This window comes from Megascapheus bottae, chromosome 2 (assembly GCF_031878675.1).
Source record: "Megascapheus bottae isolate mThoBot1 chromosome 2, mThoBot2.hap1, whole genome shotgun sequence".
Taxonomy (NCBI): Eukaryota; Metazoa; Chordata; class Mammalia; order Rodentia; family Geomyidae; genus Megascapheus; species Megascapheus bottae.
In genome coordinates, this window is record NC_143510.1 from 55,218,606 (window position 1) to 55,290,694 (window position 72,089).

Consider the following 72,089-nt stretch of genomic DNA (forward strand, 5'->3'; position numbering starts at 1 on the left):
CCTGTGACTAGTATAGGTTAAAAGTATAAGCACTCAATTAATAATAGCTGTTATTATTATTATTATAGATTGTATGTATTTTTTTACAGACCGGATGAAGAAATTATTTGAAAGAAACAAAGAGGAACCATATGTCAAAGGTACATACAAGGTACATGTCTGACCTTGTCTGACTCTCATGTTCATCCACTGATACCACTGAACACCATAAGCATCTTTGTTTCTGCTCTGGAATTCACTTCCATCAAATGTCTTAGCAGTCTCCTCCAGCTTGTGTAGCTCTTTCTTCTTTCTCCCTCCCTCCTTCCATCTCTTTCTTTTGCTCTCTTTTTGATTATTTATTCTACTTCTGTTTCAACCTAAAGTCTACAGTATTCTTTGGCAGCTGACACACTGTGGTCATTACCTTTGCTTTTCATGAAAGCATTTGCCAACCATTGATTTTTACATAGATACAAAATTAACATGTTGGCATCTGTCAAAATGAGTTGGAAATTTTGTTTGAACTTCTTCTCAGTCAGTCTCTGGTCTGGCTCCACTTTAGGATTTCTCCCAGCCTGCTTGATGAACAATTAGGCATAATGCTTGAATATGCATTTATTCTTCAACAATCTTTTTTTCATTTTGCAATACATTTGTAAACATGTAAACAGGTCTAAGTCAATAAATCCAGATCTTCTTCTTCTCCTTCTCCTTCTTCTTCTTCTTCTTCTCCTTCTCCTTCTCCTTCTCCTACTCCTTCTCCTTCTCCTTCTCCTCCTCCTCCTCCTCCTCATTATTATTATTATTATTATTATTATTATTATTATTATTATTATATTGGAACTGAGGCTTGAACTCAGGACCCTACATAATCACTTTATTTCTTTTCTCAAGGCTGGTGCTCTTCCACTTGAGCCAGATTTCCACTTCTGGAATTTCTGCTGGTTAATTGGAATCAAATGTCTCATGGACTTTTCTGCTCAGGCAGGATGTGACTGTGATCCTCAGATCTCAATCTTCTTAGGAGTACAGGTCTGAGCCACCAATGCACATCAATGATCATTGACTTTCTAAGAATATTGTATATTCCTCCTTTTATGAAAAACAATGTAGTTACTTTTTCAGAAATAATAGATGGCAGTCAATCTTCTGTGATATTCATAATATACATTGATGCGACAAAGGTCTAGAATGTAAGGACAAAAGAAACCTGCTTAACTGCATTAATGGAAAATGGCTAAAGAACATAAAGGTTTAGCAGTATCATGCAGTCCTGAATTAAAGTATTCTACTATTTTAATCATTATGTCTAATAAGGACAGCAAATGAGTTAGGCTGAGTTTCTTTATTCTTCTGATGCAATGCACACGGAAACAATGTAATTTAGCATGTCCACTTCCTTTGGAAATTACCTGGCTGTTATTTGTGATGTCATGTAATGCCTTCTGTACTTTCTGCTGCTCTTTCTACTCCAACCCTTGGGCTGACTAGTAATTCTTCCTTTTTATTTACCATCTACCACCTCTATTTTTTTCTGTGCTTCTATCTGGTTTTCTAGTGGGCTTCTAATTATCTGCTCTACAGAGCCCCCTGATGAGTCCTTATTTTATTGATAGTACTTATTTGAATGAACCTGTTCCCAATTTACTAGAAAATTCTAATTATTTTTGGTCTTCCCAGAGTACATATCATTGTCTCAAACCCTGGTACTCGTGAATTCATGTGAAATGTGAGGAATAGATCTATTAACTGATTACTCCTTCCTATTTAATTTTTAAAATATGATAAATATTTAGATGGAAACTCAGCAATAGAGATATTTATGGTTCTCATCGTCCCTTTTGTCTTATTCTTGGTTTAAAAAAAGCCCAAACATTGTCTTTGGCTCTTCATTTGTATGCTCATCCTTCTTCTGTTTAGTCAAGAAAGTAAAGGGCTTTAGAAATATGCAGAAATTGTGAATGGTGTTTGCATTTTCCTGAAGTATTTCTTTAGCTGAAGGGGATCAAATCAATAAAATATGATGAAACCATATGCTCATTATTTTAAAGGAGAGCAGCTGCTTCAGGGAATATTGAGAGATTTATTAATTCTACCAGTACCTCTCATTAAGGCAACTCTCTCCAAACCTGATTTCCTAAATAAAATGCACCTCAGTAGAAAAAGTACACTTGTAGAATTTGTTTCTGATATTGTATTTGGTGCATTTCTGTGATTAACTTTGTGGTAGAGAAATCATTGTGCAATTTAAAATTATGAAGTTAAAGGTTAAAATTATGAAGAAAAGGTTTGTCGCATAGCCAGAGTTTGGAAATGCCATATAGGAAGGTGTCTTGACAAAGAAGAATGGTTAGAGCTTATTATAGACCATATGGGCATTTAATTGAGTTTGTAAGTTTGCAGGCAAGATGCCAAATGGCTAGTCTACCATCTGGTAATGAGGTAATATGTTCTATCTTCTTGTTCTCACCAATTTTTACAAGTATTGGGAAACTGATTTGTTCTATGACAAACTTCTATCCAAGTACAACATTAAGCAAACACGGAGACTGAGCCAACTAGCGAAAGCATTTATATTTTTAATTAATTTGGTTAAGTCTTCTACTTGTACCTTCAAGAAAGTTCAACCCAGCAGAAAAAAAATCCTTAGCCAACTAGTTAACCTCAATTATAAAACTTAAGATCAATTACTGAAAGGAGGCATTTAATCTAACTTTCTAGTTCCTTAAAATACAAAACAGAAATAGCAAATCAAATAAACAGCAATGACAACAAACCAAAATTTTTGGAGGGGAATTTCTGTATCTGTATGGAATCTGATAAGGAACTTTGAATATTACATCTAGCTGTCATATAGTCATTCATGATATGAAAGCTAAAACAAATCATTGAAAAAAGCATTATGAGGATTTTGAAAACACTGGTAAATAATTGACTTGCAACAAACTACAGATGCACTATCATGAAAATAAGGCTCTGTATCAGTTCCCAAGGGTCTCTTAAGACCACTGAACCAGTCACCCCTCAATTTTTTGTCCCCAGTAAACCCAAGGAAACAATGATCTCTGCCTCCTGCTATGAATTCCTAGAGCAGATTATTTTTCTGACACTTAATTAATTAATCAGTTAAGTAATATTTAGTGCCAGGGATGGCAGCCAGGGTCTCATGCTTACTCAGTAAGCCCTCTACCACTTAAGTTACCTCTCCCATTCTCATCATTGAGGTGAGGTCTTGTTATGCTTCTTAGGATATGCTGGGAGGTATGGGCTAAAATGAGGCTTCCATCTCAACCTGTTGACTTCTTCTATAAATAATTGCTTGGGGTTGGTGCCATGTTTCAATTTTACTTCAGTCCATTCTTATTTCATATTGAGTACTATTTTATTGTCTGGTTGTACTGTTATTTTTTTACACATACACTTTGGGATGTTATTGTTAATGTTTTTGCAGGCTACAAATAAAACTATTAGGATAGTTTGTGTAGGGATTATTTTGCTTTCACTTTTCTTAGGTAGAGCTTTTAATTATTAAACTACTACTTTTCCAAAATGATCATATTGATTCCATTATTTTCTGCCTGTATTAGAATCAGAATCCACCACAAGCACTTGCATGCTCTTGGAAGAATTAATCTTTAATTTTAATCACTGTACTGATTGTGTAGTTCCTTCTTGTAAATTTTAAGTTCATTTTTTTTCTAACAAGCAATGATGTCAAATACCTTTTCTTTGCCAATTGTAAATCTTCTCTGGTGACATTTTATATAATCATTCTATCCAGCATTATATTTGTTTGTTTTATTGCTGAGTTTATTTACCATAATATCCATTATTAGATAAATGTTTTACAAATATTTACTCCCAACCAGTAACTTCACTTTTTACTTTTATGGCTCAGTGTTTTCACTTATGTGTTTTCAGTTATACTTTAAAATTGGATGAAAGTTACTTATTAGTATTTTAAAACATAGCTTTGCTTTTGTAATCTAACTACATAATATTTACCTTCTCCAAAATCAATAATTTTCTCCTATTTCATTCAAAAAATTCAGAGCATTTACTCTGGTTATGTCTTTGAGTTATAGCAAGATTCATATGAATTGTTTCTTGTATATGGTGAGATCAACATAGAAAATCATCTCTATTAGCTCACAACTACACACACATTACAGAATCTATGGTTGAAAAGTGATTTTTTTCCATCTCTTGAACTGCTTTGCAACATTTTTCAAAAATAAGTTGACTATTTAAATGTAGGTCTACTTCAGAGTTTCTGGTCTAGTTTTTTTTCTATGTTTACACAATAGCCAAAGATTTTTTTTTCTCTTTTGATAAATAGGATTTTTTTGGTTTTATTAACATTGATTTTTACATCATATTTCAAATGTCACATTTAACAAATAAGTATTCAAGAATGGGATATCTATATGCAATCACTGACAAACCAATTTAAGAACAAAATTTAAATTAAGCTGAGTTTGTATGTCGTAGGTACATATTGATCTATATAACATTGTGTCTATAGAGTATATATCCTGTCATAGATTTTTATATCTATATAGTTTATATATCTCCAAGATCATGTCAATTACCTTGAGTATCCAAGTATTGAATCAGCGCTCTTGAACTGTTTGAATCTAATATCCACATATCAAGGAGACCATGTGCCTTTGTTGCTTTAATGGCCAAAGATTTTGTTAACTAAAACTTTATAATACTTCAGGTCAGGTAACATATTTAATGTTTACAAATTTGTGAATTCTAAATCCTTTGCCTTTTCATATAAATTTTAGGACTCATTGACTTAAAAAAAGTTTAATTCGGGGGCCAAGAGTTTGGCCTTGTGGTAGAGTGCTTGCCTAGCATGCACGAAGACCCGGGTTCTATTCCTTGGTACCACATACATAGAAGAAAGCCAGAAATGGTGCTGTCTCAATTGGTAGAGCTCTAGCCTTGAGAAAATCCAAGGACAGTGCTTAGGCCTGAGCTCAAACCCAGGACTGGCAAAAAAAAAAAAAACCTATAATTCAAGTTGAATAAAGATTTATTTTCAGTCTACAGATGAGTTTGTGAGATTGTTAAGACGCAACTATAATACTCATATCCTGCTAATAATAAGAAACTAGTAATCACTTTGTAAACAACCTGGTTGTCTCTTATGAAATGAAATAGGCATTTAACCTATAAGTTAGCTATTCAATTCTGAGTGACTATCCAAGCAGAAAAGGCATATATTCAAACCAATACTTTTCCTTTAATGTTCCAATTAACTTTATTCATAAAAGCCATTAAAGGGAAAACAATCCAAATGTTCATTTCCCTGTGAGTGCACAAACAATTAAGGTGCATTCCTATGAAAAGCAAATGTTCAGTCTTCAATAGGACACATGACTGATACCTGCAGAAATGTAGGGGAACCCAAAGGCAACATGCCAAGGGAAAAAACTGAAGCCAAATCACTATGTGCCATCAACTCTTATCCACAGAGAAATTCAGAAAGAAGAAAATTAGGCTGATACAAATGGGTTAGAGTTTGTCAGAAACTGAAGTCAGATATAGAGAATTTGTTACATAGACACTTAGGAGAATGGAAGTCTTCTCTAACATGTTTTTGGTGCTAGTTACATGGTACATATATTCAGTAAAAATTCTTGTAATGTTCCCATAGTATTGATAGATTTTATTGCATATGCATTCACTATAATCTAATGTTAAAACAAAACTTCAGGTACTATCTTTGAATAAAACTGAGAAAATTCCATATGACTGTGGTCTTAGAAATTAAGTTGCATTGAGCTGGACACTGTGGCTCACACCTATAAGCCTAGCTACTCAGGAGGCTGAGGTCTCAGGATTGTTATTTTAAGCTATCCCTGGCAAGAAAGTCTGTGAGGCTCTTATTTCTAGTTAATAACAGGAAAAGTTGGAAGTCGTGCTTTGGGGTCAAGTGGTAGAGCACTAGCCTTGAGCAACAAAGAGCTGAGGGACAATGCCCAGGCCCATAGATCTAGTCCCAGGACCAGAAGAAAAAAAAAACTGCATTACTCTTTCATGACATGCCCTCTGCATGTGGCATGTTAGCTAGTTCGTATAATCCAGCTGCTAAGGCAGACAGTTCTATTGCCAGTTGAAATTACGAGAGCAATTTAGGTACTTAGAAGATATTGATTCAGTCTATAGATCTGATATAAAATGTGAGTGAGATCTGTCTGTCTCCGTTGGGAATTTTTAGTGTAAGAATTTTAATTTTCCTACATTTCTGAGGTTTAATGACATAGCATCTTCAACTTAAAATAGCCACACTTTATTTGCGTCCAGTGCAAAGACATTCATAATGGATGAGTATGTTTCTTTTACACTCCTCCCTCAACCCATCTTATTTTGAGAATGCCTCTCAATTCAAGAATGCTTAACATGTGGAGACTTGTCATATAACCATTGTAATGTTGCATCAACATTTGGTAATGATTCCAAAAATACTTTTGAAATGTGTACTTTGAGTTTTGTATTAAATGTCGTGCATCAAAGGACCATATGGTCAGGCATTTTAAAACTTTTTTTTCCAACTGAAATTATAGCAGAACAACTACACTGAATGTAACTGAGAATGTGTAAACTCTTACTAAAATTTAAATGTTCAGATGAGAGACACACTGAGTAAGTGAGGATGCCAAAGTACTATAAAACTCTTTAATTTACAAGCGACCAGAGGCAAACACACTTTAAAGTTGATATGAATCAAGAAAAAAAGTCTTTTTTTGTGTGTGTGTATGTGTGCAAGAAATATACAATTGAGAAAAGAGCGGTTTTCTTGTTCTTACAAAGGCAGAATTGATATTTAGATTCCCAATATTCCATGTAGGTCCTAAATAAGAACACTTTTTGTTTCTTTTACTATCAACTATTATGCACTAGGTTGAAGATTAGGCAGAGCCTAATTTTAAACCTGTCTTTGTTTAAAATCTATTCACATAACCTAATTCCAATGTGTGCCTTTAAGGGAAATGACAAAAATTATTTTAAAGGACATTCCTAAGGAAAAACTAATTGTAGAGTCAAGGCAGTATTGTGATATGAGTAGAAATCATACAGAGAAAAGAATAAGAAGGAAATATAGATTTTTAATCTTATGCTAGTATAGAAAAATAAAGGAAATAGACATGAAAACATGTTAACAACACAATTGCTGTATCATTGCCAATGTGGTGAATGAAATTTTGAACATTTTGAAAAAGACTCCGATAGTTTGTTATCTAAATATAGAACATTGCATATGATAATACTGAATAATTTCATATATGAACCTTTGACATGCTGATGTCAGATAAATCTAATTATATAATAATTTCTTAAGTCCTTAAAATATAACTTGCCTGATCAAGATCTTATGAATAAGGTCTTATTCATAAGATCTTATTAATAAGATATTTGGCCATCTTATTAATAAGATGTTTGGCCATTTTACCACATCTTGTTGATCCACTCATCAACTGAGGGACATCTAGGTTGGTTCTATATCTTTGCTATGGTAAATAGTGCTGCAGTGATCATTGTTGTACTGGTGGATTTAGTATGTCTTTGTTTCTGGATTGAAATGTGACAGGAAAAAATGATGTAATATAATGGAATCACATTTCAATGAAGCACAAGAGGTGGGGTCCCCAACCTTACTTTGGGCAGTCAGTTGAATTGCACAGAAAAAAGGTAAGTTCAGAAAGGAAATTCTTAGCCTAGGGAACAGCTGTGCCTGTAAATCTACAAGTAAATGAATAGTAAAACACAAATAATTATGCACGGTCATGATTAATTAAATGGCAGTCTAAACATTCACACAGTGAGAAGAAAGGGGGATAGTCTTAGGAGAGGATCCCACGAGCTCAATATGATCATACAAAAGGCTTATTGAAATGAACTCTAGGAAATGGAAGCAAGAACTATTTGATTGTACTGTTTGCTGTTCTCTGTTTTTGTTTTCTTCATTACTTTTCTTTCCTTTGGTGTATTCTTTTCGGTCCATGTTTTTCATTACTGTACTCTTTGTCTTATTATCTGATTTGGGGAAGGGAAAGGGTGGGACAGAAATGGTGGGACAAAGAGTGAACACATTCAGCAATGAAACCCATTAAACACTATTTTGGAAATAAACGTTGCTACTTGGTGGTGAGGTAAGGAAGTCCCGAGTGGGAAACCTAGGAGAGAGAGAAGGAGGGAGTGACATTGTTCAAAAAGAAATGTCCTCATTACCTAACTTATGTAACTGTAACTCCTCTGTACATCATCTTTAGAAAAAAAGGAACAAAGGTACTCTTTATGCAGACTTGTGAAAACATTGTATATTTTCCTAAACATTAGCAGTCAATAACTGAAAATATAAGTCACATGGCTGAGTGCCTGTGATTCTGGTAAGATGGGTATAGGCTTTTGTAATGGGGAGAAGAAGCTATTATTGAATTTTTAACAGAAGTATACCATGATCAGAGCTACATTTCTGAAGGATCACTTGGTAACTGAAACTACTATATCATGTCCATTTTGTACCATTGTGTATTCATAGACATTGCTTTGTGGCTATTTTAAGAATAATGTCCATTCTTTGTAAGCTAAATTGTCTCTCTGGACAGACACTTATAAACCATAAACCAATTACTTGTTTGAGACATCATTTTGATTTCTTTCTCTTTTTTTGCCAGATCCCCTTGCTTGAACTCAGGGCCTGAGTGCTGTCCTTGGGCTGTCTCAAGGCTAGAGCTGTACCACTTGAGCCATAGCACCATTTCCAGCTTTTCCTATGTATGTGGTACTGACGAATCGAACCCAGGTCTTCATGCATGCTAGGTAAGCACTCTACCCTAGGCCAAATTCCCAGCCCCTTGATTTCTTTCTAAAATGCTATAGACAGAAGAAATATGTTTTTATTGTTTGAATTAAATAGCATCATTATTATTTCATATGTAAGACATTCAAATTCATTATTAGTCCATCTTTATATCTCCATCTTTATATCTGCAGTTACAAACCTAAAAACTCACAGATTCAGATGAGTTTCTGGGAATATAGAACATGGAAATAAGCTTGATATGAGACTTACTTCATATAATCTGAGACAATGAAAGACAGTAATCAACAAGTATTAAAACACAACTGTTATTGGATTAAAAAGATAATGACAGATAAGACATTCAGGCATGATAAAATGACATTAGTGTTTTGTGCTATTATTATAATTGGCATAGTTTTTTTTTTTGCTGGTCCTGGGACTTAAACTCAGAGCCTGGGCCTTGTCCCTGTTGCCCCTTTGTGCTCAGGGTTAGTGCTCAACCACCTGAGCCACTGTCCTACTTCTGGCTTTTTCTGAGTAGATTACTGGAGAGAAGAGTCTCATGGTTTTTCTTGCCTGGGGTGGCTTTGATCCATCATCCTCAGATATCAGCTTCCTGAGTAGCTAGGATTATAGGGGTGAGCCAATGGCTCCTAGCTTTAGCACAGTTTCTTAGCATGCCATTGTCCCGAAAGACTGTGTATTAAATTCATACACTGCAAATTCTAATCACAACGTCATAGTGTGATCCTTCTTTCACTATTTTTTGGGGGGTGGGAGGACATGGGACTTGAATTCTGGGCCTGGATGCTGTCCCCGAGCTCTTCCATTCTGGGCTACCACCCTACCCCTGGACCTGGGTGTTTTCCCTGAGCTCTTCACCTCAAGCCTACTGCCCTACTCCTTGAGACACAGCTCCACTTCCCATTTTCTAGTGATTAATTGGAGATAAGAGTCTCAGGGTCTTTAGTGCCCAAACTGGCTTTGAACTGCAATCCTCAGAACTCAGCCTTCTGAGGAGCTAGGATAACAGGCGTGAGCCTCCATGCCCAGCACAGTGTGATATTTATGTGACATTTTAAATATAATTGCAGGTTACTTGAAAGGCTTGAATATATCCAATGAGTTGTCATCCAGGTTCCTGATGACCCAACATTTTGATAATTTTAACACCAAAATAAATATGATGGAAGAGGAAGTGATTTATTTTAATACTTCTAGAGGTTAAAGAATTGTTAATGATTTAATTGAAAGAATGGTGCATTGAAATGAGCAAAACAACCAATGAAATGTGGAAGATAATAGAAATGGTGGTGCTTCCAGTAATCATCGCAATTTGGGAGACAGAGGTAGAGTATGATAGTCTGAGCTTACTCTCTGGGAAAAAATTTGAGAGACTACTCGCAAATTATATTAAAGCTATAAAAGGACTGGGGATGTGGCTCAAGTAGAATATTATTTATCTAGCAAGTACAAGGCTCTGTGTTAAACCCTTTAGCTGCAGAAGTCAATCAATCAATGAATCAAAATTGTACAAAACAACATAACATGAATAGATGATATAACAGGCTAAAATGATCAGTTTGGTTTTTTTGAAATAAGGTTATAAAAGGAATTTAACCAACAATTGCATCCATTTAGTAAGTCTAAATTCACTCTTATTTTTAAGAAAGGAAATTATCGAAACATGTTGCTAAAAAAATCATGATGTAAAAGTATCATTCTTTAACAATATCTCAGAAAGTGATTTTGAAATATCATAAGGCACTGTGCCTTTTTTATAAAGGACTTATTATTATTATTATTATTGATGGTATCAAGGTTCAAATTCAAGGTTCTATACTTGCTAGATAGGCACTCGACCTCTTCAGTCATGCTTTAAGCCCTTTTATTATTATTATTATTATTAATTATTATCAGGGTGATGTATACAGGGGTTAGTTACAGTTCATTTCTAAAATAATGAGTACATTACTTCTTGAACATCATTAGCTCTTCTCATGTTTTTCTCCCACTTTCCCTCCTCCACCCCCCCACAAGTCCTAATGTTTATTTCCAACATATTGTTTCATGAATTGATTTCTTTTTGACAGTCCTGGGACTTGAACTCAGGGTCTGAGCACTGCCCTTGTTCTTTCCTCAAGGCCAGCATTCTACCATTGGAGCCACAGCACCACTTCTGGCTTTTCTGTATGTGGTACTGAGGAATCGAACCCTGGTCTTCGTGCATGCTAGGGAAGCACTCTACCACTAGGCCAAAATTCTAGCCTTGGGAACTGATTTTTTAAATAGGGTCTTTTTTTTTTTCCCGGCTTATCTGGCCTGTACTGTGATCCTTCTCTTTATATTTCTCACCAGATCTCAGATGACAGGTTCACCTCACCAAAATCAACTTTTCTTATTGAGAGAAATTCTTGAAAACTTTTTGCTCAGGCTGGATTTGAATTGCAATCCTTCTCCCCTACAGCCAAAATGCCTGACTTATAAAAGTTTTTTTTTTAATTTTTGTCAGTCATGGGGCTTGAACTCTGGTCCTGGGCACTGCCCCTGAGCTCTTCAGCTCAAGGTTAGCACTCTACCACTTAAGCCACAGTACCACTTCTAGTTTTCTGGTGGTCAATTGGAAATGCGAGCCTCATTAAATTTAGTGCCTGGGACAGTTTTGGATCACAATCCTCAGATCTTAGCCTCCTGAGTAGCTAGGATTATAGGCATAAGCCACCAGTGTCTGGCTTAAGAGAATTTTTTAAACTACATATATTTTCTGGACTATTCAAAATCTAATGAAAGAAAAGAACACATTCACCAACAATTCTACTACAAAAATGCAACATTATAATGTACTGTGCTATCTCTCATCTCTTTTGCCATCCCTTGATTATCTCATGTTGTTACAATATTTTATCTTATTATCTGATATATTTTATATGTGCTTAATTGGTTATTTGAAATTGGATAGGGAAGGGGAAATCAAGATAAGTGGGGGGTGGGAAGGAAATGGGGATCATGTCATGAGAAAGGGTATCAATGTTTGTGAAGTTATGCACCTTTTATCTGGTGAATGTAATGTAACCCTTATATTAATCACAATAAAAATAAATTTAAAAAATTCAATGGAAAACTAATAGGAAAACTTTTTGTCTAGTTAAGGGAAGAATAAGTGGCTACCGTAGTACCTGAATTAGAGATAAGACTTTGCTCTATGGGTACTAGCTACTTTTCTAAGGTTTGTTTTCTTCAGCTATCTCAACTTAGTGCCTAACTATTGTTTTCCATGTGCCAGGCCCACCTTCTGTGCCCCAAGATGCCCTCCACTACTGGGTGCAATAGGGAAAATGGAAGGAAGTCTCTGTTTCTCCTGAAAAGAAATGAACATTCTACAAGTAATAGAGCCCATGACATTTCCCAGCTAAGTGAACAAGAGGTCGCTGTGTGCCTGGTGTGGTGTTGCAGGTGACCTTTCATGTCAGCATTCTCTGGATAAGGACAGTCCTTGAATGATCAGGAGAAACTAATTTCATGTGTGTCAGCAGAAATCCCCTGTTTTTTTTCCAAATGGAGAATCTTCAAAAGATCTTTGCAGCAAACCGTGCTTGGGTTTGCAGAAAAATTTCCTTGAATAGACCCCTTCTATATATAAGTGCTTGGAGAAAACAAAATAGATAGCTAATGTATTTTATATGAAGAACAACAGTATACTCATAGGCAAAGCATCGCATTCTACATCATTTCTGTTGTATCTTATTTTTTAACCTGAGCCTATATCTTCAAACCTGGTTGCTCTTTTTAGAAGAAACAGCTCTTCATCTTGACCTGAATTTCAGTTCTTTGAACTGTGAACTGATTTTTATGTGAATTGGTATTCAAACAACTGAGGACAAAGCTGGTTCTGCAAACAACATTTCTAGGTACAAGCTTCATGTTGGAGAAGACAGCCTTCATATCAGAATTGCACAATGCAATTTGTGCTAGTCTTGGACCATTATTGTGTTTCCCATCCATTGGACTGTGGTGGTTACAGGTAGGTTCCATGTCTTTGGGCATAGGGCCATAAGGCCGATATCAACACCGAGGTCCTGTATTCTATCAAGCATCTTTTGAGGAATTTTGTTGGAAATAAATAAAAGAACAGGAGATAGGGAGTCTCTTTGTATTCCTGGCAGTTCACAGAGAAGTTTATGGTATTATTAACATCTTGTTGAACTAAGTGTGTGTGTGTGTGTGTGTGTGTGTGTGTGTGTTGGGAGGGAGTAGATGAGTAGCAATTGAAATGTTACCACAAGTTTAAGGTTCTAGTAACATCTTGTTGAAGTGTGTGTGTGTGTGTGTTTTGGGAGGGAGTGGATGAGTAGCAATTGCCCTCTTACCACAAGCTAGACAAGAGTGATTCTAGGTTTGTTGACTTTAGGAATGGACGCATTGAGCAGCCCGACTAAATTACCCTCATCACCAGGAGTGGCTGCGACCACCACAGCAGAGTGGCTCTCTCTTCTGTCATTATCAACACCAATGGTGATGAATTAATGAGGCAGCTGAAGTGGAAAATTTGAGGAACGTATTCCTGAGCACTTATTAGACAGTTCCTTTGAGGGCTCTCAGAAATAATTGGAGGATCTTCTGTAAGGGGCTTCAATGTCAATTCTCATTTGAGTACTTAATGAGAGTATAAACTAATTTTTCCTCACTGACATATGAGACTGGGATATTGGTAACTTATAAAGAGAAGGAGTTGGGTCAATATTGAGAGAAAGGCAGAAATCTATGTCAGCATTGATAATGGTGTTGAATTCCTCAGAAATAGAAAACCAGTGGCTCTGAAACCAAGCTATAATAGCTCCCCAGTTGAGGATAAATTGCTTCTCTCAGATAGAAGTACCCAACCCCCTGGGGAATTTTTGAAAATGTTGGTAAATCAATTTTTTTCTCACTAAACATACTAAGAAATATTGTTCAAATTGAGACCCCTCTTGCTTAACAACTAAATCACAAACTCCCAAACACAGCATGCAGGGTAAAGCTCAATGTGCCCCCAATCTAGGTATACAATCTCATCTCCTAATTATTTTTTATGTAAAATGTTTAACATATTTAATTCTCAGCTGTTCATTCATCTCTACTGGCCTCATTCAGAGTCTCTGATTTTGCTCAACATTTCTTTAATGGGGCTACATTTTGCTTAGACTTATTGTCCATCTCTATTTTTCTGTTTGATCTCAGAGTTTCAACTGACTGCTCTTATTTTAGTTTTGTGGGTCCTGGGGCTTAACTCAGCCTGGGTGGTGTTCCTGAGCTCTTCAGCTCAAGGCTACCTCCCTACCCTTGAGCCAAGCCCCACTCCCCACTTTCTAGAGTTTAACTGGAGATAAGAGTCTCAGGTCCTTTTGTGACTGGGCAGACTTTGAACCTTGATCCTCAGATCTCAGCCTCCTGGTTAGCTAGGATTACAGGCATCAGCCACCGGCCCGGCTCTGACTGCTCATTCTTTCAGTAAGTTGTAAGCCCACAAATAACTAATTGAATCTTGCTTTCCTTTGAACCACTCTTCTGTGTGGACATAATTTTTGGAGGGTAGCTTTTTGATAGTTGTTTTTGCCATTTTCATGTACTCCCTACAGTTTTTCTCTTGGCATTATCAGAGAGGTTTATGCTTTTGGTCTGTTTCACATAAATTGGGTCATATCATTCCATGGCTCACAATCCTCCCCTGGGTTAACACTTGAGCTATTCCCACTTCCCTATGTCTTTCAGGCTCCCACGTCTCCGGGCAGTAGTTGCTTCTCCAAACTCATCTTCTTCAAATTCACTTCCCTGCAGCCATGTTGCTTCCTCCATTTCTCAAGCCAGACAAATCTGTGCTGGGAGCTCCAGGGTTGGTTGCTTTTATTGTTTGTCTGTCAGAAAGTATCTTTTAGAAACTGCGTTTGTGACTTGCTTCTTTAACTTATTACTGTTTCTACTCAAAATGTCACCTTCTTAAAAATATGTTCTCTGGCTTATCAACCCAAAGATAGCTTCAATTTGTCTAAAATATGTATACCTCTTATCTTATATTCATTAAAGAAGAGAAATTAGTTTACAGTGCCTGTTATTAATTTTGAAATCTGTTTGATAAAAAGCAGGTATAATTCTGTAAACTATAATTTGAACTCTAAATTGGATTAGAAATTACTTGCTAGCTAATGCAAATATCTCAAGGAACATAACCCACTAACCTGTGGATACTGTGTTGTTCAAAAAAAATGAGTCTCAAGTACAACTAAACATCTTATAGAAAAGGATGAAGTATGTTCCATTTAGATCGGTAAACAGTAAAACCCATTACTCTTGAGATAATTGCAAGACAGTTAATTGATTGCATGTGCCTTTTCAGCAAATGTTTATTTGTGTGGGATACAAGAAGATCTATGCCATGGAATATATGCTGATAATCATAAACCATTTGTCATGAACAATGGCATCATCCTCTCCTTTGACCATCAAATGATATAAACCTGAGCTTCCTAATCTTGACTTATCTTTAATCAACATCTTCGAAGGTTCTTTGTGTGTGACTTCCTAGGCACAAAATTCTCTTTTGCGTATCATACAATCTCTTCAATGACAGATATGTTGTTGCTACTGTTGCTTTTAGTAATATTTGGCTATTTTGGTTGCAGCCATAAACTCTTAACTTCCTGACTCCAGGGTTCACACAACAGACTTCAGAGAATTAATCTCATTCCCCAAACCCTTCCTCCAGTAATTAAACACAACAATATTTTCAATGTATAATTCACTTGAAAAATGATTTCATGTTGGTATAAAGTAGCTTTATTTAAAAGAAGCAAACTATTACCTCAGGATTATCCAATAATTATAGCTTTCACATTTTAGCATATGCTGTTATCCAATACTATCTTTACCCCCGGTGAAGAGTTCATTTTCTTTTTCCAAAATCATTCCTCACTATTCTTCTATATTATATCACTTAATAAAAGAATCTGTTTTGGGGGTGGGGTAGGAGATTACCATTTAAGAAAATGAGTCTTGCTTTCTTAAAAGTTAGTTAAGAGTTAAAATTTCAAATATAATCAAACAAAAACAGGTCTGAGTAAGTAATGATGACAAAGAACAAGGTTTATAGGAATTACATGCATCATTTCTGTGACTTATGAATTCATCAAGTAAATATTTTTGAGGGCCAATACTGTAATATCTAACACAGGGGTCACTATGGAAATATGCGAATGATGACAGCTACTCATCAGGGTTTAGAAATGGCCATTTCAAGGAGCAGCAAGTGGCCAGGCTGTAGGGGCTTGGGCACATTGTACGTTTACTCACTATGTACCTATTTGCAATCTCTCTTTTCACCTTCTGTATGAGGAGTCTAGAGAAAACACATTTTACAAACTCTTTTCTAACTGGGTTTCCATCTATGACCTACATTCTACCAAGTAAGTCTGAGTCAGCCAGAAGTGGTGCTGTGGATCAAGTGGCAGAAAGATAGCCTTGAGAAAGATCAAGGTCAGCACCTAAGCCATAAATTCACGCCCCAGGACTAACAAAAGGAAAAAAACAAAACAAAACGAAAAGCAAATGATAAAAGTCAAGAAAAGACAAAAATGACCACAACAGGAATGGAATAGAGAACACTACTACTGGCCCAACAGAAATGAATTATAAACAAATGTGAAAAACTTTATGTCAATACACAACTTGGTAAAGTGAGCAAATTCCCAGACATGCTTATCCAAATGGGCACAAGGAAAAAAAAGAATTAAACGATAAAGTAACAAGAAAGTTATTGAATGAACAATTGAAAAATCTTTCCAAAAAGAAAACCTGGGCGTAGATACTTTAACTGGAAATGTAGCAGAGATTATATCCTTCTCAAATTCTTCTCGAAAATTGTGGATGAAGGAATAATTATTTGGTGAGAAAAGTCATTATCAATACTTATGAAGAATAATGTGATATGATAACGTGGTCATTTTAAATAATTTATTTTTGAATGTGACTTCAATGAGACTCAAGAGTGTGATAATGGTAATTTTAGCAATCTAATTGTTATTTATTATTATCAGATTACTCCTCCCTTTCTTCCTCCTCCTTCTCATCCTCTCCCTTCTCTTTTTTTTCCTCTCTTTTCTCCCCTGTCCTTTCTTCTTATCTTCCTTTCCCTTCCTCTTCCTATTTTCTCCCTCTCTAATTCATTTCTCTTCCTTTTATTATTTACATGGCTAATTGCTTTGGAATAGGTTCCTATAACAGATTTTTGGGATCTTCATAAAATAGATCTTTTCCCCCCAGTGTCAGCAGCTCTTCTTGACCACGGTTACCTTGGGGTACAAATTTTTTTTTATTCCAGTGTAAATCCTATAGAATGTATATTACATTACTAGGTCTTTACATGGTGAAAGCCAGTGATCTGATGGTGGTTTACTTTCTGACACTCCATGGAGAGATGTGGCTCATCGTGTTTCTCCTGTGTGCTACTGGGGGACATCCATTATATCTCTAGCTCCTCCAGAGGGCAGTAGTGTTTCATTCGAAATACCATCCCAGTCTGACCATTCCAGGTCTGAAAAATGCTTGTGCAATAGTTGCGAGATGAAGTTTGCAGAGCTTCCCTAGGAAAGAAATTCAATATAATGTTGGCAGTGGGTGTGGTAGGCAGAACTTCTGAGAAAAGATAGACACTCCTGAATAAGTGTAAGTGAAATTCTGAGGTGAAAGCATCACCTTTTGGCAATCTGGTTATGTCTGCCAGATTCTCCTTCTAGAATCAAACTCCCTCCAGGTGACTGTCTCAGGCCATCATTCCAGACAATGCACCTTGTCATTCATGGTTATTCACACTTTTCTGCCCATGAAACATAGACTTACTCGTGGCATGTCATAACTTTTCACTTCTAAGGGAAGACTTTTCCCTGACTGCCACTAACACTCAGCAAATACTGAATGCACTTTTATGGGAAACAAGGATTATCAAAGTGAAAAGTGTATTCTTGGGGAATGAAAGCATTTTAGTATATACTGATATGATATATAAGAGTATATACTACAGGACACTGCAGGACACAAATTGGAAATGCTTGAGACACTACTTGAGACCAAGTGGAAGGGAACATGAGTTTTCATTGCCTAGAGTGCCACACACCACATTGATTCATTACCCAATAAAGTCTTAACGGTTTCCAAAAGTAAATTTGAATAACATTTCCATGATCTTGAATAGGAGGAATTCTTGAGTGGAAAAAAGTCTATTTATTTCTGTCAGTATTCTTTAAAAATATTAAATCTTTTATAGCGCTGCAGTATGAGTCAAGGGAATCATCCTCTGATTCTACACCTACCCTTAGAGACATAGACTCTTTAATAAATATTTGTTCAGTTGAGTTGATCTAAAAGTTTGGTTGTTTCACAAATGTAGTTATTGCACAAAAATTGGATTTAATTCAAGAAAATGAAGCAATTGCTTGGGTCACTATTTGCTCAAAATAAGCTTGAATTCTGAAAAAAAAAAATGTCTTCAGAGTCCAAATTCCAAGCGGAAAAATTACTAGGTAATTGTTCAAGTTGCAAGTTTACTTTCAAAATGATTGGGAAGTGCTACACTTGACATATGATTTAAACAGGTTTATATCAAGAAATTGCTTTTACTTTTTTACATAAAACTATCTGTCCAGCCAGGAGCTAGTGTCTCATGCCTGTAATCCTCACTACTCAGGAAGCTGATATCTGAAGATTGTGACATCAGCCTAAGTAGAAAAGTCCCCATGACACTGTTAGCTCCAAGTAACCACTCAAAAACAGGAAGTAGATCTGTAGCTCAAAGAGTGACAGCATTAGCCTTGAGCAAAAAAAGAGGTTGGGGCAGTGCCCAGACCCTGAGTTCAAGCCCCACAACTAACCAGAAAAAAAATGTATCCGTCCACAATAATTCTTCATATATACTGTGGGAGTTGCCAAGACTGAAATAAATTTTATTTTTATGCCCTTAATGAAGTTTGCATAAGGATACCTCATGTTGAAGAAAATCCTGTTCATAATACTTTCTTTATAAACTTTTAGAGTTTCAGTGGTTTTAAAGATTAAATAACCTCCATTTTAATATAACAAAAGAGGACTCTGTTTTGGTTTTGTTCTCTGCTTAACCACATATTGCAGCTTATCTTTTTTTATTTTCACTTAAATAAACCCATACGGAAAAATACTGAAATTTTGCACAGGAGGAATCTGTAGAGCTGTATTTTTAAACTTATTTCTTTTTAATGTTTATTTTTTATTATCCTTAAGCAGTTGTACAAAAGGGTTTAATAGTGATAGATCAAGACAGAGATCTATGATTCCTGTATATACTTATACAGTCAATGTTTTTACACACACACACACACACACACACACACACACACACACACACACACTAAATTATTCTATGTGGATATAATCCTATCCACTGCCCTCTATTTCCACCCCTGGTATGTGGCTTAACATTTTGCAAACAAAAACATTGTGAAGGAAATAATGCATCAGGTTTTTAAAAAATAAGATGATTCCTTTTCTATTTTCCTCTCACTGATAGGGGGCATTGGCATGCTTCAAAGGGTAGTGACATCATTTTGAACTTGGGACATTTTGAATCTGATGTAGAATTTATGTACAGGTAAACTTTCTTTAGGCAGCCACAGGAGAATAAAGAACCTTGCTTGAGAAGGATTACCAGCATGAAAACAGAAATGGCATGTTACTATGATGTCACCTACTTACTATGCATCAGGGAATTTACATGGATTATCCCATGAAATTCTCACAATGACCTAACATCCCTATTCTGCAAATGGGAGAACTCAAGTTCAGAGATACTGAGTAATTGGGTGAAGGTCACACAGCTGCTGGGTGACAGAGGCTGAATTCATTTCTCACCCACATAGATCTGTGAGTTACTGACAGGTAGAATTGAAGACTAGGAAACAACCCTAGGGAAAGCTGTAGGTGAATAACTACATCTGTCAGAAGCTAAGCAAGGTCTTGTTTCAATGACAGACATGATATTTACAGTGAAACTGACCTTTTTGTGTATGTAAGAGATTCAATACTGGATTCCACTTACTATGGAAGGATAGGAAATTGACTGGTGAGATCTGACCTTCTATAGTACTTGCAAGGCAAGACCAGAAAATAAGAAAAGGTAATAAAACCTTGAAACTTACAATAAGCTTATTGGAAACATGAAGGAAGTATCATTGGCACACAAAATTGTAGAGAACCCTCATTCTGACTGCCCTGAATTCAGCTGGTGGTGCTTGATTTCAATGGGGACAGTGGGTTGATTTCACAATGGTGAAGTAGCATCACATGAAAATTGTGCATAGACTAAATAGTCCTATGAAATCAGATGTTTCTCATCACCCAAACTAGAGCTGTGCTGAATGTATAAATACCTTTTCTCATTATTTCTGTCTAAGGTAAGCTTCTGTGCATTCGGGTCAACTTTAAGTGAACCTAAAATGTAAAATTGAAGTTCCTTTATGTGTCACTCTGGTTTTAAGTGCTGGTAAAAATGGTGGCCTCAAAATATGGTGACCTCCAAGCTGTACCCCTTCCCCATTCAACTGTAATATAAGAGAAAAGAAATAAAGGAAATTCATTGTCTTACTCTGTTTTATTTTTGTTGTTGTTTTTAATTTTTTTTTTTTACATTTTTATATACTTGAAGTTTCTGTTTTCTTCTTCTGCTGTTCCTGGGGCTTGAACTCAGGGCCTAGGGGCTGTCCCTGAGCCCCTTTGTACTCAAGGTTAGTGCTCAACTACATGAGCCACAGTGCCACTTCTGGCTTTTTCTGAGTAGTTATTGATGATGAGATTCTCATGGATTTTCCTATTTGGGCTGTTTTGAACTGCGATCCTCAAATCTCAGCCTCCTGAGTAGCTAGGATAACAGATGAGAGCCACTAGTGCCGGTTTTGAAGCTTCTATTCATCCCAGGTGTATGAATGAGTGCACATACACACACACACACACATACGCACACACACACACACACATGCATGCACATCACACTGCAGGGTAATCTTGAGAATCTATTAGGTAGCTACATGTTGAAATCAAGCAGTTCTGTCAGTCAAAGACAGATAAACATTCTCAAACATTACCTGATCATCACACATATACAAATCCCTATAATTTTCATTGTGGTCTCTTTGCTTCTGATTTTTGGATAATCATGAAATTCCATCCACAGGGATACAATTCATTGTATTTTCAGGAAGTAATATTTGCTCTTTGGAGATCAATGATAATTGGTACCTTTGAATCTCATCAGATTTAACATACTCAGCCAAGGAAAAAGTGATAGTCAAAGATAGACATTCATCAAATCTATCTTTGAATTTATAGTTTGCTAAGAAAATTAATTTCCTTCCTTCTTTCAACTAGAAACTCTCAGTTGAACTCATTTTTAATAAAATGGTCATATAATATAAAAATGTAACATGTACTATGTAAGGGCAATATTTAAGCTAATTTTAATACTATGTTTTGTATCAAAGAAAATGACCTTACTAAATATAATTAACAACTTTAAGCTTCAATGACTTAGGGAAGAGAAAGAATATTTTAGAGTATGCATTTATTTTATTATGAATAAAGTCATAAATTATACCTATAGTTGGGATCTTATATTATAAACCAAGTATTCCCTCTAAAAATAATTCATTGCCTAAAGATAGTGAATAGACATTTAACAGCATGATTTAGATAAAGCAAGGACATTTATGAAGAGGTTCACATTTAAGGATGATGTTAGTTGATTAACAAGAATTATTTACAAATGACTGCCAGATATATAACCTTGCTTAAAAGTCATTGCAAGTCTACATTTATATATATATATATATATATATATTACTGCAAGTTATTCCCCTACTCCCACTCAAACAATGCCTGCTTAACTTTGGTCCTACTCTTGCACTTGACCTTTATGGTGAAGGACTATTTCTAATACCTTGCACAACCATCTTCATTTCGCCTCTGAAAGTTTTCCCTTGCCCCAGCTTTCATGAATAAGTTCACACTATACAAAAGCCCTCATGACAAAGCTCTGCTCTTCGCAATGAATTCTATTAACTGTAGAGAATCTTTCTCGGTATGCTATTTAACTCAAGTGTCTGAAAATATTAAATGCAAAATCCTATAAATAAGGAATTCCTTGCTGTTTTAACTGTGTACTACTTCCCTCCACCTTACAGATTGGGAATCTACCTTTATGTAGCATATCCATACTGTTTATCTTGCTTAGTGACTACGTAACCCTGACAACTATGAAATTGAGTGAGCTTCTGTTGAATTACTTGTGTTCTCTCCCTCCCTCCTTCTTCCTTCTCTCCCTGCCTTCCTTTCCTCATTGCTTTTTTCTTGCCTTCTTCCTTTCATTCTTCCTTCCTTTTCTCCCTCTTTCCTTCTCTCCTCTCCCTTCAACCGCCCTTCTCTCCTCCTTCCATCCCTCTCTCCTCTCCTTCCCTCCTTTCCTCCAACTTGCCCTTTCTCCCTAACTTGTTTTCATTCTTTCCTTTTCCTTTTCGTTAGTGTTCAGTATTGAACCCCAGGGCTTTGCATATATCAGGGCCATGCTCTGTACTGAGCTATGCACAATCTTAACCCATCTTTGGTGACTATTCACTGCTCATATCTCTCCCCAGCCCACTAAGAATCTAGAGGCAAGGTCAGCAAAAGACTAAGTTAATGTCACCACTGTCAATGGAACTCAGTCACTTAATCTCACTAAATATTAATGTCATAAGTGCAGAAAAAATAGAATGATCTTGAGAGATTACCTCAATTTAGCTTAGATATTGCACATTATTTTCCCGATTTCAATATTTTTGCTCACTTCACATTTTGCAATGTGGACAGACACTGTTGTTATTGGTGGTGGTGGTGGTTGTGGGGCTTGAACTCTGGACTGGGGTGCTCTCCCTGAGCTTTTCAGCTCAAAGCTACCACCCCATCCTCTGAGCCAGAGTGCTATTTCCAGTTTTCTAGTGGTTAATTGGAGATAAGAATTTCCTGGACTTTAGTGCCCAGGCTGGCTTTGAGCCATGATCCTCAGCTCTCAGCCTCCTGAGTAGCTAGGATTACAGGCATGAGCCACCGCGCTCAGCTGGACAGACACTCTTAGACCCATTTCCCTGTACATCGTGGTGAGAATGGCATGGATCTTTTTTTTTTCCTATGTTTGTGGTACCAAGGAGTTGAACCCAGGTCTTTGTGCATGCTAGGCAAGCACTCTACCACTAGGCTAAACTCCCGGCTTTGGCATGAATCTTGATTTTGTTTTTCACTTTTTATTTTGAATTTGTCAATATCATAGTGTTCAGATTTACCTTTTCCAAATAAGTACTTCTGGAAAGAAAGAAAGAAATTGACAGTGTAAGAGTATATTAATGATTAATGGGAAAAATTTTTAAATGTTAGAGAAAGTGCATCAGTTGTACTTTGCCCCGTGTTGTTATTTTTTCTCTCTTGTCCTATATTGTCAGTGTGCTAACAGACTGAGGGGAAGGAGAGAAAATTTACTGAGTGATGTTTTCCAAAGCCCGTCTTTATTAGTTACTGTTAGCCTACTTCATGTGTGTCATAGTAACTTATGTTGTTAACATGGCATGTAAATACTACATATTCCTTTCTAAGTCCTAGTCATACTTTATTTTTTGTCTGATTTTCCAGCTCTCATTCACTCCTGAAAAATGTCTTGATTTCTCAAGTCTCAATCCCATTGCCTGTTCTCATACGCAGTACTTCTTCAGCTTCTTCCTCCTGGTTCCATATTTGTGTTAAGTTAGAATTATATTTCTAATTCAGAGAGCAGTGTGCATAGACTACAAAGCTACATATCTGGATTGGAAATCTGGCTTCCCATTTAGTCAGTTGAGGATCCTGAACAGTAACTTTATCTCTTTAGTTTCTTTGTATATAAATGAGAATGATAATAGTAGGAATGTCACAGGATTGTTACAAAGAGAAAGGAAATTAATATTTATGATTTGCTTAGGGCAGAGGCTAGCATGTGACAATTGCCACAAATACCTTATAATTAAGCAAGATGAAATAGTATGTTAATTCAGTGTGACTCTTACAGATGTGAAGTAAAATAAATATGGCATCTGTCTTCAATAGAAATGCCTAAATTTTAAAAATAAATAATTTCATGCTTTGAATTTGTATTATTCCACATCAGTCTCTAGAGCAGCTGCTTCTCTCTGACTCTTAATACTATACAATCTTGTACTTACAGAAAGGTTTAGACTTAGTCCTGAATAGAAATAAAAGGAAAATTTATGATTTAGGAGTGTAGGTATTTTTGGTTTTTTTTAATCGTTTAAAAATTTTATTGTCATGGTGATGAACTGAGGAGTTACAGTTACATGTGTAAGGGAGTGAGTACATTTCTTGTTAGACATTGTTAGCTCTTCAGTGTTTTTCTCCCACTTTCCCTCCCCCCATCCCCACAAGTTGTAGAATTCATTTCTTGTGTGTTTTGCTGTTACATTGTTTCACCCCTTGCCCTTTATCTCTCATTTTATTGTTGCCCTTCCCATCTTTAATTCAAATAAACACATATATAATACACCAGGTACCAAAATCAGATACAGTGACAACAGGGAATAAACCATGGGGAGGGGGAAGAAATAACTTCTCATAGTACATTAGAAACAACAACCACAAAGAACTGCTTTAAAATGGTAAGAAATTAGCATTTAAGAAAAATCTATATTTTATAGACACATAGAAGATGGGCATTTCCTAGGGAAAATTTTTCCTTTTATACATTTGAAAGGCAGGGAGAACAGATGGGCAATTCACCATGAGAGGAGTAAGATACCTAATTTGAAACTGATTAGCTCCACTTACCAACAGGTCTACTTCATTGGAGGACATTGTTTAGATGAACTTTTAGTTTAAATATTTGTGAGACCATTCTCCACCAAGAACACTTAAAACCCTTTACAAGTTCCCACTTTCCTCTCATAGGTTCAATCTGGGAGGAATTTCACTTGCTCTCATTTTAGATGATCTAATGGTATCTGCAGGGTGGAATCTTCTTCATTAAGATGATCCTTGTCTATTGCCACGTTTCTGTTAGGGTCAACTTGCCATTTTGTCATTCTTCCAAGTTCAGATATTGTCACAAACTTGAAAAAATCCTTATACTTCAGATTGGCTTAATTAGAATTTATTTTTGCACAATTCTCATTCATTCCTTTGGCATCCGACCAAATGTTTGAATCCATAAATGTTTTCTTCTCATTTTTCTTTGCTGAGTTTTACTTTTGATTTGAATTTTTTATATGAAAATTTCAGACTTTTTCTCAAGATACATTGATTTGAGGAAAGAACATCTGTCTTTTATGATTAACTTGGAAAAAACCGTGCCAATACTGGTTCTGTCTCCACAAAAAGGAAGATAATATATGTGAACCAAGAGAGTCAGCATGAGTTCTGTAAAATGTGATTATAGTTGAATCTTTGGTTAACACATTGTTGACCTTCATAGTTACAAAATAAGAAAGGGTAGAAAGAATGAGCCTTTGGGAAATACTTGCAAAGTGTAGAAAAATGTCAACATAAAAAGTTACAATAAATTCTTCTAAAATATTTGAAGAGACTCAATTGGCCATGATGCAATGAACTTGGGACTGTTCTTGCTAACTTAATGCTCAGAGTTTCCGTATACAAAAAACAATTAATTCTTTCAAATTGTTCACACACAGTTGATTTTGTTTGTTTGTTTTTGGTGGGTCATGGAGCTTGAACTCTGGGCCTTGGCACTGTCTCTGAGCTCTTCAGCTCAAGGCGATCACCCTCCACCTAGAGCCATAGCACCACTTCCAGTTTTCTGGTGATTAATTGGAGATAAGAGTCTCACAGTCTTTGGTGCCCAGGCTGGCTTTGAACCTTGATCCTCTGATCTCAGCCTCCTGAGTAGCTAAGATTACAGGGGTGAGCCACTGTGCCCGGCTGATTTTTTTTTCTTATGGAATTCTATTTAACTAGAAACAGCTGTTACCCTCCCTTGGTTTATTAAGTATCTCTGCCTCCCATTTTTCTAGTCCTATGATTGTCAAATGATAGTCATTTTCCTAACCATAGAATATCTGATAAGATTTGCAGATACATATTTTTTTAATGATGAGGCAGTGATGGCTACTGGTACCTACTGATAGAAAAAAGGATGCTTCTAATCATCTACAATGATTATGCCAGCTGCCCACAACAGATTTAGTCTACCCAAAATGTTACCAGTCCCGAGGCTGAAAAACCTTGGATTACATGTGTAAAAGTAGGAAATCAGGGAAGCAAGGTGTAACTCATAACTTATACCATATGTGGAAGTTAGAACAGATCTAATTTATATATATGTATATATAACATATATGAACATACACAGGCTCATATGCATATATACGCAAACATATTAACTAAAATAGGGTATATTTAAGGATGATTCCAATGCCATAACTACTGTGAACAATTAATTTGCCGTCCAACAAAATGATCCCAGGAAATTGGAGCTGGAGGGGTTGAGATTAAGGGGAGAGGAATACACAAATGAAGAGAGAAAGTGTGGGAAAAGATAGTCATAATATTCAACATATATGTGATATATATATATACAATGAGTGTGTATACATATCTCTATCTATATATGATAGTGGAACTAGGAAGATGGAGGGGATGAGTGGAATTGCGAGAGATGGAGAAGAACAATGAAAAGGATTACATTGATCAAGATGCATAACACATGAAAGTCCTTTTGTACAACTGCTCAAAGTAAGAATAATTAATAATAATAATAATAGAGCTCCTGATATTTCAAAGAACTTGGGGAGAATCTTGATTGCTTTCCTATGAGCAAAGGAGTCAGAAATTTCCAAATGTCTTTCCAGAAAGATGACATATTATACCCACAATGCTCTTGTTTTTCTGATGTAAGACTTCTGGGAAGGAGAGTATGAGGCACTAATTAAATGTGTTTAAAGTACTGAGTAATATGGAGGAAAAGCAATGATATAGGGCAAAAATCTGTGGCATTCTTGCAAAGAGCTCTTTGTGGAGTGGTGCTGTTCTTGACTTTGTTTATCACTACTCCTGGTTATTGTGTTTAACCTACAGGTCATTCTCTTTCAGGATGATCTTTTTCCTTTCTTTTTTTTTCTAGTAGTTCTTTGTGGGGTTTTTAGTACAAAATGTACTGAGGCACTTTAAGTATTAAGCTCTATTTTTCTGAAATGTCATAGGTTGGGCTTCAAATTCCATACAGATAAATAAAACCAAGTTATTTTCCAGTGAAACATTTTCCTACAGATGTACTTTCTGGCAGCTGGTAGAGCAGACAGCCACTGTTGGCTCAATCTGATAAAGTCATTTGAAAGGCTTTAGTAACTCCCAATTGTCTATGGGCCTCTGAATTGTGCTTTATTGCAGGCGCACTTCCTATTGCTTACGTGAGAAACTCACAAATGGCATTCTCAGTTTTAAATGTATTTGGACAATGGACTTGGAGAAGCAGATGTCTGAACCTTTGCTTGGCTGGTTGATGATAGACAGCAGAGAATATATAATCATCACAGCCAGGAATAGAAGTTCTTATTGTTTAGAGACTGGAACAGTTTTAAAAATCAACTGCAGCCTGAATAAGCAGGTAGTTCTATAATTATATCATTGCCTACTGGTCCCAGTTTCCTTAAGTCTGGAGACCTTTCTCTCCTGCCTATCTCTGCTGTTTCAAGTATAGAATATGGACTTTATTTGAGGTTGCTGTCCATTAGTCAAATCACATGGGAGTGGAGGAAGGAAAAGGCAGACATTCTCATTACTCTCCCTACAGGTTCGATAGTTTCAATCTGTGGTGGGTTCTCTCCGTGGTGTGAGCCTGAAGCGAGCGAGGTAGACCATCACAATGTGGAACCTGTGGTAAGGATGCTGCTCTCTTTATGGTGGCCACAAAACAATGGAAGAAAGAAGGGAGTGGAGACTGCATAACCCTTGCAAGAGCAAGCCTGCAATGACCCAGCCGCTCCTCACTAGTTTCTACCTACGAAAAGTCCCACCAGTTCCCAATGACATCAGCTGGATCTGGGCCTCCAACCAATGAGCCTTTGGGAAATACTTGAAATTAGCACCATAGCAACATCTAATGCCAATTAGATCTTAACCAAATGATTATGATGTACTAAGAGCCCAGAGGTTGTATATGTACATATAGTCTCAATACTTGGGAGATTGAGTAAAGTGGATCATAAGTTCCAGATTCTCCCAGTGTTAAATATCAAGACCCTAACACACACACAACACACACACACATGTGTCATAAACTAAACTATCTAGAGTCAATATGATCAAAATATCTTGTATTCATGATATGGAAATGTTAAGATACCCTTTCCTTTATATAATTAATATATGATAATATAAATAATTTTTAAAGCCTAAAGAAAAAAGACTAAGCTCCCTACCCTCAAATTAGGATTTCTATTATGCTAGCTTGGCAAGTGAGATTATGAGACATAGAAGAATTGAGGCCAGGCACTAGTGGCTAGCTACTCAGGGGATTGAGATCTGAGGATTGCTGTTCAGAGCCAGCCCAAGTAGAAAAGTACCCATGAGACTCTTATCTCCAGTTAACCACTCAAAGTGGCTCAAAAGTGGTGTAAGCAAAAAAGAGCTCAGATACAGTGCCCAGGTACTGAGTTCAAGCTCTACAACCGAAGAAAAAAATTAAGAAAGGCCTCCAGAATCACAGAGTACATACAAGAAAAGACCATTAGTCTCAATAGTTGCTCATGTTGCTACTCTTTCCTACCTGTCTAGTTGGATAAATATAAACGTCATACATGCTGCAGGCAGCCATAGCAACAATGAATGAAGATGGAACAGTTTTAACATCATTTTCTATTACCCAACTGTCATAGGAAACAAGGATGTCCTGATATATTTAAAGCAAATCTAGTCCCAGTTTTGTTAGTTTTCCTTGGGAACAAGTGGACAGTCTATCAGATAAAGTGTCAGCAAAGTGGCCTCAAAATACATACTCATCAAAAGAACAGCCTGCCACTTCAACAAGAAAATAATGGGTGCCTTGTAAAAAGCCAGCTGGTAGCAAAAACTTTAAACATTTTGGAAACAACTCCAGGCAGTTCAGGCAGAAGTGAAAAAAACCATTTCCTGTATTATAAAATGACTTTTCCACACTGTGTGTTGCCTACCTGCTTTTATAAGTCTGGCTAACTTTATTCAGAAAATATTTTGTGTTTTTGTTGTTGTTTTTACTTATCCCCAAATTAATTTTATTTCTGATCTTTCCTAAAGTTTATTGAAAATTCATTTCTGTGTTTCTCAGCTGGAATGTAGACTGCATTTTTTTCTTTCTTCCCTTCCTCCCTCCCTTCCTTCCTTCTTTACTTCCTTCCTTCTGTTCTCTTGTTCTCATTTTTATTAGAAAATGCATTCCAATTATATGTGTTGTGGTTGAACTGAGCAAATGCTATCTTTTGGAGGTCAAACTCGTCAGGCTGGTTTCATGGTAATGGAATTATGAGAATGTGTATTTTTGTTGTTTGTTTTGTTCATGCTAGAGATGGAACCCATAACCCAGAGCCACTTATTCCACTCTGAGCCACACCCTATGCTAATCCCATCCCCACATTGAGCCACATTCCATCCTGATACTGTTTCCAGCCAGCTCTTCCATTTTCTATCCTGATCAACTTAGGTTTCAATTAATGACCTTCAGTCTGACCATATAATCTCTAGGAAAAGGGGACTGGGAAGGTCTTCTGGCCTTTACACATGTTGTTTTCCTCACAGTAAGCGTCACTACCCTCTCCTCCTGCTAAACTGTGACTGGCTCCATGAGAAGCTAAACAGATGATTGGCTTTCTGAAATATGGTCAGTGTATGATTGGGTGCTGGTCCAGTGTTGGTTAGTTCATAGGCTACTACTGTCTAGCTCCATTACTCTCCAGTTATCTTTTCTTGCAATCTGGAGAATTTTTTGTTATTCTTTCTACTTCGAGTTTGAAAACAAAAACAAAGCAAACAACAGTAACAACAACAAAATAAAACAGAAAGTAGATCAGGAAGTCTTCCAAAAACATTGCATTTTATAACTTGGCAACAATTTAATTTCTGTTTTCCCCTTGCTATTGCTATGACAACTTATTCTCAGGATAGACGTTTTACAATAAGATAAAGGGTCTTAAGATTGAAGTAAAAACATTGCTATTTCAAACATCTTCACACTTTTTAACAACTTGGACTGAATACATGTTGGACAGATAAATATTTGTCTATACTTACTGCGGAGAGTCGAGAAAGATAGTAATTAAAATGTAAAACAAATTTGATTTGGGATGTGAATCTTTCACTCATACAACTAACTGAAACTGCTAAAGATGAGATAATTATTTTTGTTTCTACTTGTAATTATAACCTCCATGACTCAATTTTCATGGTGAAAACATTTAAAAATTACTCTTAGGAATTAGGAAGTCAATAATAGATTAACTATTGCCACCAATAAACTTAATCCTTCTAACTGAAATTTGGATTTATTTGAATCTTTTGACTCTCATCTCAGTCCCTGCATCTTAGAGCCTGGCTAGCATCTTTGTCACACCTGCCTCTTGGATTTCAACACATATTCTACATGTAAGACAGGTCACAGTGTTTATCTTCTGTACATCGCATTGTGTAAAACTAATCAACGTCTTCTGTATTGGCTTATTTAATTCAACGTACTATTTTACAGGCTCATCTCTGTCATTGCACATAATATGATTTTAACAGAATATGTATGTTGTTTTCTCTATCAGTTTATCATTCAATACACACTTGGGTTCGTTTCATATCATGGGTCTTGTGACTAATGCATTAACTGAACACAGAAGTACAAATACCTCTTCAACTGTTATGAGAAGGAATTCAGTAGTATGCCAAATATAGAAGCACTTTGGATTATGTCCAGTTTGGGCATAATTTCAATAGTCCTCTCTGAGCATGGATAACAAAGGATCTTACTGAAAAACAAATACTTGAACCATGATAAAGCATATTAAATGCCCATGTAATTTGATATCTGACTTGACTAATAAAAATCATGAAGTCTTGGTAATAAAAGTTGGCCATTCTTTTTGATGCCACGGCTCTGTAGAGTTAGATGATGTTAGAGTTTCTGAAGAAGTTGAATATGCAGTGACAGCCTGGGGTTGAGTACTGGTTTGCCACTTCCTATGGCAGGTTGTAAGCCTTCACCTTCTCCAATTTCTTCATTAAAAAACAAAAAACTCAAGATTTAAATTTCATACAACTCTGAATAGAGTGAAGAAAATCTCATGTCATTCTGCTCCATCCAACGCACCCATTCTGCTCCCATCCATAGCACCCATTCTGCTCCATCCATAGCACCCATACTGTATATGGGTTATTTAGAAGTCCTCTCAGTCATCAGGCCAGTCATGGTATCAATGTGCTTATATTCAATTAATTCTTATTTTGCTTAATCAGTTCCCAAAGTCAGCCATGTAAAGAGAACCATTCAATATTTCCTTCATATGAAAAGGCAGCAATCCTGTTTTACTAAGGAACAAAAGTAATAATGCATACCCAAATCACTGAAAGCTCTGGCAAGTGTGAATCTACCAGTGAAGTTATGAACAAGGAAAATGAGATTGGTCTTATTTTTCCTGTCATATCTCAAACTGTAAAAGACTTATCCACAATGCTTAATTAAAATGAAAGAGATATTGACTTTTATCAGATGAGTATGCAGAGGAGCAGTCACAGTTTCAGATGTTTCCATTCTAGCTTCTGTCTCTGGCATCTGCTAGGAGTCATGGACTCTGTCCACCCAGACATGTAGGGAAACTACTGTGCTTCTAAAATGCCTTTGGAATCCAGCCATTCTTTCATGAGGCCCCAGATCTTCAAGATTTATATGAATACCACCATCTTGTCAATATTAAAGAGTAAAGTTTAAGTATATTTTCTTGAGCACCAAATTAATTGGTGTTGTCTAAAATGAGAGTAATAAAATCTGATGAGTTTGGGGAAAAAAAAAAACTTTTGTGCTAGTCCTGGGGTTTCAACTCAGGGCCTGAGCAATCAAATTCTTTTTGATCAAGGGTAGTGTTCTACCACTTGGACCACAGTTCCACTTTGGGCTTTTATTTTATTTTATTTCATGGTGGTAAATTGGAAATAAGAGTCTCACAAACGTTTTTTGCCCAAGCTGGCTTTGAACTGCCATCCTCAGATCTTGGCTTCCTGAGTAGTTAGGGTTATAGGCATGAACCACTGACATGTGGCTTAGTTTCTTCATTTTTTTTCAAGTAAGGAGAATGTAGCATCTATTTATCATGGATTACTGTAAAGATTAGTTACGCCACAATAAGTAAAGGCCATTGCATTTAGTCCTTAAGTGTAATGACTTGTTATTCATTTCTTGTCCAGTGCTGAGGGATGAAAGTCACTGCAGCAAGGGCCCAGTTTTCAGTGAGCGAGCCTTGCAGCTTTGAACATCACAGTGAATGGTTAAGAGACCTATGCAAATGGGTTACAGGTGCCGAAGCAGTGATATCCCTGAATCAGGAAACAGAGACTGAAAGGACAAAAACAGGTTTTCTGTGTACTTGAAAGGAAGTAGGTAATGGGACCTCTTGAAACAGAAGGATTCCATACTGATCACGCTATTTGAATCTAAGTAAAATGAATGCTATAACACCAAGATTACATGTGACAATAAATTAAGAAGAGAAATAAAATAGCCCACTCAGTTCTGGCAAAAATTATCCCATGTATGGACCAGTATTAGGATTTCTAAAGAATATTAATGAGATCAAGTTATGAAAAGTTACTGAAAACTTATGTTTTCCAAATAAGAAAAGGAGTACCCTTCTACGATCACGAAGAAAACAAGTTTCACAACAGCACACAGGTGAGTGTTTTATCCACAAATGTCAGTTTTATCTCAAAAAGCTAAAAAATTGAAACATGTGTTGGCAACAGAAATAGGGAATTGCTCATTTTGCTAGATGGAGGTCTTCAGCATGCAAGGAAGAGTACTCAATGCCATATGGAGGTGATTTAATAGGAATTCTGCAATACTTGAGCAAGCATTGTCACCAGACCTGCTAAATGGAGTTAGTGATTTTGTTTCTTTCAGGAATGATGATTTAGCTATGCAATGGTGCCGTCACCAGATTAGATTAATCACAATAATGATTCGAGTTTTTGCTAAGGACATTATCATAAATCACTGGAATACAGCCCAAGAGAAAAGGTATCTAGTTAAACTTCCTAAATGTTACAAAATGGTTATCAAGCATGAGCTGTTGGAAATATGCATTATTTTTATTTCAGTTTGGGGAACATATGGCAAAATGATTATTTATCACTATTGAAGTGATTTAGCAAATGCACACACACACACACACACACACACACACACATACAGAGATGTCTGTGTATCTTGGAAAGATACTGAAAATAATGGTATGCCACAGGACTGATTTCATCATGTTCCTATTGTATTTGCACAGCCTCAGTTTACACATTTTATAATTAAACCTTAATTTCTTTATCCACAAAACAAATAATATCTGTGTATAGTATTTTTACAATCTCAGAAAGTGTTCTCTGTAGCATAAAATAATTCACCTTTCTGTTTTGTTTCCCTCTTTCTGCTCTGCCTGCTCATCTTCCTCTCTCACCTCTTTTCTACTTTTTCTTCCTTTCTTTATTTTCTCCTTTTCTATTATTAATCACAAGTTTACCTGGTCAAACATATGCCATGTATACCTCTAGGGATATTTGTAAACTTCCTTTATTTTCACAGAGCTAATATTAAACTGAAGGAAATTCTTACCGTGCAAAAGTTCGAGATAACAATTTACTCCATTTTTATTCCACGAGACTGCTTTTCCTAAAAATTCTGCATACTATTTGTAATAATATATTCTCAAATTGACTATATAATCTGTTATTTGAGAGCCTAATGTATGAGCTTCAATTTTCTTATCATTTAATGTAACCCAGTGGAAACTATTGTGCATAAAACATGGTGTAAAGTATTCAATTCGCACCTAATTGTAATCATGCAATCTGTAACATCTACTTTGCTTCCAGCAGCATTGTAGTGATTAACTAGAAAAAAATTGCAAACCCAGCTTGCAAATTCTAAATGTGATCCCAATACTCTTATAGAAAAACACAAGAAATATATGCTAGAAATTTCAGTTCCCAAATAGCTGTTGTTCCAATTTTTGAACCTATATTTTTGGACTTGGTGCTGTTGATCTGTGAACCCTAATGGTACGCACAATGTTTAATTTACTCTCATAGCAGAAGAATGAAGAAAGGACACGCAAATCAAACAAGGAAAGAATGCATTAAAAAAAACCCTGAGAGGGGCTGAGAGTTTGGCCTAGTTGTAGGCCTAGTTGCCTAGCATGCACGAAGACCCAGGTTCAATTCCTCTGTACCACACACATAAAAAAAGCTGGAAATGGTGCTATGGTTTAACTGGTAGAGCACTAGCTTTGAGAAAGCCCAAGGACAGTGCTCAGGCCCTGAATTCAAGCCCCAGGACTGGCATAAAAAAACCTGAGAGAAATAAAATGCTAACAGCTTTTTATTTTCTCATAAATACGCTATCTTAATGGCATTTACTTGCAATCAAAAGAATAAAGCTAATTCTGATGCTCTTAAAATATTTTTGATATCCAATAGTTGCATTTTTAAATAGGCAAGATTTGTCTCAGCTTGTTTTGTACTACTGTAATAAGATACTGCACACATGATAATTTATAAAGATTGGAAGTCCCTATAAAACCAATTGCACCAAATTTAAGAACCTCTGAATATGAAAATGAAGTTATCAGAATTAAGAGATGACCCATCTGGTAGAAGAAGATCATTGCGATGTATCCAACAAACAAAGCACTATACAAAGACTTAAAAATTAACCTGATTAGTAAATGGGCAAATGAATTGAACAAACACTTCTCAGAAGGAAAAAATATAAATGCTTTACATGAAGTGTTCAACATCGTTAGCCATAAGGAAATACAAATCAAAACTACATTAAGATTCCACCTTATCCGAGTCAGAATGGTAATAGTCAATACTGACAAAGCTGAAAGGAAAAAAAAAGAACTCACATACAATGTTAGGAGCATAAATTTATGCATCACTGTGGAAATCCATGTGAAAGTTTCTGAACTGAACTTACAGTCTTGCCATAACACTCTTGGCTATAAAACTGAAGGAAAATAAATCAATAAATGAGAAACCACCTGCATAGCCATGTTTATTACTATCCTGCTTACAAGAGCTAAAGTGTGGAATCAGGTGAGGTGTTCACCAACTGATGACTTCATAAAGTAAATAAGAGATTAAGTATGGCTTGCATTATGGCACAGCCATTGAAATTATCTCATTATCAAACTAGATGGAACTGGAGCTCATTATGCTGAGCTCAAAAACCCAAATATCAAATGCTCTCACTTATTTGTGGAGCATATATCTAAAATTATGATGATGATGATGATGATGAAGATGGAATATGGGTATGAAAGACCTGTCTAAGAGTAGGTAAGTGAGAAGTAGAGAGAGAAATGGCCAAATACTAAGTGTAAAGGAGGATCAAAAGGTGTGTGTGTGTGTGTGTGTGTGTGTGTGTGTGTGTGTGTGAATACAGCACAAGGAAAATCAACAAACACTGCATATAGCATAAAGGAAAGAAATCAGGAGGAGAGGAATGGGAATATTTTGGAAGAGTGAGGAAGAGTGAATATTTTTTAAAGTGTGCTATGTGCATGTATGAAAAATCTCAGTGCAGTCCTCTTACAATACAAATGTATGCCCATTCACAAAATTTTAAAAAAGACAACTCCTTTTTTGAAGAGGCAGGGCCTGGGCCCATGTGGCCCAATCACCTCTCAAACTCCCATAGCCTTCAGCTACCACGAGCAAAATCTAATTTTTATTTTTTGCCAGTCCTGGGTCTGAGTGCTGTCCTTGGGCTTTCTCAAGGCTAGAGCTCTACCATTTGAGCCACTGCATCGTATGTGGTACAGAAAAATCAAACCTGGGTCGAGTGGTAGAGCTCTAGCCTTGAGAAAGCCTAAGAATAGTGCTCAGATACCGAGTTCAAGCCCCCGGACTGGCAAAGAAAAGAAAAGAAATGAAACGAAACAAGTATGAGGCTCAAGCTAAAGTCACTTGCCCATGTTTATGAAAGGGGTGTGTATCAGGGGAGCTAGAAGAACCTAGATGTCTATTTCTAAAGCCCTGATGTCCTGTTCAGTATTTCAATAGTTTTTGGTTTAAATGGATATGTTCTATTTGTGACCTAGTGTTTTTTCATTTTTTATTGTCTTTAAGTAGTTGTACAAAGGAGGTTCCATGTAACCAAACCATTTATGGCTGTAACACATCTTGATTCATGTGTCACTTCCTTCAGCTGCAACCCACCCATTCCCTTTTCTTCATTTTGTGATATTCATAATGAGTTCCTCCCTCCTTTCCCTCTTTCATTTATCTATCCCTCTACTCTTGCACCCCCCCACTTTGGATATATTCATGAGTATCGAGATATGGATTTTGTTTGACTTAGTCTTTCTAAAAGATGACCCTATTTGAGCTCTCCATAGAGTCTCTTATACTTCAGTGAACTCATTTGTAACCACTTGCATAAGGCCCATCTCAACTTGTTTGCTTCTACTTTTACAGGTACATTCTACCTACCACAAATGAAGGAAGCCATGCAACCTTTGTTTCTCTGGATCTTGCTTACTCCAAAAATTTTCCCCCAAATGTTTCTATTCCTTTACAACTGGCAAAATATAATTTCTAAGGCTTGTGTGTGCATTTGTATGGTTTCTTGCAGCAGTAATGGAGTGAGGTCTTCAACAGGGTTTCTATTTAGCTTGAAAGTCTTGAAAAATGCTGAGAATGGCTGTGCTGCCAACTGATTTTTATTTGTACATGTAGCACTTAGTTCAAATAGATTTCCCCCTTCTTTAGCACCTGTTTAGGTTTCTTCTGTGACTTGACCCTAGCACATGTGATTTCTTGGCAGGAGGTACCTATTGATGAGACTTCCATTATATTTTGAGCAATCTTTATCATTAATGATTCATATATGGTGAGTTCCCAGATATGTGTGAGCCATCTAAAGTGCTGAGACTGATGCTCAGGGTTGTCATGATCTTACCAGGGATTAAAGCAATTCTCTGAAGAATCACCAAGTTTTGGGCTGATGTTCAGCCATGGTTAATGAAGTGAAAGCAGAAAGATAGAGTACATTTTAACACAGGAAAGGCCTCTCTTCTTTTCTCTGTAAGGAAAAGCTATGCTTTGGGAGGTTTTAGGTGTTTTATTTCTTTTACTTTCAAGTAAGGAATAGCAGTTTTGCTCGCATGTGTTCTGAATACTGAGTACAGCACAAGCCCCCAAATATCTCCGTTCACGTAGAGATATTCTGGGAGGAAAACAGAATGAGACACAGCATTCCTAAATTGAAAACAGGAGCCAGGTATCTATTTGTGTTCTAAGGTCATTTTTGTTTGATCCATTGTGTAGCTAACCCTCCTAAGGAAATCAGTGGTAGGGAGAACAGAAAATGATGTTTTGTCTATCTTCGATATGTGAAACCAACCTATTTGAGTAGAAGAAATATTGGATAATAAGGCTCCAGTTATAAACAGATTTAGATTCACAGAAGCTCTAAAATTCTGTAAAATTCTTCAGATGCTCAAAAGATATTGTTATTTCTATAGTGAAATGGAAATATCAGGTAGGATGTGACTTAAGAAAACTGACAGCTTGCATTGTGGAAGATTAAACATCACATTTCCCTTTTATATTTGACTTTGAAAATGTATTCACCTTATTGTAAACCTTATTAAAACATATTGCTAATAAACCTATAATATATGATCTAAAATTCAATAATATGTTAGGAACTTAGAATGTGCACTTCAGTGTTTTCTTTAATAAAAATATGATGTTCAGTGCTATATAGACATCTATACACCGAAACTGAGATGGATGCAAATGAAAAAGGGAGAAAGATGAACACATTAAATCATGAGAAAGTTACATTGCTTTCAAGTAAGTCACAGCTACTGAATATATGCTGGTATTTTTCTCTCTCCATTTTCCTTCCTTCTCTTCCTCCCCACTGCCTTGCTTCTTAAAGTGAACACCCTTTGTAGATCACAAATCAGTCAGTGCACCCAGGAGAAACAGGAAGAGAGAGCCAAAATTTAAAAGGGCCACTTCTTTTTTTATCAATGCTTAACTTTTCATTATTCAATTAATTGTACTTGAAAAACTGAGTAGGAAAATGATTTTACTTCAAATTAATTAATTGCATATCCTTTCATTTGAACATTCAAATTACCACATTCAATGGCAATTATAATGCACATGTAAAAAGTGAGCTTTAGAAAAGACATCTTTAAAAGTGTACTCTATAATCTTTCCTCTGTTCATGTTTGATCTTTGCATGCAGAGAAAAAATGCTATTAATTGACCCATTTTTTGTGACACCAAATAGCTTCCTTTTGCTTTCAATGATAACAGAAGATTAACACAGTGCTTGTAAAAGCCACAAGGCTTTTAAAGAATTTCCCATTACATAAAGAGGAACTGGTATTATTCTGTGGCATAAGTGAAATATTCTGTAGTAGATTTTCAATGCAATGATAGTCTAGTTGAAATAGTTCTATATTGTCCGTTCCTTCCTATAATATTTTAGATTACCTAGCCTATTTGAGATTTGGGGTATAGGAATCCTGAGCCACATGGTGGGATCTCTAACTAGTTACATTTTTATCTAATAGGTGCTTCTTTTACCTAATCACAATTCCTTTTTCTTTTTACCTAATAGTAATTTGTTACTTCTTGGCTTAGCATTAAAAGAACAACGTTAGCAACCAATAGATGGCACTGGAAGTATTGAAAACATTGTCTTTGTCATTTCTCTCCCACAGAGTAAGATTATTTTACAAAGCCGATGAAAATGTATGTGGTCAATTAAAAATAAAGGCACACTCAGAATGCCCATGTTGGCAAAACTCGAGTGTTTGATTGTTGCCCAGGCATTGAAATGTTGAGCCATGGAAAGCTACAGGCTCATAGCCCACCAATCTATGACATTCTGGTGTGTGATTCAGAGATGTGTGAGCAGCCCTTGTGAGGATTTCTTGGGAAGTCTGTGAGCTTTCTTGTTGTATGTAAGATCTGCAGATATTTCATTTTGGGAACTATTTTCCTGCTCATGTGGTCCTGTGGGGAAGAGGATTACTGAGAAATGTAATTAGGTCTCTGAATTACTCATCGTTACCTGGACTTTTCTAAAGCCAACTTCATGAGTAATATTATCAATCTCCATAGTAAACAAGCCTCTAAAATGTGCAATGAATTCATGCAGAAGGAAAGAGAAAATGCCTGACAACACTTCAGCAGAGATGTTGATAGAAGTCTCTGGATGAATGAGGCAAACAGACAGTGGGTTTGGCTATGTGGAGATGCTGGGAAAGACTCCTTGTGGTATTTTGTGGGAATATTGCATTCATAGAGAGTCAAACTGCTGCCAGATCCATCTGTTTTGTTAAGTGAAACTCAATAATGATGTCTTAATATTTGCCTTTTAATTTTATTTTTTGCACTTCCAAGTGTGTTACAAAGCTAAGTGATATTTTCAGAAAAGACTTGTCAGCATGATGCAGCAACATTGTAACTATTCCATCTTCACATTGATTACCCTTCTTGATAGCTGTGTCTTAATACCATTGGAAAAATCATTGGGTACTTAAAATAGTTAAATTATTGCTTTACAAAACTTCAGCCCCAAAGCAGACTTATACATAGCTACAGAAAGACCACATTTCAGTCTATTTGTTTATACATACAATACTGAAATTTTTGAGTCATAAAGCTGTTGACACCGTATTAAAATTATTTCATTCATTCACTATGAAATAAGTGCGTGCTTCCATATCATGTGTGCATTTCACGATGATGCCTATTACATTGGTATGTTACAAATGAGTCAATATACCTCCAGGTTGGAATACAGTACCTGCCTCTTTTGAAAGTGCTTGCTAACTATAACAGTTTACAGAATAACAATCAAATGAAATGAATTTACCTGTTTGTATAACTCATACTTTACTGAAACCACGTTTTTAAAAATTTGATATTAAGCAGTAATCTACTCAGTATTCCGCTAAGGAATACTAGTGACCTAGCAACCATAGTGTAAATGTGGTTATATCTATCCCTCATCCCCTTCCACTCGATGAGATTAAAAAAGTATATATATGTATATATATATATATGTAGTTATTGTAAAGGTGATGTACAGAGGGGTCACAGTTACATAAGTCAAGTAATGAGTACATTTCTTTCTGAACCCTTTCATCCCTTCCCTCACTCACAGTTTTCCCTCCCATCTGCAGTCACAAGTTGGAGAGTTCATTTTCCACATAATGTTTAGTGGGCCAACTGCTGCATTTGATCACCCCTTGTCCCACTCTAACTGTGCCCCCACTTCCCCTCCCAAAGATAAATAAAGGAATGAACAAGACCAAAGGAAAATACAACAAAATAGTGACAACAACACCCCAAATCTCTTCTATTTCTTGGAGTTCATTTTCATAAATATTATTTTATGTGGTCATAGCACATAGATAATGAGCCTTTGTGATCCACTACTATACAGATCATCCTCTGATCTCACTGTGTGATTGTCTAGAGATCATTTATAGTGTCCCAGTAGTTTCATTTTTAACCATCTAGTGTGTTTACTTGTAGATTTCTAAGCACATTCTAGTTACCATAAATGAGGAAAACTATGCAACCTGTGTTTCTTTGGGTTCCAGTATTATTTACCATAGCCAAGATATAGAATCAACCCAGACGCTCATCAGTGGACAAATGGATCAAGAAAATGTGGTGTGTATACACAAAGGAAGTCTATGCTTCCATCAGCTCGAATGATATTGCCCCATTCATAACAAAATGTAAACACTTGAAAAAAATTATTAAGCAAAGTTTGCCAGGTCCAGAGAGGTGTTTTTATGAGCTCTGTGACACTTGCAATTAATCTAAGGCAATTTATTTATGTACGTAATATGCTTGAAGTTAACATGTAAAAGGGGTACATTAGAAGTACCCACAAATGATACTCTGAGGCCTTGGGAATTTTATAGGGAAAGCGCCCCCCCCCCCAGGAACTCGGTGGGCTACAGCCTGCAGGCACCTTTATCTTTAATGTAACACTATGACTCTGATGCCCGGAAAGTCTGGAATGACAATGTTCATCCCCATGTGTTCACTTCAGTCTCGGTGATAGTCATTATGTTTCTTTCCTCCCCAATAAAGATGCAACCAGATCACAACTACCCTGTCCCTGCCTTGTTTTTCAAGTTAGACAAAAATTTTAGAATAATATGTGTGGAATTGCACGGAAGATTTAAGTGAATCATGTGTGAACATATCACACGATTGTTAACTTTGTGTTACACTGAATGAATGAATAAATGGATGAATAAGTAGATGGATGGATGGATGGATGGAGGGATTGAGGGATGGATGGATGGATGGATGGATGGATGGATTATAATGTAGAATACTTTATACTTTGTTAAATTTGAATAATCCAGGAAAACAAAAACATGATTTAAAATGTTTAATCTAGTCAGCATCAACAGCATAACTGTCAGACATAACACTGTGAATCTTTTGTGCATGTTTTTATATCAGAGATACTATCTTGACTACATTCTTATGCATTCATTCTGTAGCTGATAATCTCCAAAGTATCAAATAAAGATTCAACAAATTATAGGTGTTGATCAAACCCACAGCCCTCTTGTTGCTGTAATAGTTTATGCTTGTGCTGGCCTAGTGTGGTGAAGAATGTCTATAATCCCAGAACATGCAAGGCAGAGGCAGGAGGAGGGGTGAGTTGAAGGTCAGCCTAGATTGCATAGAGAAAAACTATCTAAAAAATCTTTAGTATCAAAAGTGAAACAACTCAATTCTAAAAAAAAACAAAACATGCTAATCATGAAAACAGTGCAGCCATCACTCACACAATCACAATCACTTGAAAGCTCCTCAGTAAATTAAACATAGGATTGCCATATGATCCAATAACTCCACTCCTAAGTATGTACTCAAAATGATTAAAAGCAGATGTTCAAACAACCTGTATAATTGTTCATAGCAGAATTATGCACAAGAGTTCAAAGAATGAGAACCCTTTTCTGTCCATCAACCAGTGGGTTCATAAAATTTGCTATACACATACCCTGAGGAAAATTCTGCCCAATACAAATGAAATATTGCTGTTTGCTATAAAATGAGGGACTCTTGAAGTCATGTTAAGTGAAAGAAGCCAGGTATATGTAGCTACGTAAGACATATGCCGTAGGAAATGTTCAGCAGGGGCACATCCACACAGACAGAAAGCTGGAGAAGAAAAGAATGGTGAGTGACTGTCTAATGGACAGAGGTCTTCCCCTTTTAACCACGATAAAGTACTGGAACTGGGCAACGTGGCAGCGAGCACTGGAAGTGTACATAATGCCATGAAATTATACATTATAGAAGGGCTCAACACCACATTCATATGTTTTAGCTTAAATATAACATCAAATAAAGTTAGGTGCCAGTGGCTCCCACCTGTAATCCTAGCTAGCTACTCAGGAGCTGAGATCTGAGGACTGTGGTGTGAATCAAGACGTGGCAGATCTTTTACTGGCACCTAAGTGACCTCCTACAAAATTTCCTACCAAAGGAAGTCCCGGATTCCCTCGAGACCTCTCAAACACTTTGATCTCCTCTCTCTCCCATTTTTCAAGTAGATAATCACTGCTCCCTCAGCTACCCCTCTTTTCTACCAACTTGGTCTCTGATTTATCACCCATGCATTTTTCTAATTCCTTTTTTTTCTGGACTCCTTCTCAAGCCCTGGGTGGTTATTCAGAGTTTGTTCCCTTCCATTATCGTCTATGATCTCTCTGCTGATTGCCCTTCTGTTCTGTGACACTACAATATGGAGATGCTATTAATTTATTAGTAAGTATGTGCTGTAGCCTGGATTTCCCTTTCTGACCACATTCAGGCCAGGAGCAAATAACAGCATTTGTTGTACATGTTAAAAACTTCCCTGGAACATCAGGAGGACATGTGACTCTCCTGCTCAAGCCACAAGTGTGGTGTTTCCTGACTGCCAGCTACCCTGCCCTCACTCCACTGGCAAGGGCAACTCTGAGCTAAATTTAAATCTCTAATCACGTTCTTTGTTACTCATTTCTTGGAGCACTCATTCCAGATTGGTGACTAGCATGTGACTGAGTGGACTGACCTTTCTATAAGATATGCAGGCTTTTTCAAACCCTTCTGGCATTGGTTCCATTCATTCATTCATTCATTCATTCATTTACCACTATTAGAACACACCTATATGCTGGATATTATTTAGGTTATTAGGCATATTGGTGAATTAACAGGTATTCTCAGTGGATTCCTAGGAATAATTGTGTTGGAAAAAACATTTGGTATCTTTTTCTCCTTCTCATTCTCCTTCATTATATAGTCTACAACAATTATTTTTGGCTTGAAAACAGTAAATATTCCAGTAAGTGTGTAAATGAAGGAAATTCAAGGAGAGGTTGAAAGAGAATTTAAAACTCACAAGTTTAACTTACTGGAAATTCTAAAACAGTTTTTGCATATAGTGTTTATTGTTTCTCTGTCTCTCTCTTTCTCTTTCTCTCTCTTTGTCTCTCTGTCTCTGTGTGTGTGTGTGTGTGTGTGTGTGTGTGTGTGTGTGTGTGTATGTGTGTGTGTTGCCAGTCCTAGGGCTGAAACTCAGGGTCTGGGCGCTATACTTGAGCACTTTTGCTCAAGGCTAATGCTCTGCCACCTGTGCCACAACACCACTTCCGGCTTTTTTCAATGTGGGACTGAGGAATTGAACCTGGGGCTTTGTGCATACTAGGCAAGCACACTACCGCTAGGCCACACTCTCAGCACCTCTGTTTACTTTTCTTTTAATTATGTTGTAAGCTTGGAAACTGCTATGAGAACAAGACAACTCCCAAGGGGCTTTCATCTGTCCTGTCATAAAGATGCTAGTGCAGCTTTCCATCAGGGTAGAGAATGTGTGCTGACTGCACAGACAAGTGAAACGTCTCCCTGAAGTGTGCATAATTAGGAGGTATTAATTTATTATCGGTTCAAAACACTCTCATTTTTTTTTTGCTGCTTGCAACATACATCTGATGGTGGGATCTCAAATTCCTATCATTTATTCTTCCAATGACCCTTAAATTTAACTTGAGTTTGTTAATCTTCTAACATTTATTGATCGAGTTGTAAGGCAAATTAATTTTTGGTTCAGGAAAAAGAGAAAAATCATGAAGAGAACAAACAAATCGCAAGCTAGTGATTTTAACCTGTGAAGCATGTGGCTTGCTTTGTCTTTGCAATGAATTTATTGACACTGTCTTCTAGTTCTGGATGACCACACAACCTTCTGATCTTAATCATTTTAAAATGTGCAAGGCGATTTCTAACTCACAAAACTGTCAGGTGTAATTTTCCATGTGAATATAAATAAATCTAAAATGAGCTGATATGAATTGATAGTGAGGTCCTTTTGTGTAAAAAGTAATCTACAACAGTGAAGGATATTTTGGGAAAAAAAAGAGACTAAGAAAATAAGGTTCTCAGTCAAGACATATTGCATTCATAAATGGCTTTATTGAATGGTAACAACTTTGTACAACTACTTTAAGAGATGAAAATGTTTATTTTAAAAATGATCACTTTTTCACAAACTCATTCCTATGATTTGTGGAATGTCCCTATGTGAAATCATATGCTCTTAATAATTTTGCAGTAAAATTAGTCCTGAAGTAGAGTCTATTTCCATTAAGGTTAGAAAAAAAGAGAGCACCCTCCAGAAAGACTGGGGATGTTTAATATAGAAGAGTGTGTGCAGAAAAGTTACTTGTTTGATTGTTGTAGGGAATAGATCTAGGTATGCTGAAATACAAAAGATTGTTAGCAATCAAGAAGGGATCAACAAGTCTGCTGTAGAGAATTCCATCTCATTAAAAAAAATTCTCCCTTTGTTGATTCATGCATATAAAGAAAAATGGCACACAAGAAGACAACACATTTGGTATGGAACATTTGACAAATGAAAGTTTCACCTTTTATTCATTAATAATAAAATGATTAATAGGTAAACATATAGCACTTATCCCAAATTCCATTGTCAGAACTGACCCAAATCTTTGTACAATCATGGTACCATATTCTAAGAAATCTTCCATTGAATACTAGCATATCCACTTACTTATGGGAAAACTAAGACACAAAAATACAGATACAGAAACCAAGATATAGAAAACAAAAACACCAGTATTCCAGTCTAAATATTCCGTTCCAATACCCCTGATAAGGTGTACTGACCAGTTCCTTAGGCCTGGTTCTGGGACAATAAACTTTGTTAATAAGCCATGTATCTAAGAACACAATTTTATTGAGACAGTCATTTTTGTGAACTTCATTTTATTTATAATATTTCCAGGTGAAGTAATATGAGTTCTGCTTTTGTTATCCTACAGTGGCCAAAATATATCTAAATGCTAAAATATATTTACATCATTTCAAACCACAACGGTTAAATAAATGTTCAGAAAATCTACAATTTTCATCATTGAGTCCTCAAATATAAGGAGATTGAATAAATTAAAATTTTTATCACAGGAAAGGCTACTTATTTTATATTACAAGTTCCTGATCAGAAAACACTGAAAGGCCTTTGTATGGAATTAGACATCAGATCTCTGATTTTCTCTCTGACATTTCATACTAGTCTTCCACAGATCAGAACTGCAGAACCATTCTACTTCTGACATGTGAGAAGGTAGTAAAAATTAAGTTCTATACTCTGAAGTGTCTAGCCTCTAAAATAGCAATTTCTTATGTGTCTGTCTAATAAAATCACATGTACTAAAGTGTAAAATCCCTGAGGTGGGGATATTTTGTTATCTTGGGATTTTTTTTCTTTTTCCATTCTCAGCAACCTGGAAAACAGTGTTTTTGGTGGTAAATATTGTATAAGAAATATGTAGAGAAAAGTAAGTAGAAAAGTAGATGAAAGTCAAGATAAATTAACAAATTAAATGAGCAATATAAATGGTGGGTTAGGTTTTTGAATATCAACCTATTTATCACCAAGTTGAGCATTTTAGCTCTCTAATACTAGTGAGTAACATTGTGCACCTAATTTTCATAGTAAGTGTAGATAGCCAACTATCTTGAACTCACAAAGCCAGTGAAGCAGCCAAGTTTAATTCCTCCTGTATAAAATAGTCACTGTGTGTGTGCTCTTACCTTAGAGTTATTTACTTTCTGCTTCTTTTATCTTGTCCTCCCACCAAATCCCCTTCCCCGCTCCCCCATCCCAAGTACTTGGGTTTGAACTTGCACTTCTTTGGTTTGCTTGCTTTCTTGGTCACTGCTCTATCAATTGGACCACCAGCTTGGCTTTTTGCTAGCTAATTGGAGACAACATCTCAAACCTTTCTACCAGAGCTGACTTTGAACCATGATCCTCCAGATATCAACTTCCTGAGCAGCTTAGATTGTATGTGTGAACCACCAATGTCTAGCTCACATATATTCTTAGTGAGGTTAAGAACTTGTCTGTTTTGTTCACTAGTTTATTCTATTTTATGCCCAAAGTAGTGTGGGTCTCATAAAAGACTATGGATTGATAAATAGTCCCTGAACAAATAAAAATGAATTAGGAAATGCATCTGAGCCAAGTAAATTCTATTATGGTGCCTATCTTTAACTAGTGCATTCTGCCCATGGAACAGAACTATGGCAGGGTCTCTACAGCTTCTCCCTAAGGGGCTGAGGGTGATTGGATAACATTGTCTTCTCTCAGGTTTCTGTAGCTAAAGCTATGGGGAAAGGATGAGGGTTCCTGCTTTAGAGCCACAATCCTAGGTTTGACAATACAGGATAGCACCAGCTATTAGAATTACTGATTAAAGGAGACTGAAGTAATGAAAGCACAAGGAAAAAACAAACCTAAAATTAAAATGAATCCCTTTTCTTTATTTACAAACTACTTTAATTTAAGCCAAAGAACAAAGAGGTTATTTCTGTTATTCTAAACTTGTCAGTTGCTGTATCTCATTATTACTCCTGAGACATTCCTATTATTTCAAAATCGTGAGCTATATGAAGTTAAAATTAGTAAAGGGATTTGAGTCTCTGAGTTTCCCAAATGGATTTCTTTTAACCTGAATCATTTGCATGTACGCTTTCAGGAATGTGATTACGTAACTTTACTGTTATTTATGAAATAATCAGGTTCCAGTGCTGAATTAATAAGCAGAACCCACAGTAGACTTACACAACTGGGCTTTCATGGCATCCCAAACAAGTCAACACAAAGTTAATCATGTTTTCGCTTAGATGCAACCTATGTGGCTGTTGGCAATGAGCTCATTCTCCTCTAGCATCTGTCCACATATATCTTGCTATCTACATTTCTGGATGGCACCTTTCAATAGAATTAGGTTTTCCTTTGGGCACTTTATGCATGCATTTCTTTAGAGACTGATCCCATAGCAAGAAAATAAAAGATTTGTGAAACCACCCTCATTAAGTTTTGCAAAGTATTTCATGCTCTGAATAGTATGAATAAGAATAGACAAAGTATGTCACATTATTTTATTTTATTTTTTTGTCGGTCTTGGAACTTGAACTCTGTGCCTGGGCACTGTCCCTGAGATTTTTAGCTCAAGGCTACCACCCTAAACCTTGAGCCACAGAGCTACTTCCAGTTTTCTGGTGGTTAATTGAAGATGAGTCCCACCGATTTTAGTGCCTGGGTTGGCTTTGTACAGCAAGCCTCAGATCTCAGCCTCCTGAGTAGCTAGGATTATAGGTGTTTGCACTTAGCAAACACATTATTTGTATGCATCCCATTATTTGTATGATTATCCATGTTAATAGTATAATATATTTCATACTTTCTAGGAAAGAATCATTTCATTATTTAAAATACATGCTGTTGTAAGAGTTCAGAATCTGGCTTAATGTAATAAAATTGTGTGTATCTTCTGGATCAGACAGACACAAGATCTAAATATCTCTCAATAATCAATATGTTTTCAAGAGAGAGAGAGAAACTCTAAGACCTCTCATCTCCATTCTCTCATGCAGAAAATGGAGATTATGTGATTTTTCTCTTGATTTCATTAAATGAGAGCCTTTGTATAAAGAATTTGTAATATATTTATTATAATGGAGACTTTAGATAATTTTGTCTTGGCCAATAACACTAACATACAGAATTTCTTGAGGATACCTTTAATTTACAAAGTGTGATAGTAAAATATTCCTGCTCTCTTTTTTTAATATGCATACCCACGTTTATATTGGGACACAATTCACAATAGCCAGTTGATGAAATCAATGTAGGTGCCTATTAAGAGATGAATGTAAATTGCATAATTCACATGTAACAATAGAGTATTATTTGGCCATGAAAAATATTTGTATCATCTGTAGGAGAATGAGTGGAACTGACCATCACTCTGTTAGATGAAATAAGCAGAATCAAAAAGCTAAATATGAATGTATTTCATCATATATGGAGTCTTGAGTCTTGGTTTTTTTTTAAAGAGAGATACACAAAAGTACAGGGAGATTTTTTTGGGGAAAGAGGAAGAGGACCAATAAGGGAGGAGAGAGAGTAGGAATAAGGAATAGAGGGGTCATATGGACCAAGTACATTATTTACATATATGAAACACGTGACAGAAGTAATTTTCCTTAACCAAGGCTAGAGTTTGGTCTCCTTTTCTCTCTTGCTTCCTCCTTCCATCTTTCTTTCTCTCCTTTGCAGTCTCTTTTCTTTCCTTCTGTTTCCTTACTTCTCTTTCTCACACAGTACTATTTATAACATTGAAAATTATACATAACATTTCAAAGGAACATGCGTACAGAGACATTTCTTTTCTAATTGACAAAGCCATAGATGAGTCACAGATGAGGTGAACTTCTGTCTGAAGCTCGTGGGTTCCTGCCTTCTTATCTGAGGTCTCACTCTCATAGTAACAAGGCCAGGCTGAATCAGAGCATGATTGCTGCAGACATAATTTTTTGGCTACACATTGCCACTTCTATCTAGGCTTTACAGCCTAGAAATGTCAGTCAACTGATGTGGAAGAACTCTGGAAATGCTGCTTGTACTCTTGACTCTCCTTTATGGATCACCCTAATGTCCCTGAATGTACATTCCATTTCTGAAGTCATTTGACATGAGGGGATTAGGGAAGGTCATGGCCCTAGAGGAATAATTCTTTCAGTATGGAAACTTCTTATCCTCAAACCACTTGCTTTACCAGGAGGAAACGAAGACCTTAACTCATTCACCATGGAGTCTGTCAGATGCCTCTTTCTGGAGATGTTGTTAAATATCATGTGTTTTTTCCCCATTTCCTTTAATTATACTAATTCATCTCCTTTTTCTCACTCTCTCTTCAAATTACTCTTTTCAGAGATTCAAAGCAGGTTCATCATGCCATGTTACATTTAATAGTAACACGATATGATGAAAAGTGATGTTCCAAAATTCTAAATCAATAGACTGCATCTAGACTTGATTGTTAAATTGAACTGGTTGCCAAGGCTAATTTTTCATTTAAAATGCTAATATACAGGCGAGTTCCAATGAATAATAATCTTGCCAGATCAGAAAATTGTTTCCACTTACGATGCTCTCTTTGTAGTATTTATTTCATTTATTGTGAACAAGTACCAGTATGTAACCATGACTCATATTTCAAAAAAACTCTGATCTTTGATCATCTATCCATTTTTAAAAAGAAATAAAAAGAGATGCTAAGATAAGTTGTCTTATAGTGCTTATGCTTATGGAGGCAATAAGGTTAACTTTTTAATACACTTGTCAGAATATGAAAAAATACGTAGTTCAGTGTCTAAAAAGACAAATTGAAGAGAAGAAAATAGTTTTTATGAGGATTGCATTATAGTTAGATGAATGGTACACCAACATAGTTATTAAGTAGAGAGAGCTAGGCTTCACACCTGCCCCCAAAGCCATACATCAAGTAGTTTTGCAGCTTGCATAAAAATCACAGGCTTTGCATCTGTAGAGAGCATCTCTTCATTACATCTAGGGACTGTCCCTCCTCTGTCTGATAAAGAACAAATTCTTACCTAAAAACCTCCAGGCACAGTTTTACCAGCACACACTCTATGAGGAAAAACTCATGAGAGAGTGAGTGTATTAAGTCAAAGGAATTTTTTAAATATGATATACTTATTGATTTACCAGAGCTTTGTAATGCTGAATTTAACCCTATATCTCTGGATTTTAAACATGACTCTGTCACTAAGACTTGGACATTCTCCAGTTCCCCAATCCCTGCCTCCCCACAGATCATCTACTTTCTCTTAATACCAATTCCCTCATCTCTACAAATTACAAATAAGCAAATATTCAGTTGTGTTATACTGCATGCTTGTAGAAGTACCACATTCTCCTGTTCTAACTTGGGCTTCTGTGTGGAGACCAGCATGGAAAAGTTCCACACCTTCCCTAAATCATCTGATACTTTTTGGCTTTCTTTACTCTCTATTCAAAGATTTCTTTCAAACACAGAGAAATAGCTCAGTGTCAGTGGCTCATGCTTCTAACATTACTCATCTACTAGCTACTCAGGAAGCTGAGACCTGAGGACTATGGTTGGATGCCAGTCTAGGTAGGAAAGTCTGTGAGACTCTTATCTCTAATTAACTAGCAAAAACCTGTGCTGCAATGATGGTTCCAGTGGTAAAAACCAGCTATAAGCAAACATGTCAAGCACTTGTGAGGTATAAGTACCACAGGGGGTGTGGGGAGGGAGGAAAAGCACAATACTTTGTTCACATCTTGATTTTTAGTCAAACTAGCAAGAATTGTGGAACTATTCAATAATACATCCATATTGTTTTAAGCTACCAAATTATTAGTTTGGGATAGCAGAAGAAAATTAAGAAATCTTTCTACTTCAATTGTGACAGAGATGATAAACATTTCCCTTTTGTAAAAACTGACATCTTCCTCTGGGAATATTCGAGATGAGCTATGGTGTTGAACTTGGAGAAAAGAAGTTTTCCCATTTTTTTCTGAGCCTTCCAGGTCTATATTCCATGTGTAAAATGAAAATATGATTTGCAAGAGTGTAGCTTAATGGTGGAGTGCTTGCCTAGCACTCACAAAGCCATGGGTTGGATTCCTCAATACCACATACACAGAAAAACTCAGAAGTGGTACTGTGGCTCAAGTGGTAGAGTGCTAGTCTTGAGAAAGCTCAATGACAGTGCCCAGACCTTTGGTTCAAGTCCCTGGACTGGCAAAAAAAGAAGTAAATAAAGAAAAAGAAAATAGTAATTTGCCTGACTGGTGTTCAAGATTAAATAGTTTGAAATTCTTTTGACATGCTACCCAGTTAATAATGACATCCTAACAGTATTATTATTACCTTAAGATCTTCTTTCTTTTTTCTCTTTTTTATTATACTCACCTTTGTTTTCTCTTTTTTTTTAAACCTCTCTCCCCTCTCTTCCTCCTTCTCTCCTCTGTCCCACCCTTTCTCCCTTTCTCCCTTCCGTTTTCTCTCCCTCTCCCTCTCTTCATTCTCCTCTATGCTTTGTCTCTGTTTGTCTCTGTCTCTCTGTGTCTCTGTCTTTGTGTGTGAGTGTGTGTGTGTGTGTGTGTGTGTGTGTGTGTGTGTGTGTCTTTTTCTCTCTCATCTCTCTCTCTGCATTCATCCACTGGGGCTCAAGTTCAGAGCCATGTGCACGCCTCCACACCATCTTGCCCTTTCCTCACAAGATAAGTCCTCAGATAAAACTAGAAAGTCAGGATTAGAATTTTTCAGTTTCTTAAAAAAGTCTGTCATTGCTGATATTATTTACAAGGAATGGAGAAAATAAATGGGGGAAGGCATAAAGATAAGTGCCTGTATTTCCAGCACTTAAGAGAAATGGACTCGAGATACTTTCCAGTTCCCAAAGTTATCCAAAATAACTGACTTATTCTCAGTAAAATAACTCTTAGACACACAAAGGACAGTGTTTGAAAGCCCAGTAGTCCATACCATTTGATGCTTCCACATGTGTCTTTCTTCAGATCCAGTGAATTTACAGAGTAGGGAGTTTTGCTCTAAGTCGGTCTTCAAAAATTAACAGAAACTCTTTTTTCAAGAAATGCACAAAAAATCTTTTGATAATTGATGTATTTTCAGCTTTCAGTAAAAGAGCACCCTGATTCAAGGTGTGTCTACAACACATCTTGGTTATTCAGTTATTCAACTGAAAAATCTGAATTGACAATCTACTATTCACCAACAACTATTCCAGAGTGCAGGTATGACTGTGCTTTTGCCTTGGAGAATGTGTAATTTAGTAGAGAAGGGTGTGATACATAAATGAAATAAATGAGTACAACATAGTACCTAACAGGAAGCCCAGGGCTGGCTAGGTGCTGTTGTACTGGTTGATGGAGCCATCATCTATAAACTTCTTTTATCTGCTCTGCAAGGCAATATTGGAGTAGACAGACATCATGGAAATGAAAGTTCCTGATGCCTTCTTTTCTAGAGGAAGAGCAACCTTTTCCCCTTGCTTTCATTTGAGATTCTCAGATCCTCAGTTGGCTTTCATTATTATTTCACCCATTCTGGTACCAATTTTTTTAGTAAACTTCCTGCTTCATGTTTATTTTTTTCTCTAATTTTAGCATCAGGGTGATATACAGAGAGGTTACAGTTACATATGTAAGGTAGTGAGTACATTTCGTGTTGGACATTGTTATCTCTCCATTGTTTTTCTTCCATTTTCCCTCCCCCATATTTGTACAGTTCATTTAAAAAATTGTCTTGTATGTATCACTACTACGTTTGTTCATCCCATGTCCTCGGTCTCACCATTTTGTTGCTCCCTTTCTCTTCCCCAATTCATTCATATATATATATATATATACTCATATATATATATATATATATATATACACACTCACACAAGAAACAGGGTACCAAAATCAAATAGAGTAACAATAGTGGATAAACCAAAGGAGAAAAGCAAACAAAACAAAAACAAAGAAATAACTTCACATAGTACATAAACAACAACAACAACAATAAAGTCTCTTATTTCCATATTGTGAAATTCATTTTGCTAGGAGTAATCTTATATGGTAATATGTACAAAGCTTTTGAGAAATTATGGTCCTACCCTAGGAAAATCCTAGACACATAGTAATTATTTATTACAAATGAGGGAAACAATGGAGTCAATGATTTTTGGTTATGGATTACTTAATATAATTCTTTCCAGGTCTTTCCATTTCTTTACAAATGGGTTGATGTCATTCTTTCTGATAGCAGCATAGAATTCCATTGTGTATGTATACTACATTTTCTTGATCCAATCACCTATTGAGTGGGGTCTTGGTGGTTCTGGAACCACCTTTTTAACAAGGAAAAGAGAAAAGGAAATTCCAGGATTGGCTCAGGAAAATGGTCTGGCATGAAAAGGATATCGGTGAGCCTTCTTAATAAGTCTATAGTAATATATAAATAATGCCCCTTTTGCCAGTTGTGGGGCTTGAACTCAGGGCCTGAGCACTGTCCTTGGACTTCTCTCAAGGCTAGAGCTCTACCCATTGAACCACAGTACCATTTTCAGGTTATTTCTATGTATGTGGTGCCAAGGAATTGAACATGCTAGGCAAGACTCTACAACTAGGCCAAACTCCCAGACTAATGCCCATGTTTTAAATGCAGAAATTATTTGATTTTCACTAAAAATATTTTCTTTTTAAAACATGCACTCTATTAAGCATTCCCTGAAGAGAAAAGAAAGGGAATTAAAGGAATTTATTGGCCTCTGTTATTCATGATAAGCAAGCCTCCAACAGTTCTTTGGAGAAGCTCACTTGTGTTTTATTTTATTACAATGTTCCCAGATAAATTTTTCTTCCAATATCAATTAGTTTGAATGCAATCTAGGTGTAAATTTATAAAGAAATGTCAGGTATTCCACTAATTTAGTAATATATTTCAAATATTAGAATTATAGGGAAGCTATATTCATAGAAGGGAAGTCATTTAATTTCTAACAAGTAGACGAAAAGGCAAATTCATTAAATCCAATCTGATAAATATAAAATGTAGCTGACTTCTACCTGGAATGAGTAAGTTTTCTCTGTTTGAGACTAGATTATTACTTTGTTTACTGCATTACAATAGCTAAAATTGTAATATTTGGATAAGCACAGTACTGTTTTTGCAAAGATATACATTACTGATAATAGTCTATTTTTTAAGTAAACTGCGTCAGTCACATCTAAGCAATCTTAGCACATTGTTCATTTGAGGAATGGGGAGAAAAAGAAAGAATTAGTAATGCTATGATGCCTATCATCTATTAGTCATCATTTACATCTATTGGTTATCTTTATGATGTACTTGGTTTTAGGTTAAGCTTTGAGTAACATTTATATTTAAGATCTGAGCAAGGAAGAAGAAAGCTAAATATGTACGAATTCCATCCAATGCAGTGTTTCTTTTCAGTACTTTGTTAGATGACAAAAAAAGAGCATGTGAGTTATAGAAATTTCATCCCATAGGTGTTTCTCCTTCAAATCAATGCACAAACAGCACCTGGTGAGCATTCTGTGGGTTGTAAAGTTTCTAGGGTTAGTAAAATACAATATCCTTCTAGCTTTTCATGCCTCACAAATAGGAGGAGGAAACAGTGGTGGTAATTCTAGGTGGTAATTCTAACATAGACTGTATATCTAAATGCTGTCATCTCCAAAAGAAAAAAATCCTTCCAAGGATGCTCCTTTTTACCATGTTGCTCTGTGGAATCCCTTTTTCCAAAATTCTAAGCTCATGTATTTTTTACTTATACAATATATATATAAATATATTATATGCAATAAGTTGTACAAATACATAATATATGTATATAATAATTATAATACACACATAGGGTGTATATATTCTCCTCATTTGAATATATGATATGTATTGTGTCATTTGAATATAATACTTTACTCCAAAACATTATATTCTAATTTGGCCACCACATAATCACTAGACTTGGCTCAAAGAGACATCCAGTCATTCAGAAAGTAATCAAACAAAATCTACACATTTTGGTAATTATGTGGAAAGAAATAAATCATTTTAATTGAATAATGATGAAAATTGTGGGGGAACAATTGTGTCAAATAGTCAAACAAAAGCTTCATACCTCAATTAATTATGTCATCTGGAATGTTAAGCATATGTGGGCTGTTCTTAAGAGTATACATTATGCTACAAGGAAGACTGGGAGGGATTCCAGCCTTTGGAATCAACACTGAATCCATCTGAGAGGGAAGCTGCATCTGCCCTTCTCTCACTTGCTGTATTTCAAGGACTCTGGAAGTGGGCTTAATAGTGTGGTACTTGCTTATGTTTGTGGCATGGATGGCCTGAGAAGCAAAACACTATTTTATAACAGAATATTTTTAAACATTGTCTTTTAAGCCAGTGTAGCACACTTGTGGAATCCAATAGAAATGGTGTTGCAAGATGTGGAATACAGTGGCTTTTAATCTTAGTGGAGCTGAATCTGTGAGCCTAAATCTCTACATATTTCAAAATGAGACAGATAAAGAAAAGCATACCAAGCAGCTGAAAGAATTTCCCACTCACCAAGATTTTAAAGCACGGGAATAAAGCATTGAAATGAGAAGGGGAGTTGACTAGATTGCCAGCTACATTCTACCTCTGTTGGAGGGTGATGGGACCCTTAGAATCCCTTTTTTGAGTATGGAACATATGTTTCAAGAGATCAAGTGTCTCCTAGATCTCAAGTGCGGTATGTACTCAGTAGTGCTAGATTAAATTCTGAGAAATCTATCGAGTTGGTTTGTTGGCTGGATGCAGTATTGAAAATGACTTGCATTCTCAAATAAAGGATACATGACTACTTCCTGTGCAATACAAGTAGGCCACTTGAGCAACAGAAAAAAAATGGAGGCTGTGTCAGATCCTGGGCAAGAAGGTCACCTGGAGGTATGGGAAAACTAGAAGAGAGCTGTTGGGAGTACATTCCTGGATGCCTTTGGGCAGAGCAGACATAAAGGAACTCATTCATTCTGTCATTCTCACAAAAGCAAAATGTGTGTTTCAACTATCTGTAAAACCTAGAGAGCATGATGCCGGCTTAAAATGATCCAAATAAGAACTTACCTGCCTCTCACCCCTCCTGTCTCCCCGGGGAGAAACTGGAGGGCCAAAATGACTGGAGAGAGACATAGGAGACTAAACTAACACTGAAGGCCTCCAACCCTTCTCACCCTTTCAAAATTGTAATTACTCCTTCTGACACAGGTGTATGCTCCAAGTCACAGGGAGGTCAACTTCACTTCTGAGATCAAATGCCATTTGGTGATACAGACAAAATTCAGGGTCAAGCTTTTGGTCTCCCTTTGCATCCAATCAGGGGACATGAGACAATTTACATGGCAAGTGCGGAGAAGTTTTGTTATTTTATGGATCTGCCTCCTTGGTTCTTCTACTATTGTACAATCAAATTTCTACTTCTTTTGCCTCTCCTTGGATTTAATGGACAATGAAGTTTATCATGCTACTCTCACTTTTAGAATGAAAAAAATGCAGGAAAATGGAACATAAATTTAAAAAGGAGGAGGAGGCAGCTAGAGTCAGGCATTAGTGGCTTATGCCTATAATCCTATTTACTCAGGAGGCTGAGATATGAGGATCACAGTTCAAAGCCACCCCAGGCAGCACAGTCCATGAAACTGTTGTCTCCAGTTAGCCATCAGAAAATCAGAAGTGGAACTATTGCTCAAAGTAGTAGAGCACTACCCTTGAGCAAAAAGCTCAGTGACAGCACCCAGGCCTTCAGTTCAAACCCCACAACCTCTAAAAAAAAATAAGAAAAAAAATTAGGCCAAAGAAAGACAACCCTCTAAATACCTCCCTGTCCATACCAGATGCCAGCCCCACATCTTATGCTCTTGTGCACACATGGGCTCTTAATTGTGAGCAAGCCAGTCACAGGCCCATTCCTGGACCTTTGTGGTAAGAGCCTTCTCTTCTCCCAAACTTCTGAACAGCCAATTCTCCCCTAGCCCCAGCTTTGCCTGATGCCCTCTGGTCCTTTAGACCCACACTGAGCATTCTTCTTCTTTTTTCCTTTTCCAGATTATACTTTGTTCCACACTCAAAAGCAGCTCCAAACCTTCTTACCCAGTTCTAATGTTTTTTTTTTAATTTGATTTTTCCCCCATAACACAACTCTCTAACAGTTAACCTTGCATTATGCATATTATTTCTTACCTTCCACTTACTAGAGTAAAATCCACTGAGCCATGGGTTTGACATTGCTCTTCTTCCATTGCCCCATAGTGTCCACAATATTAATTTATATTCCCTATTTTTATTCACTCTACTGAGTTCCTGGACCTATGGTGTTCTTTGGCTCTTTCTCTGATTTACCTGCTGATCATCAGTAATCATGTTGAAAGGTTTGTTGCATTATTAATTTTCCTCTTTCAACTAACTACTTTATCTATCTATCTTTCTATCTATCTATCTATTTATCATCTACCTTTCTATTGTCAGTCCTAGGCACTGGGCACTGTCCATCAGCTTTTGTGCCCCAGACTAATTCTCTACCATTTGAACCATATCTTCACTCCCCACTTTCTGTGGTAAATTGCAGATTAGAGTTTTGTGAACTTTCCACCTGGGCTAACTTCAAATCCTAATCCTCAGATCTCAGCCTCCAGAGTAGCTAGGATTCCAGGTGCAAACCACCAATCCTTGACCTAGCTTTCCACCTTTATCCATTATACTTGTCTGGATTTCAGTTAAGAGTCACTTGACTTTGTCCACCCAAATTCTGATTGAGATTTGATTTATTTTTCTAACTCAAGTGACATTTAAAAAATCTAATTTTTTAGCATTTATGATGTCAGGATAAATGCTATAAATTTACTTATTAGTTGTACACATTACTGTCAGTAAGTATATATATATATATAAATATTAATTAAAATACTGAGTTTCATCACAATGAATAAATTCTGATCTGTGAGTGAATTCTGATATGCATTAGGGAGGCACTTTTCCAAATATTATATATTGATTTCCAATTTCACTTTGTAATTATAATGTAGGCATGAGTAAACATTTGTAGCATTTGTATACAATATATGGAAGCTGATAGCACATAAATAGATGTGTATCTGAGATAGGAATAAAATAAATTTAACATTGTCTATGGCTGTGAAATTCATAACCCTTGATCTTACCGTGAAAGATATGTGGAGGAAATTATCTATTCAAGACTGTTCCCCTGCGGATCCATTTAGTGAAACTTTACTTGCAAGAATCTGTAAAAAATGCTAATAACCCACATTCCTCACTAGTTTAGGCAGAGCTCTTTATTTGTTTCTGGCTTTGAGATAACTTTGAATAGGCAATATAGTGTCACCATGGGTAATGAATGATGCATCTATGAAATAGTGACCTTAAAACTGCACATTTCTCTTAAAGGAATCAATTTACACACTGCTGTTGCTTAAACTTGACGAGCAATTATGGATCATGTCTTCCCTATACAAATGATAGGAAATGTTGTTTTAATCCACATTAATTTCCATGAAATTATTACTTTGCTTATATCCATTAACAATGATAAGCTAGTTATGGGATACAACTTTAAGGAAATGAAGGTTTTAAGGGAAAATATGGCAAAAATATAGGGAAAATGCACTTTATTTCAGAAATTAAACATTTTGGGAAAAATACAGGAAATCTCAGCCTTGCCTGGGGATAATGTGACCAGCAATTCTGGTGGATTTACCAGTTGTACGTATACTCAAGACCAGAATACTCTGTTGGAAGCTAGAAGATACACCATACTTCTCCAATCAGGGAACATTATTATAATGCCAGTATAATTATGTACAATACTTTTATTTTCTCCTTTTAAATACTTCCTATTTTAATCCCACAGAATCACAATTTCATTCATTGTCATTATTATTATTATTTTACTTAACCACAGTGTTTTATGATTCCTGGAGGAAAACAAAACAGGAAAGAATACAGCCAGAAATTCATAATCAAAGGATCACAAACTGGAGCATGTAAGGTGGTGAAAAGTAGATCTTCAACTCTACCGTTAAAAATAGCCTCTTGCAGACATACACCACTTAGTAAACTAATGAAAGCCTATTGTGAATGACAGGGTTTGTCAATGAGGCAGATCAGATTCCGATTTGATGGGCAGCCAATCAATGAAACAGACACACCTGCACAGTTGGAAATGGGGGATGAAGATACGATTTATGTGTTCCAGCATCAGACAGGAAGTGTCTACTAAGAAAGGGAACCTGCTACTTTGCTTCAGAACTTTGTTCTTATAGACCAAGAATACATTCTTAATTAGAAAACTGCAATTTGGTTCCACCACATCCTGACTACTACAGTATAGTTTTCTCTATTCTTTCATTTTCCCCTTCCCCATTTCTTGATTGTACATAAAGTAACTGGTGTATGTGCACAAGCGTATTGCTTTTCTTTTTTCTTTTTTAACGAAATGGCCAATGGTATATTTTGATTGACATCAAATGGAGATGGGATGGGAAAAAAATACTGGTCTGTGAAAATATCCCCCTTCTCCATTAGTGGCATGCTCATTCAGCTTTTATCTTTATATTTCACTAAATTATTTTGCTCTCACTGTTTTAACAAAAAAAACACAAAAATCCTTGTTTGATTGGAGAATTTTAATGTTTTCATTTATCATTGTAGAACCAAGGACAATTTTATAACTTTTTTGTACGTAGCTGTTACATGTAGGGCAAATCTGTCTTTAAGTAGGGGTAAATTACTCTTTAAAAAAAAGAACCCTAGATAGTTTAAAATAAAAAAAATATCCTCTTGCAAAACTATATTGTAACCACATCCATTCATCTACTGAGGGACATCAGTGTTGGTTCCATATTTTAGCTAAAGGTAAATAATGTTGCAATGAACATGGTTGTATTGGTAGCTTAGTATGGTCATTTGGGTAAATGCCCAGGAATGGGATTGCTGGGGCATAGGGGAGCTCTATGTTTAGTCTTTTGAGGAATAGCCATACTGCTTTCTACAGTAGTTGAACAAGTTTACACTCCTACCATCAGTGTAGTTGCATTCCCTTTTGACCACATCCCTATCAACATCTATTATTATTATTAGATTAATTAATCATAATCATTCTAAAGGGGCAGGGGAGGGAATGGGTTGAAGTAGAATCTCAATATTGTTTTGATTTGAATTACTTTTATGGCTAGAGATGTTGAGCATTTCTTCATGTGTCTGTTGACTATTGTTATTTCATCTTCAGAGAAATCTCTCTTTTTTTAAGAACATTTTTATTTTATTTTCTACATAATATTGCTATAAGCACTAGGTTATTGATAAGATATACACATACAAACACATACAGCATGCTTGTCAATTTTCCATGATTATACTGAAACATCTGCAAGGATAAATTTATCAAAGTCTTTTCTAGAAGTTCCAGTCCATGAATGGGTAAACTCCTTGCTGGGAAATTCTGGTGGTATCTTGGAAGGCAGTCATGAAGAATGCATGATGGAACCAACTACTTATTGGATGGATAGAAAGCCAAAGTGACAAAGAAAGAGGAAGAGGTTGGAGTTTCATATTCATAATTTTCCTGAAAGCATACCCCAATGACCAGCCATCTTTGGAAGAAATAGAGATCCAATAGCAAGGGTTTCCTGTGGATTTTATCACATTGCATAAAAACAGAAATCAACTTGGGATTATAACTCCCAAATTTGCCTTTTCAATTTGTACAAACCAAAGGTCTAGAGAAATGATTACCAAATGAATTGTGAACTCATTAAATACATTGAGAACCCATCCTACACCATAACCCCATATTCTACTAGGTAGCCATGTGTTTGATATACGTAAAAAATGTTGCTGATGTTTGGTTGCTCAGATTTCATACTTAATTTGAGTCTTTTGTTTTTGAAATATCTTAATATTCCTCTCTTTGATGTAAATTGCATAGAGGTCCCTTTGGAAAGTTGTACAGACATATTCCACAGAGAAATCTCTCTTTACGTCTTTGAAGATGTGAAGATGAGCTCTATGCTCTGTCAGAAAGAATGACATTACCCCATTTGTAAGGAAATAGACCCAGAAATAAATTATATTAAGAGAAGCAAGCCAGGCCCAAAGAAATACAAGTTGTATGGTTTCCCTCATTTGTAATAACTAGAATATGCCTATGATATTCCTAGCAAGTGATCAAAATAGTCCAGTCACTAAATGCATAGGAGCATATATAATGCAACATGTCAAAATGAACTCCAGGAATTGGAAACAGAACTTCTTTTTTATGTCCTGTATGCAATGATTTCTGTTTTATTTTTTTCGTTCTGTATTAATGTTCTGTGCCCCTTGTCTTGTATATAAGCTTATCTGATCCATGGAAGGGGAAGGGAATCACAAAAACAGCAGACAAAGAATGAACTAATGCAACAATGATATTCCCTTAACACAATGTTGGAAATGAATTTTACAACTTGGTGGGGAGAGGAGTGGGGAGTGATAAGTAGGAGAACATGAGAACAGGTAACAATGTTCAAGAAGTAATGTACCCACTCCAGATGAATTTAACTATAATATCTTTATATGTTACCTGGACAATAAAATGCACTATAAAATGAGGAGGGAGTAACAATGTTTAAAAAGAAATGTACTCATTATCTTATTTCTGTAACTGTAACCCAGCTGTTCATTACCTTTACAATAAATTAAAAAAGAAAAAAATACTACCTTGCCAAAAAAAATGGGAAAGAAACAAAATGGAAAAAAAACTGAAGAAGCAAAACCTGAGGAATTCATTGTGGAAAAAGTAGTGCATCAACATGTAGCAAATGGAAAGACAGAATATTTTCTGAAGTGGAAAGGATTTACAAATGTTGATAATAGTTGGGAACTTGAAGAAAATTTAGATTGTGCAGAATTAGTAGAAGCATTTCTTAATTCTTTTGCCAGCTGGGTGCTTGCTTGAACTGAAAGCCACTCAATTGTCCTTTTCACTTCATGCTGGTTCTCTACCATTTGAGCCAAGCCTCCATTTTTGGCTTTTTCTTGGTTAGTTAGAAATTAAAATCACAAAATTCATCTGCACAAGCGGACTCTAAACTACAGTTCTCAGGTCTTCACCTTCTGTGCTAAAATTAGAAGTGTGAGCCTCCAACATCTAGTCTGATGTTGATAATTTACATACATCAGATTTAAAGAGAGTAGACTAAAGCACAATGTGGTTAACTCCTTTAAGTTCATATATAAGGTAAATTAAAGAGCAAGAGCTACAGTTTGAATCTAGTTGGGCTGGCTTCAGACTTCAGAATCTTGTATTTTTGATCATTCAAATAAGTTAATCTAAGCTTCATGCATGACAATTATATTCATTTTTAATGTGTTTATCCTGTCTTGCTCTTGCTAGGGTAAAATTAGATTCTAGCTTTGTAACATGAACCTACTTAACAAAAAATGCCAAACTTTTAAAAAAGTTTCTGAGGAAGGTCTGAAAGCAGATCTTTTTTGGAAACAGAAAAAAATGCCGAGGTACAGAAAATACTTGTAATATTTGTAAGTGATTGAATAATTATAATTAATTATCAGCATCAACTAAATATTATAATAACTATTATATTAATGAATTAAGAAGTATCATAAGTATTAAAAGTGTTAACTCGTATATGCTTGAATGAATTTTCAACATCAAGGAAAAGTCATCTGAAAAGATAATGCAGTCATAGATCTCTAACATCAACAAGTTACCTTTCAGGCTTCTAGATGTAATTTATCATTCAGAATATTCGGGTTTCTATTTTTTCCTCACTGGCAACAGTAGATTTCAAAATAAGGGCTTCGTATTTACTGAGCAGGTGGTCTACCACTTCAGCTATATATTAAGCCATTTTTTTGCTGAGTATTTGAATTAATTTAGGTAGTCCTCTAAGGCTCATCTACAAGATATCTACTTAAATATTGAAACTAAGAACACAAAAAGATATGCCATAAAAGCCTTAGGAAAAATGGATTATTTATATTAATACCAGCTTAAGAAAACACATTTCAAAATGATATATAAGCAAACTAAGAGGTTACAAATATTCTGAACAAATATAATGAGTAAAATATGTGACACAATATCTGACAGTACTTTAAAGAGATATGGATGAAGAGATCTATACATGTAATGAGAAACCTTTTACTAAGCTAGACTACTTATTAGCAAGTAGTCTCAGTCAATTTTCTCTACTTGATGTTTTTATTGCACGATCTGTCAAAGAAGTTAGAATTGTATTCAGAATGTTTACCAAGTGAGAATAATTTCTATGCAATAAAAACTTCCATAACAAGTTCAAAGCTGTACCTATCCTATGGGATTGTTATTACGCTTGTGGGTATTGGCCCAGGAAAAAAGAGCTCTACATGAATATCTAGAAGGTCTTATGGCTCAATTGTCCCAACTGGAAACAACTCAAATATCCTCCACAGGTGAATAAACAGATAAATTGTAGTACATTCATAAAACAGAAACCTTTTCATCAAAGAAAGTCATGCAAGATAGATTCAAAGTATTATTAAAAAAACAAAGATAAAAGTAATTATACAGTGAGAAAGAAGAAAAAAGAACATTTTGTGATTCCAGTGATACAATGGAAGATAATTCCAACTAACTCACAGTTACAGACAAACTAGACCAATGATTGCTTGACATGAGAAGGATCAGCAGGAGAGACAGATTATCGAAAGGTCCAGGGAAACTTTTGAGAAGTAGCATGTTCATATTCATGATTTTGTTGATGTATGATCAAAACGGGTATGAGTTATTCATAGTTCATTGGATGGCAATATAATGTTTGTCAGTCTCATATAATAAAGGCACCATATTTGTGATTTCAGGATATATCGATGAGTTATTTAAGATAGACATATAAAAATCTAAAGTGTGATATAGTTAAATAAAATCAGAAATATAAACACAACTAAATAGACATAAAAATTTATGACTCTATAGACATAATGTTTTATTACACAGATTAATATGTATCTATAACATACAAACCCTTAGCCTAATTTTAATTATGTTCTAAAATCTAAGTGCCAGTGATTGTATATAGAGATTCCCTTCTTGAATACTTGTTTGTTAAACTCGTCATTTAAAATATGATGTAAAAACCAATGTTAATAAATTCTTTAATAAAAAAAGAATAAAGACCTCTAACTTTCCTAAAATTGCTTCGTATCCAAAAAAAAGAAATCTATTGGCAGGATTTAATCATGCTGTGAAACATTTTCCCAGAACAGTTCAGGTTTATCGGAACTTGTTTCCATGATTTAAACTTCTAGCCCCATTAAATGTAGAGATGTACTAATTTGTATAATGATAATTCAATGACCCAAAAAAATGAACATATCTGAAAATGTTTCAGCGTGTCTATGACATGAGAAGTCAACTGAGGGCAAGAGAGCTTTATCTTTTGTTTTAAAGATACTTCCTAACAGGCAAATCAACCCAGTGTTAGTGTAAGCAAATTTGTCTGAATTTTATAGAAATCAGAGGACATATTTTTCTTGTTATGAAGTCTTGCATCAAGCTACCTTTTTATTGACTTAGGTTAAAAAATCTGTATTTCTAGTGCATAATTGAGTGTCATTTTACTTTCCTTATACTGTTAATTTACTTTAGATCTATTATTTAAGCAATCGTATTTATTTTCCTTCTTAGCTCTCATAGTGCCAAAGACTGAATCCTCTAACAGAAAGACAATCAAGAAGTAAACATATTTTTAACAATGAATGAAACATTTCACCTTTTACCTAAAATAACTTCAAATCACTTCCTGTTTTGATCTGAGCTATCAACAAAGATCTAAAGATCTAGAAAAGGTATTTTGTTTAGTTTTTACCACATCATAGAAATGTAAACTTTCTTTTTATTTTATATTTACAAGAAGTTCCACTGCCTAGGTACAGGAAGAAAACAGGCTCTGAGAGCAATGAGAAAGTAAGAAGAAATCATTGTGAAGTCACCCAGGTCATTTTCAGGGGATTTGCCATAAGCTGTTATCCAGCTTCAAATGTTGATATAGTGAATGGCAGATAAGAATGAGATAATTCACAAACTAGTGGTAGGTAGATATAGATAGCTATGTAGATAGATATGTAGGTATATAGGATGGATAGAAAGATAGATGTACATATACATATACATATACATCAAGGCATACAACATCCCTTTTCTGTATCATAAATGAACATTCTTTTTATAAAATCTGAGAGATCATAAACATGTAATTTCCTACATCATTCTTTAATACTTTATGCACATACGCAACAGCTAACCACTTCCCTTTCAAAACCTTAGACAACTTTTGGCATTAACCCCATACAGTAACCACAGCTATCTAACACAAATGCATAGCAAACCCAGGCTTCATAATTAAACACTAAGGGACCGGGAGTTTGGCCTAGTGGTTAAAGTGCTTACCTAGCATGCATGAAGACCCGGGTTCGATTCCTTGGTACCACATACATAGAAAAAAGCAGGAAGTGGTGCTCAGGCTCAAGTGGTAGAGCTCTAGCCTTGAGAAAGTCCAAGGACATTGCTCAGGCCCTGAGCTCAAGCCCAGGACTGGCAAAAAATAATAATAATAATTAAACACTAAATCCCAAACAAGGACTCCTGACTGATTCTAAAGTACATTGAATCAGTCCTGTTCATTCATGTAATTTATAATAAATGTCTTAAAATTAAAAAATTACCTCCAGAGGCTGATTTTAAAGCAAGATTATATTTTTTCACTTAGATGGGAACAGTTAAAAATATGATTTCATTTCAGTAACATAATATTTATTTCCACATTAGAAACTAAGAGTATTGTTTTAAAATTTTAATAATTATTGTGATATTTAATATTTTACATCTTTTGAAATAAGTGTATTTTAGTAACTTCTATATTTCACAGATTTAATGTTTCTGGAAGATATTGCAATTTAATGCTATCCATTATAAACTTATTTGAGATTTTGAAAATATACATTAATTTTTAAGCCAAAGGTCTTGATATATTGTATTTTCCTGTGATGTCCAACTGACCTTTAGAAAAGATATGCTGTTTTCTTTCTAGTGTCTTGTCTAATCTCAGGAAGAAAAAAAATATATATATGAAAAAAGGCAAAAAGTCTGAGTCTCAAGGTGACATTTAAGACTGACATCCAGCTAGCAAAAGAAGATCTCAAAATTTATTCTTGTCATGTGGGGATAGGCAAACCATTAATATAAGAAGGTATCAGGCCATTAAGTGCTTTAAACATCAACAATAAAACTTTAAAATCAATGCAAACCCTGACAGGAATCCAATATAAAAAGTGGAGGACAAAAGTGATGTACTTTGAAAAGGTAAGTAGCTGTACTCCGTGAATGAGCTGGACCTTGGAGATTGATGGATCAACAAATCGAACCATGGAGATGTTGAAAGAATCCAGTCTCCATGATTATCATCCTGAAGTCTTTCCAAGACTCTTCACATACCATTACTCGAAAGATGTTCTGCAGAAGATAACCAGCTCTTAACAAGAGCAGCAGTTAACACTAGTGCCAGTTAACAGACACAAAGTATAGAAATGTTCACTTTTTACACTCCAGAACTCACACAGGCTTTGTCAAATGCAATCCTAATGACATAGGAACCAAGAGATTTATAGATGAAGCAGTATATATATATATATATATATATATATATATAGCTTACTTTTGTGCTATTGTTTTATGAATACAAATATGAACATGAGAGTGCTATTTGGTTACTTCTAATACATAGAGTTTCTGATGTATGGAGAGTACATAGCTTAAATTCAGATCCAATATGCTACTGTGCATTGGATACGTTGCATGGTATGCCTTGATGCTATTACAAACTGAGCACTTGGTGGACTGATTTAATGTACTACTGCTCAAAACCGTCCACCTTCCTATATGAACTGAACACCCATGTTTTAATTTGTATTTATGTAATTAAAGTTATTCTGTAAACCTCAAATATACTCTATTCATTGCCTTTGTCTACTTTGCATTGCATTTTATTTTTAAAAACTTTGGTGCTAACACTTTTCCTTTAGGTTCAGATCTTAACAGTAGAAACAGTACTTCTTGCCAACATGGTCTGAGAGTAGGAAAAATATGACACAATAAGCCAGGGTCCTAGAAAATGACAAGGTCGATTCATGTATTTACATAAGTTTTCAGGAAGAGAAAGTAATTCTGAAGTAACTATGCTCAGCACAGTAAGAAGGATTCTTTAGTCATCAATAAATGGAATTGGAAAAGGCAATGTGACAATGTGTGATGTGGACTAGATTCAAGAGTAATAGAACTCCAGTCAATACACAGATTGCCAGAGAGGATATGACCAGGTGACACATAAAAAAGAAATCAAAGAGTGATAAATGAGAGGAAAAAAGAGCAGGGCGTGGGGATGTAACAAGGGAGCTGAAACCATTCAAGACATGAAATCTGTGGATCAATTTGTCAATGAAAGGGTAACAGGATGCAACAGTTTTGAGATTCATCTATGTATGTGGAAAATTCTAACATGGAGGAAGATTTTAATCTCAAACTAGGTTTAATTATTATTGCTTAAGTCATACAGAGCTAATAACAGACATCTCCAGAGTCATGGGCAATGAGGGAAATGGGAATGAGTTCAGTTGTTTTTTTGTCTGCTTGTTTTTTGTTTTGTTTTGTTTTGTTTGATCACGGGATTTGAACTCAGGGCCTAGTTACTGTCCCTGAGCTCTTCGGGTCAAGGCTACTGCCCTACACCTTCAGCCATAGTGCCACGTCTATCAGTTATTTTTTACACTTCTTTTTCCTTTACACTTTTTTGAAGAAGTAGAAAGATACTTGAATCCCATTTCATTATGTCTGTATCATCACATGTGGTGAGACTCCTATAAACATACCTTGAAACTTTACATTCGTTCTTCCCGTCAGCCTCCTCTTGGATGCTTACTAAATATCTTGAAGTTAACTTGTCCAGAAACTCTTCCAATACTTATTACTTAGCTGATCTCATCCAACAAATATTCCACCACTCCTCACTTTTCCTCAACTTCATTCTCCTCTTTCAGTACAGCACTGTATCTGTGATTTAGTAATTTCTATAAGCTCTAACTTAGGAATATATCACCATTATGTCACCTCTTTTCTATCATTGGTAGTGGGCCTTTAATTTGAATGTCATTATAATGCTTATAGACAAAATCCCCACCATGAATCAAATAAGATTAAGGTTGCTTTCCTCATGGAGAACCCTCTATGGGTTCTATTGGTGACAGCTCCAGAATTTCTGCTTGAGCAAGCAGGGAGCTCTGATCTGATTAGCAAGGGCAGATTATCTAAGGGATTTGAGGGAAAAATGGTGATAAGGGTGCTAACATCACAAGCCAGTATTTTCACTCAAATTGTATATTTATTTGAATGAGGAGAAGGATTGGGAGGTGATATTAAACAGATTTCCAACTGCAGCTATCAGAATGCTTAAGTATATTGTATTGAATTTAAGATAAATGAATCATTACCTCTATAGTTCCCAGGGCACTCTAAAAGCTGCCCATGCTTTTGTATGGTTGAACAAGTTTACATTCCCATATAATGTAAATATATATAAATGTATAAACTGAAATACGGTCAATTCAAGGGAGATTGCAAATAGTATAATTACTTAGGAAGGTGAAATCAAATTTTAGTCAAATGGGATACCAGGAAATGGGTACTTGGAAGGAGTGGGGTGGGGTTAAGGGGAAAAGGGTAGGTGAATGAGAAAAAGAAGATGGGGAGAATGCAGTCAAGAACCCAATGTATATTCGGTGGAATTAAGAATAAGGGAAGGGTGGGTGATGGTGAGAATGTTAAAAGGGGTGACATTGATCAAGATGCATTATCAAAGTGCTTGGTTAAATGGCAACTACTTTAGTTGTACTTTGTACAACTACTTTAAGGTATATAATAAAAATAGAACAGAGACAAATGAAATTTGAGAGGGTAAAAGAGCTAAATAAGCACTCAAATGACAGAAAAACTTGTTACATTGTTAATTTTGTTTTTAAAAAGGGGGAATACTGCTGGCTTAATGGTAGAGTTCTTGCCTGGCATGCTTAAAGCTCTGGGTTTGATTTCCAAGCACCACATAAACAGAAAAAAAAACAGAATTGGTGTCGTGGCTCAGTTGGTAGAATAGTAGCACTGAACAGAGAGAGGCTCAGGGACAGGGCCCAGGCTCTGAGTTCAAGCAGCATGACCAGGAAAATAAAAGGGGGGGCACACTCCTAAAGGAAAGAAGATGATTTGAAGATCCAATTATAAAGTGTTCTGAAAAGATGAACTAGAGGGTTAGTGGAAAGGGTAAGAGGTTATGATGGATTGGTGAAAAGTAGAGGTATAGGATGAATTTGTGGAACAAAGAAGATTTTCATGTCAAAGAATAGACTCTGTATGCATGATTACTGATGAATGCTTACTGTTTTTCACATTGCCCAAACCTGTGAAAAGCTTAAGTGACAACAAGGATCCCTTGGGTGCAATGAAGACATTATGTATGCAGGATATGTCAGTATGGTCTAATCAACTTTAACTAGGAAATTACTCTTGTGGGGTTCTTGAGGAGGAGGTAGGGTATGCTTATGTGGATGGGGGCAGAAAGTAAACAGGAAATCTCTATTCCTTCCCCTTCACTTTTCTCTCAACTAAAAACTGCTCTGAAAATACAATCTTTAGAAAGGGGTTAAACAATTGTAATTCTGTGTAATTCTGTTGCATCAGAACTACATTCATTCACATGTGTTAAAGGTAGCTCTGAGCAGCATTATTCGATGATGTGGTACCTACAACTTGAGCATCATCTCAGTAAATCACTCCCTGGTGATCACTTCTTGAGTATTATTGTACTTGAAATTTATTTCATTATAATGTTTTAAATTTCTTCTTTTCTCCTTGGCATATAAGTTAGAGTTTCTGAATTAAAAATTATTTCTAGTCTGTGTGTGGGGGGGGGAATGGGAGAAAAACATAGGAGGGGGTAACAATGTCCAACAAGAAATATACTCATTAGCTTACATGTGGAACTGTAACTCCTCTGTACATCACTCTGACAATGAAATTAAATTAAAAAATATTTTTAGTAGATGACAGCAAACGTTTTCTTCATATCGTATGATGAGGTTAATTAACCCTTATGGGGGGTTCACACCTGTAATCCTAGCTACTCAGGAGGATGAGGTATGAGGGGGTCTCAGTTTAAAGCCAGCCAAAGCACAAAAGTCCTTATCTCCAATTAGTCATTACAAATTAGAAGTGGAATGGTGGCTCAAGTAGTAGAGAACCAGTTATGAGTAGAAAAACAAAGCCAAGCAATAATGCAAAGCTTTGAATTCCAGACATTTTACCAGCATACACTCCCCAAAACTTGATGAAATGAAAATGTTGAAATCTGTAAAGGACAATTCTGTTTTAATATATTTTGCTTTAAAACTTTTATTAAGGAGGTTAAGCAATGGCTTTTCTGTAGGAAACTATAATAATGTTCCACTGTATGATTTTAAGGTGTTGGGTTTTTCTTAAACAAAGAAGAATCAGTACCACATTCTTCCTGCTACAAAGTGAAACAATATCTATGCAGTCCGCCAAATAGTTAGGTTATATTATTTGTTTGATTTTTCCCCTGGATGGCTAGAAGCAGAAATATTATTTCAAAAGAATCTGGTTCAATAGGTGTTGTCTGTAGGTTTTATTACAGTGTACATATGAGCTTTTATTGAGTAATTTTTATTGGGAAAATAAGTATATATTAACAGAGACTAGGATATGAAAAATCTATTTAGACTACCTTGAATATAGTGGTAGATATTACTAGACACTTATAAATTGACTCAGGTTGACATTCAGAAGCTCAGATTTATTTATTTTATGTAATAAAAATATAATCTCATGAAAGTTTGATGCAATATAAAGAATTACTTGGGAAAATTCAGTTTCCCTAATTCAAAAAATTCAATTGAATTAGAATTTCCTGAAGAAATATTCATAAAGCTGTCAGCTGGTCTATGAAAAAGAAGATGTAAATTGTCAGGGAAAGCAAGCTTAGCATTCCACTTACAGTAACTTCTCTTAAAGCCATGCTCCTAATATTCTACTTTTCATATGCTCATTTCTTAAAATCTGATCTGGGCAATAGAAAGCTTGATAAGAACTGTGGCTCTGTATGTTTAATCATGGTGTAGTTGATTTAATTTTTATAAAAGTCAGCAACTTATTTTCCTCTGAGATTGTTGTTTGTTCATGAAACCACATGCATTGATCACTAAAGACTGATTCACAATATAATGTGATAGGTCCCAGTTTATTTAAGCATCAGGAAGTAATAGTTAATATTTTTTCCAACTGTAATTTAGATGGATATGTCAAATAAATATCAAGGAAATGTTAAATATTATTTGTTTCCTTTATAGAGTTTATTGTCTTCCAAATGTGACAAAATTCAGGGGCAAACATTTACAGGTTCTGAACCCTAGTTGTAGAATTATCTTTCAGTAGTATTCTCTGAAGAAATTCCTCAAGATTTTTGCATGCTCTTATTGCTGTGTATAAAATCATGCTATTAGCTGGACACTGGTGCCCCACACCTGTAATCCTAGATACTCAGGAGGTTAAGATCTAAGGATTGTGGTTGTGACTCTTATTTCCAAGTAACAACCAAAAAATTCTGGAAGTTGAATTGTGGCTCAAGTGATAGAATGCTAGCCTTGATTAAAAATCAAACAAAATCTCAGGGACCGCACTTAGAAACTAAGTTCAAGCCCTAGGAGTGGCACACAAAAAGAACAAAAAAGAAAGAAAAACTAAGAAGGTATATTCTAAAGATTTCAAAGGAGATTGGAGGTCCAAAAAAAAGATCAATTATTGAAATAAACGTTGTGTGCATGCTCTAGAT